Here is a 66,730-nt window from a genome sequence, read left to right on the forward strand (position 1 = left end):
TACATTATCTGGCTTAAATGAAGTTATTTTACTATTCTTAAACATAATTACTTGTTTATTGGAGACATCTTTAGCGCCTATTGGGGTAGTCTTTGTTAAACAGCTAAGTTGAAGCCTATCGCAGAAGGACATATTTTCAGCATAACGCTGAGTTGCTTGCTTAGCTACTGCAAACCCACTATGCACAGAATCCTTAATTTGTCTTATATAAGACTCGAATAGAAAGGCTGAAAAACTATCTAAAGGTCAGGGAGGTGCTGTAACGAATGCACATTGTAAACTAAGTTTTCAAACCCATAACACCATTCGTATTCCTTAATGAAGTTTTGTAAATCTATTCTGGCGATTCTACAACAGTGTTATGTAATTTAGGATGTGTAAGCAGATAAATGGATAACGCTAAACGCCGGAAATTAACATACAAAGGTCGTGGCAATGTTTTGGGAAGAATCACCAGGCGTAAATACAGAAGGAACAACCTACATTCAGAAGCTTTCCATGCCGATACAAAGCCTAATGTACGGCATTTACGCAGAAAGTCGGAACAAGTACTTGCCACGCAACCTGATATTAAATTATTTATGTCCCTAATTGCACATGAGTAAAGTCCAGCAATCTTCTGCGTGCTAAATCTATCCATAAATTAGGCAGTTTTTTGTGACACCAAGGCACACCATGTGCATAGGATCTAAAGGAAAAATTATAACCATATTAATAGAAATCGTTTGCATAATTGAATGTCCTTGATAGTGAATAGACTGAGTCTGACGACGTAAGGTGTCGTCCGTTCTTAAAGTATATACCCCATTTGGAAAGGTCGTCTTCCCCTCCAGCTGTCTTCCAAGTACAGTACACCTATCGTAACCTGTCTTACCGTTATGATTTGCGTGTACCTAACAGAAGAACGAGCAGGTGCGTCACATATAACAGCCGCAAACCTAATAGCTATGTATTTATTAAGCTTAACACTAAAAAGACCGACGTCAGTAATTTCTTTTATTTCAGAAATTGTGTCCGCAGAAAATTCGTTGAATACTGCCGGTTTACTATTCCCTCCGTAGGTACCTATCATGAACACGTCACTAAACCTAGAAGCAATGATCCGTCCTAGTATAGGCCATAACTGTTGCTTGGAGCTTCTAGACATAGAAAGTCCATCTATATTGATATATAAATTAAAAGTACACAACCAAAGCTCAACGTATCTTAGCAGATTGGTTTTTAGTCCTAGATGGTAATAAACCCCACTGCCGATGAACTTTGGTTGAACACTTGTACACGTCTTCAGGACACTTCGGATGCTTTTCGGTATTTCCGGTATAAGAAATCGTAAACCATACAGAACCCGATCAGCATCTCTTATGCTCAGATATGTATTTGACATTATACACATCATAAAGTTGTTCATCAGCTCTTTGCGATTTACGAACTTCTGAGAGCACAAGTTCACTTCAGTTCATCCTATAAGAAATATATTCATGTATGAACTTAATGTACATACCACTATTATCTGAAAGCCTTTGTTTGATGTTGCTAGTGGATGGTGTAACAGTTGAAGTACTTTCATTACAACAGATTTCTCTCTTTACTTTTATCAACTTAATGAACAACACTGTTGAACTCAGTTACTTTTTATGGTGCTTTCATTAGCAAACTCACTGAACAAAAGAAAGTCATATTTTTTCATGAAAGCGGCTCGCATTTTATTCCACCTTCTGTTATAAGTGGTTCAATGACAGCCAAAGGTACGTGAAAAGTTCACAGTGGCCTTACGTCTACGAACATTCACACTAACTTCAATGAAACTCATAATATTGGACTAACAAGGTAATTAGTTATAATGAACATGAAAATGGGAGAGCACATCACTCACCTGCATCACGTAATTTTTTTGTGATGGCTCTTAAGCATGTCGGAACACTTTAGCTAAACAAAAAACGAAGTCAGTGTATATGCGTCTAAACCGAATGCCTTGATGATGTCACAGGTATTCAGTGTTTGACAACGCTTCTACCAGTAACACCTTCTAATATATTTCGTTCCCACCAAGAGAAATCAAAAGACAGAGTCGAGGAGATCGGAAGAGTATATTTGGCGATGACCAATATACCGGAATTCTCTGATCTAATCTGGCTAGCGATTGCGGTTGATGTTGAGCACGGCGTTACCACACGTGATCTGGTGCGGATGCATGACCGAGCGCCTTCAGCTAGGTGAGTCCACTAAAACATATGGTCAGCATCCAATGTCGAAAACTTAGTGCTATTTATTTTGGGGATTTATTTACCGCTACAGATCACTCCCCCCCTAGTGGGGCAGTGACGACCCTAAGACGTGGCCAGCCAGAAGTTTAAACCCAACGAGTTTGTCGTTGTTAAACAATCTTCTGATAGCTTACTAAATTTAGCAGCGTCTGGTCGTCTTTCCTTACTATATGGGACCGAGGTACAACATAGTAAAAAAAGAAAATGTACAATGAAAATTTCGGATCCTCATAAACGTCATCGTTCTTTTCCAGCCGTCCTGGAAAAGAAAAAAGAAAATGTAAGTGCATGTCGAAATACACTCGTATGTGCGTAAAAACACAATGTCGGCGAAAAAAAATGGAAAATAAACTCATGAACACGTAATAGCATTAAAAAATTGTTTTTTTTGTTTTTTTTTAAATAGAAATAAAAATATATGAGCATATTAAAATTGTTTTTTTTTAAAATAATATAAAATGTCGAGAAGTGCCTTACGTGCAATAGTCGTTTAAATGTTCTGGAAATCGCACCCTTCTTCCAGAACGCGTCGTTTTAAGTTTATTTTCGGATACTGTCGAAGTATCATCGTGTGTGTTGGTTGTCGGATGAGGTATTGTAAGTGTCGGAGTCGTGTCGTTCGATTGTACCGAAGGAAAATCGACATGGATAGGACTTCCTTCTAAATACGCTGCTTTTAAGCGATCGATGCTGATGCTATCGTTTGTTCCGTTCTTATCGACTATGTGGTACTTAGATTCACGTTGAAGAACTTTGAAGGGTCCTTCGTATGCTGATTCGAATGGTCGTCGATGCGAGTCTCGACGAATGAAAACGTGTGTACTATATCGTAAGCCAGGTTGAACGAAAACATCAGTTGATTGAGGTCGAGTGGAAGCAGGTTTAGCTGAACGCATTGCGTTTGTAAGCCTGTTCGTGTAGGAGGTTAGATCCATGTTCATTGAAGAGGATGAAGGATCCACGAATTCTCCTGGAAGTCGAAGTGTCGTTCCATAAACGAGTTGAGCCGCAGTGTATCCAATGTCAGCTTTCACTGCATTGCGGATACCTAGTAAGACGAGTGGAAGAGCGTCGGTCCATTGTGAAACGTTTGCAGCTGATAGCGAAGCTTTCAGTTGTCGGTGAAAACGTTCTACCAACCCGTTTGCTTGTGGATGGTAGGCGGTCGTTCGGAAGCGAGTGATTCCTAAAAGTGTGGTCAGACGACGGAAAAGATCAGATTCAAACTGACGTCCGCGGTCTGTAGTGATGGTTGAAGGGCAACCGAAGTTTGCTACCCATCGTTCGACGAAGGTGCGGGCCACTGTTTCAGTAGTGATGTCCTTAATAGGTACTGCTTCTGGCCATCGAGTGAAACGGTCAACGCAGGTTAAGAGATAAGAGTATCCATTTGAATCTGGTAAAGGTCCTACCAAATCCAAATGAACATGGTCGAAACGAGCATCGGGAGTTTTAAACGAGCCTAAGGGACATTTATTGTGTCTGATAACCTTAGATTTTTGGCAGCTTACACAGGAGCGTGCCCACTCCCTCACGTCTTTATTCATTCCAGGCCAGCAAAACCGTTCTGCTATAAGCTTGATGGTTGCACGAACACCTGGATGCGAAAGTTTGTGCAATGTGTTGAAGACATTGCGTCGATAATGTTTCGGCACGATTGGGCGATCCCTACCTGTAGATGTGTCACAAAGTAAGGTTTCTTTACCTGTTCCCATCTGTTTGATGCGTAGTTTAAGTGATGTGGACGATAACTCGTGCTGAAGATCACTGTCTTCTTTTTGAAGCTCGGCGAGTTTAAGAAGGTCGATTCCTTGGAAACTGTTCAAGGAAGTTATACGAGATAAAGCGTCTGCAACTACATTGTTTGCTCCAGAGATGTGTTGAATGTCTGAAGTAAACTGCGAAATGTAGTCCAGTTGTCGAGACTCACGGGGAGAGTACTTGTCAGAAGGAGAGCTTAACGAGAAAGTGAGCGGTTTATGGTCCGTGAAAAGAGTGAATTCATGACCTTCGATGTAGTGTTGGAAATGCCGTACAACACAATACATAGCTAGGAGTTCCCTACCGAATGTGCTGTACCTCGATTCGGTGTCTAGCAACCTTCTAGAGAAAAATGCCAAGGGTTGCCAGGAGTTGTTAACCCATTGTTGTAAGACTCCTCCGATTGCTGAGTCGGATGCATCTACTGCGATACTAATGGGTGCTCGGGTGTCCTGATGTGCGAGCATTGTTGCTTTAGCAATCAGTTCCTTAACTGTGGAGAATGCTTTTCGTGCGGTGTCGTCCAAATTAATGGATTTCGCATTTCCACGAAGTTGGTCGGTCAGAGGTTTCATAAGTAATGCGCATTTGGGTATGAAACGTCTGTAGAAAACTTACGAGGCCGTTGAACGTGCGTAATTGCTTGACGGTGGTCGGTTCTGGGTAATCCAGAATGGCCGCCACTTTGGTCCTAAGAGGTCGAATGCCTTGAGCATCGATAGTGTGTCCCAGAAAGTCTAACGAGTCGGTTCCGAATTGGCATTTCTGAACGTTTACAGTAATGCCATGTTTTTGAAGTCGTTCGAAAACAAGATCCAGATGCTTGAGATGTGTTTCTCTGTCCGGACTCGCGATTAGACAGTCATCAACATACGCGTGTACGAAGTTGAGACCTCGAAAAACGTCGTCTATGAATCTTTGGAATGTTTGAGCAGCATTCCTTAAACCGAAAGGCATTCGCAAAAATCCATAGAGTCCGAAAGGAGTTATGATAGCTGTTTTCGGTATGTCGTCAGTAGTCATAGGGATTTGGTTATACGCTTTAACCAAGTCGATTTTCGAAAAGACAGTTGTACCTTTCAAGGTAGCTGTCAAATCGTGAATGTGAGGCAACGGGTAACGATCGGGAATGGTTTTCGCGTTCAATCGCCGATAGTCACCAGTTGGACGCCAATCGTTGCTGTCCTTTTTAGGGACCATGTGCAACGGAGATTCATATGGGCTACTTGACGGTCGTATGATTCCTAAGTCCATCATGTGATCGAATTCGTTTTTCGCTAACCTTAGCTTTTCAGGAGCTAGTCGTCGTGCTTTAGAGAATACAGGTGGTCCTGTAGTCGTGATGTGATGTGTAACGTTGCTGGTTACACACGGTAGTTTCGGTTGAGTTTGTTGTATCCCAGGGTACTTATCGAGTAGTGGTTGATAGAGTGGGTCTATCATATGTTTAACTGTGACTGGGGATACTCTACAACCAGTAAAAGAAGTTACGCAAACGGACAAATTAGTGTTCCCGTCTACTAGCCTCCGTTTGCGCGTATCGATGATCAGATTGTGTTGTTGTAGAAGGTCCATACCAATGATTGATATAGAAACATCTGCAACAACGAAAATCCAGTGTATGGGTTTGCGTAAACCCACGTTAAGGTAAACGTACCTTTTGCCATACGTAGCGATCGGTTTTCCGTTTGCCGCCTGTAAGTTTAGGGTCGATTCGTGAAGCCGGTCGTTAGGATTTGCTGGGAGAACGCTAACTTCTGCACCAGTGTCGACAAGGTAGCGAACTCTCGTTGTCACATCTGTGACGAATAACAGACGGCTTTGTTCGCCGGCTACGGTTGCCGTTAACGCGTGCCGGCTTGGAAGTTTCCCGAATTGTTTTTCGAATCAGTCGGTTTCGTGTTGGGAAAATTGCAGGGTTTTCTGCAATTTCTGGAAAGCTTTCCATACTGGTTATGATACCAGCACCAGTCGGGGTTATCTGTCTCTCGTGGTCTAGAGACAGATCGCTTACGAGAAATGCTTCTACGTGGTGTGCGTGATCTCTTACGGTCGGTACGAAGACTAAGATAACGCGTGAGTGTGTGACATAAGTCGGTTATATCATTTTGAGTCGTGTGAGGCTTTTCCTTGACTGAAGATACCTCGGTAGTAGAAGGTTTCGTAATTTCTAGAATGCGGTCGGCAGATGCAGCTAGCTCGTCTAAGCCGTTGTTCTGGAACGAGTCCAGAACTGCTTGCACCTGTTGGGGAAGTTTTGACAAGGAGAGTTGTTTGAATAGACCTTCGTCGAAAGTTCTTAGGCCTATAACCTCTCTCATCCGTTGCAACATGTCTGTCGCAGAACCGTGTTGCAGGTCGATGTTATTGAAGAGTTGATCTAACCTTTGTCGATCGGTTAGATCTCCTCGTTTAAGAATCGAGCGTTTTAAGATTTCGTAAGGATCGGAAACATCACTAGTAAACATACTAGGTGTTACGTACCTGTTGAATTCGCGCGGTAGTGCCTTGACTACTGCGAGGAATTGTGCACGTGTGTCGATCACGCCGTGCTCGGAGAAGTCGGCTTCTGCGTAGCAAAACCAGGCTTCGATGTTGTCGGGCCAGAAAGGCATCAGTTGAAACGAAGGTGGTGACAAAGTCTTAAGCTTGAGTACTTTAGGTGTCTGTTCAGTCATGATGAAGCATGAAGTACGATAATGAACGAGGGGAAAATATATATATATCCAAGAAAAAACACGAAAAAAAAATCACAATGTTTAAAAAAAAATAAAAAATAAGGCAATGATATATAAAAATCCCAAAAAGGAACAGACTCACAGTTGCAATTAGGTGTACCAGATCACGTCGGGTTCACCAATGATGATGTCACAGGTATTCAGTGTTTGACAACGCTTCTACCAGTAACACCTTCTAATATATTTCGTTCCCACCAAGAGAAATCAAAAGACAGAGTCGAGGAGATCGGAAGAGTATATTTGGCGATGACCAATATACCGGAATTCTCTGATCTAATCTGGCTAGCGATTGCGGTTGATGTTGAGCACGGCGTTACCACACGTGATCTGGTGCGGATGCATGACCGAGCGCCTTCAGCTAGGTGAGTCCACTAAAACATATGGTCAGCATCCAATGTCGAAAACTTAGTGCTATTTATTTTGGGGATTTATTTACCGCTACAGCCTGGTGCAGTATTTTGTATCTTGTTTTTATGACAATAGCTTTGTTTTTCTTATTAAGCGGCGCCTTAATTTGTGGACGTTTGCGAAAACGTTAGTTCGGGATGCGGTATATTCAAACACTGTACGTCACGTATAATTGTCGGCAAATTTCCTCCAAATATACGCCGTAAGGGGGAAAAATCGATATTTCCCCTAAAAAACCGACGTTAAGGCGAAAAAGCGACATTTCCCCTTTATTTACGCTTTCGTCCGCTTTATTTCTCCTTTATTCGTCTTTATTTCCCCTTTATTGGTTGCTTGGGTGTTTCTGCCGGTTTGAACTGTTGTCAAAATCACCGTTGTAGAAATTTCTTTTACATAAGGTTTATATTTACAATATTAAGTCTGTTAAATTTACACCCTTTCTACACTATACTGTGTCTTCCGCATTACTTCTGACCGAACTCTTTCATGTAATTACATGAAATATCTTAAGTTATTTAAATCCATTTCCTAATTATTTTTCAAATGTCATAGTCTGTAAGCAGCTGACAAACACCAAGCAAAATAAAGTGAATTCAATCTATTCTGCTTAAATCTTTGTTCCAGGTCTTTTCAAAAAATACTGAGGGAGGCAGCCTCAATCCTGGCAACGCCGCTTAGCGTGATGTTTTCACACTCGCTTAGCCGAGGCAAATTACCGGAAAACTGGAAGTTGGCTCACATCACACCAATTTTCAAAGGTGGTCGACGCAATGAACCTCCAAGTTATCGGCCGGTGGCTCTTCTGTCATTACCTTCAAAACTCATGGAGTCCCTGATATGCGACGGTTTAAATGACTATCTACTGTCCTTAAATTTCTTCTCACCCCAACAGCATGGTTTCAGGAAGGGTTACTCTTGTATAACCAACCTGCTGACTGCGGTGGACAGCTGGACAAGCATCCTCGATTGCAAGGGAAAGGTTGATGTCATTTACCTTGATTTCTCAAAAGCTTTTGATATGGTTAACCACTTGTGTCTTATCAACAAGCTCAAACGACTAGGTATCAAACCACCTCTAATCGATTGGCTTACTTCATACCTAAAAAATCGACACTTTAAGGTTAGGGTTAATTTCACTTTATCTCAGGCTATGGAATGTCCTAGTGGGGTCCCCCAGGGCTCAGTACTAGGGCCTCTTCTCTTCTTGATCTACATAAATGATCTTCCTCAACAGGTAACGTCAGACTTACTACTTTTTGCCGACGACGTGAAACTTTGGAGAGAGATACGCAACCAAGACGATACACAGGCACTTCAGGAGGATCTGACTCGACCTCAAAGTTGGGCAGACGACAACGGACTTACCTTTAACACTTCAAAGTGTAAAGTAGTCCATCTGTGACATGTCGCAAACTACAGTTACAACTTAGGAAACTCCTCTCTAGTAGTATCCCAAGTCGAAAAAGATTTAGGAGTCCTGGTGCCCCATGACTTAAAGTCTTACGCTAACTGTGACAAAAATGCCTTCCGAGCAAACCTTGCACTGGTAACGTTGAAGCGCATTTTTGGACAGTTTGACGGACGAACTTTCCATACAATCTTCAATAGTTTCATCCGTCCCCATTTAGAGTACGGAAACATAGTACTCCCCCTCACTCCATAAGGACAAGGTCACTTTGGAGCGTATCCAACGGCGAGCCACGAAATCAGTTCGAGGACTCAAATCTAAGCCTTACGAAGAACGCCTCCGTTCACTAGACCTTTACCCACTAGAATATAGGCGTCTTAGAGGTGATTTACTAATGGCTTATAGTATTCTTAACACTTCTGGACATCCTCTTAAACACCTACTTAAGCTTAGTTCGAATAATAATCTAAGGGGTAACACCCAGAAACTGGAAACACAACATAGCAAGACGGAATGTAGACACAACTTCTACTCCTTAAGAGTTGTCAAAAGCTGGAATTCGCTGCCGGCCGAGCTAGTCCAAGCGACTTCTCAGGAGTCCTTCAAGAGGCAACTTGACCTATTCTTAAGGACCAAGGACAGCATCACATTATGATTTACCAATTTCTTTTCCTTTTTTATTGTTAACATACCTAGGTTCCTGCCTGGAGGATTTGGTGATCCCCTGCTACTAGACACGGAAGCCTGTTAAGCGAAAGCTTCTTCTATTCCGTCCACAACCATTTGAACCATTTGAACCATTTGAGTTATTAAAATTAACTACAATACGTGATATTAGACTTGGTATTATCTCCTGAGGATGATTGTTGACTGTAATGAAATGCGAAAATTTGCGAGGGAGCATAGATCAGCTACTTCACATGAAACCGGGCAATGAAAATCAAGCCGTAGATGGATTATCGAGGTTTGTTTGAATCAACTGAAATCATATTCGTCAACCGGTACGCAGTTTCGAAAATTTACTGGCTTGTGGATGTTTCTGTGGTGGTGCTTACTACCTGTTATCCTGCTTACGGTACGTGTTTTAGAATTTGATTTGGCAAGCAGAGTTGTTTATTTATGTGTTATGTACTAGTAACCTTTTTAGTGTAGAACGTGTAAAGAAATGCAATATATCTATGTCCAAACCATTGATGGCTTTATTTTCCAACTCATTTTCCCATTTGTTCGCATTCATTTCCCCTTTATTGGTTGATTGGAGTACATAACAACTCTGTTTAAACAATTTACACCAAGTAGGAAGGTGTTCAGCGTTCCGAAAGTGATGTTTACTGTCTATAGACTTTTGTCGTGAGACTAATTTATGGACGAACTTTGAGCGACGCTGAAGTAACCCTGAGAGTAAACAACTACTAATTAGGACTAAATGAGGGTTATGAAACAGTTAGAATTCTCATTTACAATTGATGGTTAGGGTTAAAAATTTGATTTCGGGGTTTCTATCGCGAACTGACATCAGCTATATGCCAAAACTCTATTTAGCCAAATGTATGAATGAATTATGCTCTCAAATTCGTGACTTGTTATCTTACATCTGATTGGCTCGTCCATGAATTGTAGTCCTGCCAACAAGCGTTACGGATTAATCGCTTAACTTGATAGTCTGGTTTCTATGACTATGGGGACGACACCTGTCTTCATTTAAGTTTATCTACATCGGTCAAAGTCCTATGTATATCACTGCCTGGGTATGCACCACAGTTTGAAGTGATGGAAAATGACAGTAATTTAATATCAAGGTCAATAAGATCACATGGAAAAACATGGCATATATCCTTTTTGTTGCGTCCACTTATGCTTTCGGTAGTTTGTATGATTATATGACGGTAGTGCTTGTGCCAACATTGCATAAGATGATGATAGTCCATTCAAACTTATCTTTAATACATTAAGTGGGCTTATTTTTAGTACTTTTATGTTTAGACAGGCAGGTGAAATAAAAATAGAAGCAGGTGCGATTTCTTCGTACTCTGTTTACTTTGTTTTCAGAGGTCTCTGAATATTTTAGACTTATAGACTGAGTGTATGCAAATAAAAAAACACCTTATGTCCCGTTCAAGGTTTGAGTTCCTGCTGTTCAGCACCTTTAAGACAAATAATCTTGTGCACTTAATGATCACAATGTTTTACACTTAAGTTATAAGTTTTTTCAGTCACTCATAAACAACTTATAACCTGGAAAAATTATTCGTCAGTGATTTAGATGATGATGTCTCAATTAGAGAAAGTTTCCATCCTCAAAAATACAAACAGTGCTTTACACTTAGTTCAAGAACGACACTATTGTCACAACACATATATGGAGACGAATTGTCTGTCGAACGCGAATAATTAGTCCTACTGACAAAAATGTGTTAAACACTTAAGTTTACAACTAGGATCAGGATTTATGACTTGAGACTAAAGTTCTGGATCTGGGATTAAAGTACCATATAGGCCAACCGTAAGACATAATCTGAATGTCATGTTCTAACAATAAAACCTAATTTTGGATCCTATTGCCGAATTCGAGTTTAGGTTTATGTCTAATCACTCATATTTGTTGTTTTCCAATTTACTAAATGCGGTCAGGGATTTGTCAAGGTCATCTGAGGAATCACTAAAGCTCAATCTTGTTAATGTTTACCTGCTGCACAGTATTCTATCCCTTTGGTTAACAGATAATCATTCACCTACACCACATGTAAAATATGCTGGCTAAAGTTTAATGAGCTTTCTAAATTCATACCGAGACTTCATCATGCATTAATCCATCGGGACTGATGAAACGTCCAAGATAAGTGAAGTATTCAACACACTCAACCACTTCACTCCATATCATCAATTTAGGAAATGATCCATACCAATTCTAAAACAAAATTTTAGGTTAAGAATTAGAGGAATGCATCTCATATTTGTTTGTATTATTAACAAGGTGATCAGAAAACTGCATTATTTCGACATCTCCAAATAAAATTATGTAGTCTGCATATCCTACGTTGATAAGAAAACCTTCTGCTAGGAGTTCAATCACTAAAAAGTTGGTTGAAAGAAGTGTGATTCCTTGAAGGACATCGATGACAAAACTAAGTAAAGTGGGAGAGAGAGAACCTTGACAAACCACTTGAGGTTGACAGTTTTGATGGCATTCCATCATAAGCTTTAATTTGATCCATAGTGTCTGAGTAAAGAGCACTCAAAAGGTTTATGTACTTGTATTATAGACCTTTTAACGGAAAAAAATTGCCGTAGAACCTCTTATTTGACAGAGTGAAACGCTGTTCAATTTATTTTATTATTATTTATTTGAACACATAAATATTGGTACAAGAGAGCGCCAATATATATGTGCCGCACAAAACAATGAGAATTCGAAGAGAAAAGAAAAAAAGGTAAGGATCGTAAAAAAAGAGAACAATAACGAAGAGATTGGTGTAAGGTAGTGTGGTAGTAATGAGGGAACGGAAAGGTACAATCGGAAGAAATCTTTCAGGTAAGGGAGACACAACCACTTTTTATGAAGAAAGTAAAAGAAGGTTACTGCAGGATCGCCACTGGCTTCTATTCTGAGCCATATCTGATAACCTCTCTAACCACTGTGTAACACCATCTCTCGGACCCCAACCAGGGAGTCGTGAAGGACCAACAGAAGCCAGTCCTTTGCAGCTTTCTTTCATACCACGACACCATGTCATGCACTGACCACCTCTCCGCCTCTTCCAAACAGTCCCGAAACGCTGTTCAAAGGTCAAGAAATATAACTATAATGGATTCCCTTAGTTTGGTGTTCCCAAGCTCCAGATAGTTCAGCAATTAACAATTTCATGCAGTATTACCATACTTTATCCTGATGACCCCTAGGATTTTTCAAAATACTACAACACCGGTAAACGTTTCAAGTCCAATTAGGCAGTAGCCTTGTACGTATTGCTGATATAAAACTTGCAGCCCAAGTTATGCGTCTAAACTGTTTGAATATTACTCTAATTATGAAAGCATGTAACTAAGTTTCCTCATTTAGAAATTAACCTGTGTTAAAATTTTAATTCACTTACCGTACTTTATCGTACTTTGACCAGTTGGTTGCATACTCAAAGTTCCCTCTACTAACACTGGTTTGGCCATCGGGGTAGTATCACCTATTCATACAAGCGGTTCAAAATTGAGTACATTAACCTGTACTTGATTGATAAGTTACATAAGAGAGATAAGGGAAATATACTTAATCACATTCATTTTTTATTAATGACAACCTCTCATCTTTTGATTTATTTTCTGTTTACAATTTTGTCCAGAATGCACCTAATTACTGTGCATCAGTTGTTTTGGTTGCAAATGATACTAACTTCAACTCATTAATATGTAAGTCCTTGTCGTCTTCAATTAACTCACTCTCGTTTTATCTCATATCAGCTGAATATGATGTAGCATTACTGAAATTCTCAGCAGAATGGTGTTATTATAGCCGAATGTTAGCGCCAATCTATGAACAAGCCTCGGAGAAGTTTACTGAATTGACAAAAGTAGTTTTTTCATAAAGAGTTTGATAGACTTCTCTTCTATTATTTAGAGTCGTAAAGTTGCTTTTATCTCAATAGACTGTGAAAGTAGTCGTAAGTTGCACAATTTACCTTTCTTAATCACTTTATTTTCACTGAGTATCTTTACCTTTGCACATTTAGATGTCACAGAGGTAAATGACTGCCTGCTTAAGTGTGCCTATACGAAACATTTAATTACTTTGTTGTGAAAACTTTTAGACGTAAAAAAGACATCCGTAGGCTATGCTGATCAAATCATAGACTTGTTAGAAAAACCACTGAGTGTATAAACCTAATGTTAGGTGTAGGTTACCTGGTAAACAAGGTAGATTCATAGATGTTTATCGACTAAAGTGGTTGGGATGTTACAAAAATCACTACCCACTTCAGTGTGGTATTCTGAGAAAGGAATCCTACTGATCAATAACATTCACATCAATCCTTGACAACGGTCAACGACATCATTAACACTGACAGTATTAACCAACCCTCAAACAGTAGATGGAATAGATCTTGAACCTGGAACCCGCTGGTTTAACCTCAAGTACTTTTTAACATTAAGCTTCATAGCTCATTAGCCATAAACTTTGTAACTGACACTTACCTAGTTTAATTGGCTTTTTAATTCTGAATTCCATTTATTCTGTCACTTTTAAATATGTCCGAATGCCCTGGTACGGCCGAGAGTGAGGAGAGTCCGCTCTCCCTCTCGAAATACTCTCACACGGCCGCGCGTATACAGCCTCTGCCAGGGAAGTCCTACTCATTGCCTTCTCGTGGTGGGGGTGTTGTTTACGAAAATCAGAGGACGAAAAGCGAATGTCCGGGGCTTTAACCGGATCCCAAACCAAATCAATGGTGCACATGGGCTCCAGTATCCTGCGGGAACAAATAGCGTATGAACCAATCGTTGGTCACCGGCTACCATGGGATTGCATCTCCTTACGATGCTCCACTGCCTTGTGGGTTAGACCTTTAGGTCGAAGGCTCGGGGAGTGGCCCCCTAAGATAACCACCTGCTTCGGTTTGGACACCCGGGCAGTATCACAGCCCACACACAAATGTGTGGCGCATATATACTGGCGCTCTCTTGTACCAATATTCATGTGTTCAAATAAATAAAAATAAAATTTAAGTATGTAATTAGCAGCAATAGTTGTTTACTGCTTTACCTAACCAAGTAAAATATATCGTGTAAACTAGATTCGTTGGTTTATTCTATTCACTCGACTAGTTACTTTCCATTTTAGCAATTGGGTAACCATTAGTTCTCATCTTAAAATGGACAATTTTTATTATGTATAGCATGTTCTGTGACAACGTTTACAATGACAAAAATGTTTGAGCTACACGTTGCTCATCGTTTTTCGAGAGTAATACTGTACTTGCTGATTGTTTCGTGCTTTGCCGTTGTTCTTTTCTAATTCGTGTTTACATATGAATATCCTACTTTACGCTGATAGTTTCTTCTTAACTTCCCCTCTCCTCGAAACGCTTAGAAAATATATGCACCAAACAATATATCCGTAAATATCCTACAATTAAAATTACAAAATATGGTAAAATGCTAAAAAGTGAATATCGTAATGAAAGAAGTGTGGAGGCATTTGTTAAATTTGTTGAAGATAGCCTGAAGTTTCCAGTTGAAATTATCAATGGTCATCAGGATAAACCGGTAAAAATTTTGGATGTAAGTAATAATACAATAAATGTTGTTCTTTTCGAGTTACATAATAATTTCTACTGTAATATTCAGCGTCCTACTGAACTCTTAATAATAGTCTTGAGTTGTGGTGTAAATTGAAGTAAGCCAGTCGCTTAGTGGTTAAATTAAACTGTGATGTTTAAAAACTCAATTTTCGATCCTTAGATCACAGACTCGAATTCTACTGTTTGTACTTAGGTTTCAGCAGCCTGTTTGTATATATACTCCTTACACAAATTGTAGCCAATAGCTGAGTCTATATACACGTGATTGATAAATATTTTATATTACTATCATTATCACTATTATTTACTATTATCATTATTATTTTGTCATTACATAGTGATTAAACTACTTCCAACCACTGAGTTACATGTGTAAACCTTAATTTAGATAATTTGACTTGAGCACCCGAGTAAAATTATTAATTCATATCTGATTATATGAGTTATATTTCGATTGAAATTTGTTACTATAATTCAGTGATCAGCCATGACTTTGTGATTTATGCATTGGATTAAAATAGATATTAAGTGATTAAACGTAGTTTTGAGCTATCTGGATTTATATGTACTGAATTAAGATTTCTTGTCTATGCATTAATTGAGAATCTTGTATTTAAACCTATTGAATTATCAAAATAATATCAATCGTTGTTAATTTTGATAAATTTTTAGAGATTTTCATAAGCTCTAATCCATCTGTAATCAAGCAACTCAACACCAGCGATAATCTCAAAATATATCATCTTATCCTACATTTTCTTAGTAAAAATAATAACGATTAACCATAAAAGTGCTAGTCATATGCGACGTTCGATTCTCTAAACAATTTTGATTTGAACTTCACTCCAACCAACCAGTGATGTTTTCGACTTTGGTGGTCCAGCATTAACAGTGAAATTGACTGAGGTCTTAGCTAGAATCTGGGAACTGGATGTAATCCCATGTGACTGGTCTCAATCACTGTGCCCAGCCTATAACAAAGGAAAAAAGTTCTCTCGTGACAATCACAGAGGAATCAGTTTGACTAATATAGTGTCTAAAATATTAGCTTTGATAATACTTCGACGCCTAACTAAAGCTCGTAAAGAGCAGACTAGAGATAACCAGGCTAGTTTCCGACCAGGACGTGGCTGTATAGACCAGATATTCACACTACGTCAGGTCGTAAAACATAGACACACATTCAGACGTCCCACAAAAGTAGTATTTCTCGACCTTAAGGCGGCATTTGACTCTGTTGATCGTGAGGCTCTATGGCAGTGTTTGTCACTAAAAAGAGGACCAAAGAAGTACATTAACCTTATACAGGCTCTCTACTCGAACACAACTGGCCGAGTAAGAGCTTATGGCGAACTGTCATCAGAGTTGATTACTTTAAGTGGTATTCGTCAGGGCTGTCCGCTCTCTCCGTTCTTGTTTAAATTTGTCGTTGACGTGCATAACACATTCCTCATCTAGATCTCCAGGAGTTGAGCTTCTACCGGGAGATCCACTTGTTGACTTAGAATATGCCAATGACATAGTTCTATTTGGTGAAGACGCTGACAAAATGCAGGGTCTTCTGACCACTCTAAGCAACAATTCAAGCATGTTCAGGATGCGATTCTTCCCATTCTCGAAATGCAAGATGTTGCTTCAGGGTTAGGTTGCATCGATACCCGAACTAATGGTAGGAAGTGAAGTAGTTGAGCGGGTCGACAGCTCCACTCATCTATGGAGTCTCATCAGCCCTTGTGGTCTGGTGTGTGACGAAATCTCAGCATGGATACAGAAGGCTCGACTAGCTTTTACCAACTCGCATCATTTATGGCGTAGGCAAGATATCCGTCTATCGACCAAAGAACGGGTTTACTGCGCATCAGTTCGTTCCGTCCTACTTTATGACAGTGAAACATGGCCGGTAAGAGTTGAGGATATTCGTAGGTTACTAGTATTCGATCATAGGTGTGTTCGAAACATTGGTCGTATATCCTGGGAGCACCGAGTAAGTAATGCAGTTGTTAGGAAACGTGTACTGCGTAAGGATGATAAATCAATAGATGAAGTAGTGAAACTTGGACAGTTGAGATGAGTGGGACACATGTTACGTATGCCCAACCACCGACTGCCCCGACGTGCGATGTTTTATGATGTATAAGTAGATTGTGAGAAAGCTAGGGGCGACCAAACCAATACATGGCACAAATCCATGAAGTCACTGACAAGTGGGCTGAGTCATGTTAGTAGATGTAGACTACCTGGTTGGAGACCGCAAGATGATAGCAACCGATGGTCAAAGACCTTGAATGATATGGCTCAAAATCGTTTGAAATGGTGCAGGTGCATCCACTCTTTGTGTTCTCCCAAATTCGAATCTTCTGAATTCTCCATGTCTCTATTTTTTCTCTTTCTAAATTTATTTCACTGGATTATACTCCTTGAATAACATCATCAAACCGTAATGTTTCCGATTACTGCTTATACTCTCACTACTTCTACCACTATGTGATTTGAATCGACAATTGTATGTCTGTGCTAATGTGGTATGGGAACTCGAACTGGTGTATGTACGTACGTACGAAGTTCTGCGTTGTTACTGACTGACTTGATGTAGACAAGAAATGTACGTAGTCAATATCAAGTCTTTATTGTTCACCGTTATATTCATGTCTGTTTGTTCTGTAATATAATCCACACCATTTGATGAGACGATCACGTTATTATACCCTGTCTCTTGTATCACATAAAAGATAAAGTCAGCTACTTTGTAATATCACAATCGGCACGTTGAGGTGTGCTGGAGAAGGCTCATCTGTCCTAACTATTATTTGTTCTTTGAACCAAAAACTATCTGGTCTTCCGCTAAAAATCTAGGTGTCTTTAAACAATATCCAATATTCATGAAGATAAATATGTTGAAAGCTATTGTCACAGCGAACTGTTGGCTGTACTTTGAGAATATAATATTTGTTATATAATTTTTATACATAGCTCATGGGTTTATATAGTAAGCGAGAATCCAACCTGGTTATCAAATTTTAAATGGATTGATGAAATGATTAATACAATAGAGACAAACTATTCCTTCTAAGAATATCGTCATTTTAAATAATTGTTTGATGCAGACTTGCATAGTTATTCAGTCCTTAAAAATACATCCATCCATCAGGCTTACATTCAAAATGTGAACTTAAGCTTTAAAGTTTGGCTTTATGATAATCTTTTCAAACGATATCACATAATCATAAATTTTGGTCATCGACTGGCATAAGACTTCATCTCCTGAAACCTTTCTACTGCCTTGTGGATTAGACCTTTAAGTTAAAGACTCAGTGTATGTCCGCCTAAAAAACCCATCTACTTCAGTTTGGACACTCAGACAATATCCCAGCTTATGTACAATTTTCTTTTCTGTACCACACACTACTTTGGGTGCTTAATTGTGTTAGATTTTATGTGAATTAAAGAAGAAAAAAATTCCACGTAAAGAAATATAATGAGAATTAGGTGTATATATATATATATATTTACTTGTTTACTGATTTATATTTGATTGAATAGCTGAATTCATGAGTCAATTGGAGCTAGACCACCATTGAAAACCTGGAAGCACTGGGCGGCCTTTTCGTCCTAGTATGGAACTTCTCAGCAGTGGGCATCCACGATCCCGCCTCGTGATATTCGAACCCATGACCTATCAGTTGGATGCCGGCTCAGTGGGTTAGCGGTTAAGCACTCGCACGCGAGACTAATGGATCCTGGGTTCGAATCTCGCGGGGCGGGGTCGTGGATGCCCACTGCTGAGAAGTCCCATACTAGGACGAAATGGTCGTCCAGTGCTTTCAGGTTTTACATGGGGATCTAGCTTCACTTGACTCATGAATTCAACTATTAAGTTACTATAATATCCACAAAAACCCTTCTCTGATTTTATTGATTTGTTATTTAGTTCTTAAAGTTGTAAATATTATTCTATTTTTTTCAACATCTCTTCATAATAAATACCCTCATATTTTTTTTTTTGAAATACAGAGTTGGGTAAATAAAAGTGTTGAGACGAAATGTATATTGGCATTGGTTGATAAGTTGGATACTTCTCATATGGATTTATTTAAAAAAGTCGCTGCTATTGAACAAAACTCATGTAAATTTTACATATATTATAAGTAAGTTTTTATTGATAACATCTATTTCTTTCTATTTTTATTCTAAATTTATACAATTCTAATGAGTATAAATTCATTAATTAATTTCACAGGTCATGTTTAATGTTCAAAATTGTTTTTATTGCTGTTATTCTTAACACTGCATTTGTATATATTTTCCAGTTGATGATAGTGTTATGAACTTTAACCACTAGCTAATAGCTATCTGAACTCACTTTTATTTATTTTAACACATAGATATTGGTACAAGGAGGCACAAAATACATATGCGCCACACAAATCTCATTTGATATGTATGAGGGCTGTGATACTGACCGGGTGCCCAAACCGAAGCAGGTGGTTTTACGGAGCCACACCCGGAGCCTTCGACCTGAAGGTCTGATCCACAAGGCAGTGGAGCAACGTCAGGAGATGCATTCCCATGGTAGCCGGTGACCAACAGTTGGTTAGTACTCCATTTTCTCCTTCAGGATTCTGTAGCCCATGTGTGCCATTGGTTTGGGATCTAGTTAAAGCGCCGTACATTCGCTTTTCGTCCTCTCATTTTCGTAAACACCACCTCCACCACGAGAAGGCAATGAGTAGGACTTCCTTGGCAGAGGCCCCCAAATGCCCTGGTACGGCCGAGAGTGAGGAGAGTCCGCTCTCCCTCTCGAAATACTCTCACATGGCCACGCGTATACAGCCTCTGCCAGGGAAGTCCTACTCATTGCCTTCTCGTGGTGGGGGTGTTGTTTACGAAAATCAGAGGACGAAAAGCGAATGTCCGGGGCTTTAACCGGATCCCAAACCAAATCAATGGTGCACATGGGCTCCAGTATCCTGCGGGAACAAATAGCGTATGAACCAATCGTTGGTCACCGGCTACCATGGGATTGCATCTCCTTACGATGCTCCACTGCCTTGTGGGTTAGACCTTTAGGTCGAAGGCTCGGGGAGTGGCCCCCTAAGATAACCGCCTGCTTCGGTTTGGACACCCGGGCAGTATCACAGCCCTCACAAATATCGAATGAGATTTGTGTGGCGCATATGTATTTTGTGCCTCCTTGTACCAATGTCTATGTGTTAAAATAAATAGTTAAATACCTTGGCAGAGGCTATATACGCGTGTCCATGCGAGAGGATTTGGAGAGGGAGAGCTGACTCTCCCTACTCTCGGCCATACCAGGGGGTTTGGTGGCATCTGAACTCACTAGGTCAGCGGATAATGTTATAGAGTTTAGAGGCATTGGGTTCGAGTTTCAGTGTTATTATCAACATTGGAATGAGATAGATACATCCAGCTGATGTACCCTAAATAGAACGAAACGTACATGCTGAACTCCAGTCCTATCCATTATCCCACTTTAATAAGATCCTTATTTAATCTTCGTTAAATATTTGTAATCTTTAGTTGAAAACTTTAAGTTATATGAATTAAAATTGACTGCTCTGGCACTTATTGTTTTTCTCGAATTATTAATTGTTATTATTATCCCATATTTTCATCATAACTAATTTATGTATTATATTGTTCACTATCTCTTTTTTTAATTTGTCACTATCAATAATATAATTACTTTGATGCCTTGGGTTCTTGTTCTCAGTATATCTCTCTTTGTCTTATTGTGCTTATATGATATACGTCAATTTAGACTGATCCAAAGTCTACAATTGATTGATTGCCATAGTAGATAACTGTTAACACTCGATGTACACGTTTTATTCTGCATAATTCTTTACGGCTCCCACCTAATCCCTATCATTTTTCTGATAATGTATTATAGCAATCCAAAAGCATTTGAATCTCTACGAGAATTTCCATTATTCAATAATACTCTAGTGTTTATTTGTTTCTTAGTGTCCGACTTGATTTTTAAATTATCTTCTGATAGTTTTTCTATGGATAAATCTTGATTGCACATCTTTAGAATTCAGCTGAGTTATTATGGCATAGGAGTTAGGGATTAATAAAGATTTTCATATGTCGAAACACCATGGGCACTAAAGACTATAAAAACATAACGTTATCTCAAGATTAGAGCATACCTTGCTGGTGAGTGCCAACAAGCACGATACCTAGGTCAACTAGGGTATACTCCCATTTGACTCCGGCCACATAACACCAAACTGTAGTCATACACAGAATAAAAAATGAATTAAATGGTCGTCCACATTTTCCAGCTTCAAACAAGTTGTGATATATTAGCAGGATTCTCACTCACTACTGCTATCGATGAGTTAGTTCACCTCTCATTTTCTCATTATTATTTGTTCCACTGATTACGACCACTGTCAATTTTCGTCCCAAGAAATCTAGCCTTAAGCTTTTCTCGCTAGTTAACACATTATTACTATTGAGTTGCTTGTTTTTTTTTGTATCCGCTGGAACGGTGACTCAGTAGTTAGGTTATTCGACTTCCAAACACTAGGTTATGAGTACGAGTCTCCCTCCGCCTACTTCGGGTTGACCAGTTGGATAGTATCAAACATAAAGTGTGGCTCAAATTCGAGTATACAAGTCTTCATTTAGTGAGTTTCATTTCGTATTTTTGACCACAATTTCAACTACATATGAGCTTATAGTACCTGATTACTGATATATTGTTCAAACTGGTACAACACGGTTGCTCACCTCCCACTGATTTTCATTAATCTCTAGTTCTTCATGATGAAAGTAAGTATCTGATAGTTTATTAAGGTTTACAAGATAGTGTATAACGTCCTTTCTGAGAGTAACACTGAGAGTCATGTTTTTTCAACCTTAGAATTTGACCGCACTAAAATTCCACCATGCCCGAAGAATCCGTAATGAACATTTTGTTCTTAATTTATTAACCACCTTATTTTTATTGTTTCTTTCCCTTACACTTCACAATGCTTATTCTTAAATTATATCTATAGACAAGTTTTTCAATAATTCTCATTGAAAAAGTATCATCATTCCTACCTTTATGTGTGCTTATTTTATAAACGTTTACAGTGTTATTTTGCCGTCTATCTTTAGTTTGCATTAGATTTGTAGTACAAATATTAGTGTTAGTGTTTGACATCGCGTTTAATAACTGTGTAACATATCACGACTCTTGGTGAATAAAAAGTACAACGTTGTTCGAGAAAAGGTTTCTAAAATTATATATCAACACAGTGAATGTGAACGTACGTCTAATACTAGTGATACTGTTGTTACTTCTAACATTGACATTTGTCTTGATAATTCCATCCCATTGTGGTAATGTAGTGTGACAACTTGAAACAGCATATGTATTTGCCAGGTTCTAAGTTACTTATTTTGACCTGTCACCCCTTGTGGAACACCGGCTCTGTCCTGGGCTGCCGCCGACCATAAATCTCCAACCTATTCTGTCCTGGTGTCTCCCCTCTGATCGCCTCGACGCACTATTCATTCTGTTGATGTCTGCTTCCAATTCACGGAGCAATGTGGTTTTAGGTCTGCCTCTTTTCCTTTCGTTTTAAAGAATCCAAGTTAGCACTTGCCTCGTGATGCAGTTTGATGATTTCCTCAATGTAATTCCTGTCCGCCCCAATGTCTTTTCTTAATTCCCTCTTTAGCTGGGAACTGGTTTATTCTCTCCCACAGTAGGCTGTTAATGATAGTATCCGGTAAACGGACATTGAGTATCTTGCCTAGACGATTGTTTATAAGTATTTGTACATTTTTGATGATGGTTGTAGTAATTATTGAAGTTTCAGCTCCGTACAATCAAACTGTTTTGGTGTTTGTATTGAAGATTCTGAATTTGATGTTGGCTGGTAGTTGGTTTGAGTTCCAGTTGTCCCTAGATTGTAGGAATGCTGTCCTTGTTTTGCCAGTCCCCCTGTCTTTACGTCTGCATGAGGTCCTCCTTGTTCATCGATTATGTTGCCTAGGTACGTGGAAGTTTTCACCTCTTCCAGAGTTAATCCATTAAGTGTGATTGGAGTGGTATTCTTCGTGTTGTATTTGAGGTTCTTGGTTTTTCCCTTGTGTATGTTGGGATCTACTGATGCAGAGGCTGTTGCTACACTGGTTGTCTTGATCTTCATTTGTTCATGTGTGTGGGATAGGTTTAGGTCATCTGTAAAGTCCGAATTGTCAAGCTTCATGCAAGCTGTCCATTGTATTATGTGCTTCCCCTCAGATGTGGAGGTCTTCATCAGAAGAGAGAAAAGGCATAATCGAAGCTCATTGATTTCTACACATACAAACCTCATATTACTCTTAACAGGCTAGCGTAGATAGCTTCCATGTAAAAAAAATTGGGTTTGAGGATTAGACTCAAAGTGTGCACTGAAGACACTGATATGAAGTTTCTTGGCTGGTTGGTACTTGTAGCTAGAACAGAGCAAACTTTCATTATTTATCTGTTTCTCTTATTTCCGCCAACCAGATTTTCAAACGGCCACCAATAATCAATGTATTTCTAAACTAAATAACTTTCTCAGTAGAATAATCCTACAAATAAGATTGTGTCAATTAGGGTTGAACAATGTCTATATATGGGGTTGTATTCTACCATAATTGACATCGAAAATTAAAAACAATAGAAATATGCTAATAGACAGATAACATTCAAATCAATAATGAATATACTAAATCCATGTCTTGGATTCTAAGGTCAATAAGCGACAATGCAAGCATATTCACGATGAGATTTTCCCCCCTCGAAATGCAAGATGTTGCTTCAGGGTTAGGTTGCATCGATACCCGAACTAATGGTAGGAAGTGAAGTAGTTGAGCGGGTCGACAGCTCCACTCATCTATGGAGTCTCATCAGCCCTTGTGGTCTGGTGTGTGACGAAATCTCAGCATGGATACAGAAGGCTCGACTAGCTTTTACCAACTCGCATCATTTATGGCGTAGGCAAGATATCCGTCTATCGACCAAAGAACGGGTTTACTGCGCATCAGTTCGTTCCGTCCTACTTTATGACAGTGAAACATGGCCGGTAAGAGTTGAGGATATTCGTAGGTTACTAGTATTCGATCATAGGTGTGTTCGAAACATTGGTCGTATATCCTGGGAGCACCGAGTAAGTAATGCAGTTGTTAGGAAACGTGTACTGCGTAAGGATGATAAATCAATAGATGAAGTAGTGAAACTTGGACAGTTGAGATGAGTGGGACACATGTTACGTATGCCCAACCACCGACTGCCCCGACGTGCGATGTTTTATGATGTATAAGTAGATTGTGAGAAAGCTAGGGGCGACCAAACCAATACATGGCACAAATCCATGAAGTCACTGACAAGTGGGCTGAGTCATGTTAGTAGATGTAGACTACCTGGTTGGAGACCGCAAGATGATAGCAACCGATGGTCAAAGACCTTGAATGATATGGCTCAAAATCGTTTGAAATGGTGCAGGTGCATCCACTCTTTGTGTTCTCCCAAATTCGAATCTTCTGAATTCTTCATGTCTCTATTTTTTCTCTTTCTAAATTTATTTCACTGGATTATACTCCTTGAATAACATCATCAAACCGTAATGTTTCCGATTACTGCTTATACTCTCACTACTTCTACCACTATGTGATTTGAATCGACAATTGTATGTCTGTGCTAATGTGGTATGGGAACTCGAACTGGTGTATGTACGTACGTGCGAAGTTCTGCGTTGTTACTGACTAACTGAAGGTCAATAATCATCGGTTCATTGTATTAATTAATAACGTATAAAAACCGCAGACTATCAACGCATACATTTTTCTTTTTTTTTAAAAAAAAAGTACTCAACATTTTCTTTTATAAAATAGTATAAACTGAATTTATATTTACGTGCACACACACACACACACACGGACGTACCTTCATAAATCATATAAAACTATTTTTGACCTCAAAGTTAATTCATTAACGAAGCAATAAAATTCTCTTATTGCTACTGCTACTATTACTACTTCTAATACTATTAATGAATCTAGTCAGTTAGTCAAAAGGTAAAAGAAAATATGAAATAATTTAATAATTTCTTTCTTTACTTTTTGTTTATTTAATTTGAGAATTTTTTTGTGATTACTTGGATTGTATAGCGATATAAATATGTATAAATGCTACTATTTTTGGTATTCTATTATACTGGATTTTATATGAATTAAATAAGTAACTAGTTAAATAGTACACTGAAAGTAAATAACCAGATGTATGCTTCGGTCTGGGCACCCGGGTGCCCGGGCAGCATCACAGCCCACACACAAATATAATGAAAATGACGATATTTACTGAAAATTCTATTCAGGCTTCGATTAACAGTCAAACAATTCACATTATTATTATTATTATTATTATTATTATTATTACTATTTACTACGTCACTTATTCATTCTCTTTTATTCTCACTTTGTGTATCCTTAGTGCGGTGCATATATATTTGGTGCCCCCTTTTATCAATATTTATGTGTCCAAATAAATAAATAATAATTTGAATATAAAATTACAGAATCTCTTGGTAAAATCTGAGAACTATACGGTAAATACTTCATTTACAAAATTTCAGTCAATTATCTCAGACTTGATTGTTCATTGGTTTGCACACCAATCATTCTCTTTTCTTAGATCTTCTTAACCCTGTACTGCCAAGCATTCCACTTTCGATTGGTGATACATACTACTTATATCTGTCGATATTAGTAACATACACCACAATAGTCCAAAGTATATTGATTGATGGATAAGTGTTTCAATTGAATCCCTGCTTACATTGTTCATTCAGTAATAATTGTTTTGTTAAAACATTTCAGTGACAATTAGATGGTTAAATTCTTCAAAAACTCTTTTATTATAGCGTTATTTTATTTTTCAGTGGTAGTTGTATTACACAAGTATCTGCAAGTAATTACAGATAATAGGTAACTGTTAGAAATGATTCTAAAATCAATATCTTAGTTCATATCTGTGAATCGAAGGTGTTAGTAGAATAATATCTTGGTTGTTTGCATAATATGGCCAAACTCAAACCGTTATAGATTGATTAATCCATTTCTAACCAATCAATAATAGACAGAACTTGAGAAAAGTTTAGAAAGAAACTAACTAATAAATATATTACAACTGGTAGTTGTCTAATTGATCTGTTACATTTACACTATTTTAGTCATCTGTTAATTTCGAGTCGATTAGATAGTGTTTCAAATGGATCTAATCAATTATCATTGTATTCAGTTAAATCAAAACAAAACCGCTAAGAATCCATCTTGTTGTCAATATTTTTGAGTGTTTATCCGGCCCAATTTATTTAATTAATTCACGTGAACTAAATTGCAATAGGTTCCGGTAATCGGCTACAGTATCATAACACTAAATTGGTTGCTCAATAGTTAGGGCTTTTGGCTCTCAGCTACTGAGTTGTAGGTTTGAATCCCGCTTCCCTTATTACAGTTTGGTCACTTAAATAGCATCACTAGCCTTCACACACACTTCATGACTTGAAGCCGGTTATAGTAATCTGTACCCAGCAAATGAGTTTCTGAAAGTGGTAAGAAAGCGTAGACAGTAACGTATCCTTGTGCACTACAATATGGGCAATAATCAGTTCGCCCATACAACCGATATCAAAATCCCTAATTTCCCATAAAAATCTTGTAGTGAATCGTAACGTGACCGTTTACTTGACTTTCTCCAGTATCCAGTGGCACTCATTTTACAATGCTCTTTTCTTATCCTAAAGGGTCTAAAGACTTCTTTTTCTACTATTTTGTTAACCGCGAACTACTTATTATCAAGACATTACTATTTCATTGTTTCCAGCAACAATTTGTTCTCTCATATTCATTCCATATGTTATGACTTTAAGTTTCGGTCGATTTTTACCCTGTGCTAATTGTTGTGTCCTTGACTGGAAAATTAGAGAGCAGCGTACTTATCGATCGATTACAGTGACACGTAAACACGTACGAAGGGCCTAGAGTCTCTATTGATCTCGCTTCTCTGTCTAGCCCAGTCAGTTGAGTCCAGAACACAAGTCACAACCTCTGAGATATGAATCATTATATTTCAAACATACTTGGTTTATATACCAATCAAGCATACCACATCGTACCATAAAATAGAAAACAACATTTTGTACAATATTCAACAAGTGAACAGATATTGACCAATAGGAAATGTCCATTTAAAGTCCAAGGACACCATTGGACTTAACATGATAATTATTGGTCTATTCCTCCGCATCCACAACACCATGTTCTTATTTTTCTTGCATTCAAAGTATCAATTTCTTTTGTGCACTTTCTTTCTTTTTTTCATATGGTTCATATGTTCTTATCAATATACATACATTTCACACCTTTTACTTAGTTGTTTCACAATTCCTTTCACAATTGAATTGAACTAGCTTTAATGAAATATTACTCAATTAATTGAATATAGTTAATACTTTTCTATTTTTATTTCAATTAAGCTGAATAGATTGAAATTCTTTTAAATCGTTATATTTAACCTTATTTATATGATCTAATTTAAGTGTTCGTGTGAATAAATCACCAATAACTAATTGTTTCAATAAATGGTATAGTTTATGAGAACATACACTAGAATATTCTTTACAATTTAAGTCTTTAAAAAGTGACCTTTAAATGTAGAAGATATTCATAGGTTACTATCACTTGATCATAGATACATTCGAAGTAAGTTCTCACATATTATGGAACGACCAAGTAATCAATTCAGTGATTAGACATAAGGTAAGGTACTAAGCGAAAAACGGTAAGTCAGTTGATGTAGTTGTGAACTTTTGTCGATTAATATGGTTGGGACATGTATTACGTATACTCAGTCATCATTTACCTCAACACGCGTTGTTTGCAGAAGTAGGCTGGAAGATAGCAAGAGGTGGTCAAACCAGGACGTTGCATCACTGTATGATATCATTAACTGTTGAAATCACCCACATTTATAGTTATAGACCATCGTAACCAGTGGTTGACAGACCTTATATTCTGTCTCAACACCTCAAATGTATTCGCTGATTCTGTTCCCTTAGATATTGAACTTTAAAGTTAATTTATACCTTTTATTCTGAGAATTTACTTATTCTTCTTAAATCATGTTGTTTATACCTAATGTTTTTTACTAACAGTGTTAATATTCCTAACACTCAAACATTTGTCTTGATAATTTCATCTCAGTGTACTGGTACAGTGTGTGTGATCACTTCGGTTGATGCATATATGCGCCCACGTCTTACATTGATTATAACTAGTTTACTAGGTAAATAACATTATAGGTTGACATCATTGAAAATATTGTGTGGTGAAATATGTTGGAGATGTTTGAATTTCACCATAAATCCTTTACTATGCTAAGATTTTTGTCTTTCATCACTTTTTTAATATCCATATACCCGTAAACTATGTAAATGTCATAGTAACTTCTTCAATTCCGTAAGTTAACAATTCAATGCATTTTCTGTTTTACTCTTGAATGTATATAGATGATGCTTGTGTTGTACTATTGTTTGATATAATTATTAATTCGTATACGAGGTCATGTTATTGATTGTGTTTCCTTTTTTAGTTAGTTAGATTTTAAACTGAAGAGTCATTGTACTCCTACCTTTGAGTTAATATTTGTTTCTTGTGTATACCACTGTCAATAGAACTTAAACAAAGATGTAGTTTGAAATGTACATAGTCTTCGAAGGCTAGTACATATTCACATGAGCAATATCACTAGTTGTTACACTAAGTCGTACAAAAAACCATATGATTTGATCAGTATTATATTTAGAAAATATCCTAGCTAACTTGAAGCAAAGTGGGAGAGGTCTTGGTTTTAATAAGTTACTTCCTGAGGTCTTTAAAGGTGGTAGTCTAGTTTTAACTGTTACATTGGTTGAGATATTAGCTAGTTTATGACAACTTTATATCATTACATCACCCATCATGATCACTGATTGTCCTTGTTCATAAAAAAAGATTGAATTATTTTTGTGATAACAACTGAGTTATAAGTCTAGCTAATATTGTAAGTTATAGGCTTTTATAATTATCTGATACTCAACTGTGTCTAGTCAATCACGAAATCAGGAGTGCCGTTTTGCTTTCAAAACGGAATTTCGACGTATAGATCAATACTCATTCTTCGTCAGTCTTAGAAATATAGGCATATTTATAGTTGTCTGATTTATCGTGGAAGTCTCATTAATCTTGGCAGATGGCAGGTAGGTAATTGACGAAATTTAATCATAGATAAAGAAAAGTCTCGTTTTGTTTTTATCATGTTTCAAAAGTATTTTAAAGTATTACCTACAAAAGCAGAAATCATATATAGTCTAATTTTTAGGTTAAATATAGAATTAACCAGTGTCTGAATATTAGGTATATAATAAATGATAAAGAGTTTTGGTTCGGTAACGTTGATTACTTATAAATTAATCTAAATCCTTACAATGCTCACATCTTCTGGGATCACCAGGCAAGCGATAGTGAGGTTAGACGCAGGGTATTAGGGAATGATGGTAAATCAACTGATGAGGTTGTAAATCTCCATCGACTGAGATGGTTGGGACACGTGTTACGTATGCCTGAGCACCATTTACCACGACGCACAATGCTGACTAGTGTTAGGGATGGTCAGAAGGAAGTTTGGGGCGGCCAAACTAAAACGTGGCATCAGTGTTTGAAGTCACTAACTTCTAGTCTTAGTCATTTTGGTAGATGCAGACTACTTGGTTGGGGTCCACGTATTGTCGTAACTAATGGTTGAAGACTCTGTGTGATATGACTCAGAATCGATCACCATGACGTCGGTGTATACACTCTCTGTCTTCCCTTGAACCATGAGATTAAAATTACTTTATACCTTTCTTTGTATGAACTGCATTATATTCTCCTACGCAATCTTCGTTTTTATATATTACTATCATTGAAGTAACTACTTCTATAATTCTGATGTTCATCTTGTGCTAATGAGGTATGGCAACTTGAACCGATGCATATATGTGCCTGGTCCTACGTTGTAGCTGACTGAATGAAATCCTTACAATAAACTAGACACTACAGGTCAAGTTGTAAAGATTTATTTACTGTCCAATCTAACTCACTATTTTCTCCATTATATTCAGCTTATTAGTTCAAAGTCAAATCAATAAAGTCGGCAAATTATGATAATGAAAAAGAAATTTTATTTTATTTTATTTGAACACATAAATATTGGTACAAGAGAGTGCCAATATATATGCGCCAGAAAAGTCCAAATGAACTGGAGTTATATGAACGTGTTAATCACGTTCGAGCTCTATAACATGTCAATTAGCATAATTCATGTTTAACTTAAAATTTTAATGGTCATTAATTTAGTAATTATTATCTCGAATCATCTAAAGAATGTCTTATCATTCAATTTCGCTTATATACTTCACTGTTGATAATATTCTCACTACTTTAACTTAGTTCATATTATGTGATATTCTTTTAAAATTCGCGATGTTCACTGATGTAGGAGAAGTAGGTTGTAGAAAAAGCTAGAACAGGTTCCGTGCGATTATTATGACGAATGGTCGGAGAAATCGGTTGATAGGGCTATGAGTCGGTTACAATTTCACTTACCCGGTGATCCCAGCAGACGCCAGCAATATTTCTAAGGCATCTGTGGTCAGAAACTAGTAGCTGACGAGTGTCTTCTACTCTTAATGGCCATGTTTCGCTGCCGTAAATTAAAACAGAACGGACTGAGCAGTATACTCGTCCTTTTATTGATAGACGGATATCTCGCCTTCGCCATAGGTGACGTAAGTTGGCAAAAGCCAAACGAACCTTTCGAATCCGTGCTGAGATTTCGTCAGACACCAACCCATTAGGGCTGATCAGACTTCCAACATAAGTGAAGTTGTCAACGCGTTCGACTACTTCACTCCTTATCCTTAGTTCAAGTGTTGACGCAGACCAGTCCTGAAGCAACAACTTGCATTTAGAGGGAGAAAAACGCATTCCAAACATCCTGGCATTGTTGCTCAGTGCTACCAGAAGACTCTGCATTTTGTCAGCGTCTTCACCAAACAGGACTATGTCATCTGCGTATTCTAAGTCGATAAGTGGACCTCCTGAAAGGAGGTCAATACCCGAGAATGCAGTCGACGAGAACGTTATTTCCATCAGTAGGTCTATGATGAAGTTAAACAGAAATGGAGAAAGTGGACAGCCTTGACGGACACCACTTGATGTTGCAAAAGCAGATGACAGTTCGCCATAAGCTCTGACTCGACTAGTAGTGTTCGAGTAAAGAGCCTTCACAAGGTTTATGTACTTCTGAGGTAAGCCTTTCAATGACAGACACTGCCACAGAACTTCTCGGTTCACAGAGTCAAATGCTGCTTTCAAGTCAAGAAACACCACCACTGTCGGACGCCGATAAGTATGCCTTTGTTCTAAAACCTGATGAATGGTGGATATGTGGTCGATGCAGCCACGACCATGTCTGAGGCCAGCTTGACTCTCTCGTGTTTGCAGTTCACGAGTCTTAGTTAGGCGTCTGATAATTATCGAGGATAGTATTTTGGATACTATATAGTTAAACTAATCCCTCTATGGTTATCACAGGATGATTTTAACCCTCTCTTATATATTGGGACGATAAGTGATTGTGACCAGTCAGATGGGATAACGTCCAACTCCTAGATCTTAGCTAAAATTGTCTTCATATATTCATCGGAAAAAAAACTCATCAAATGAAGTGTACGTCTAAACATATCTGTTTCATATTTTGCCTAAATAATAAAATTGACCTACCTGTTAAGTAAGAAAATGAATTTCTAACACTGTATATTAGTCGATTCAAATATACAGAGAGATAGAGAGAGAGCTTCATCAGAGAATAGAGAATTTGCCTTTTACAAATTAATACAATTTAACAATTATAAAATAGTATCAATCTGATGATTAGTTTATTATCAAATGATAATACTAACAAGTCTAAGCATGTTACTATCTGATGTTTATCAAAGATTATAATCATATCTATTGTATTTATGTAGTTTTGTCATTATACATGATACTTTGTTAATAGATCTCTATGTGTGTTCTTGTTTGTTTGTTTACTTGTTTTTTTATAAATACAGTTAAATGACTAATTCTATTTTCATGTGTACTTGTATCACAATTATGATGATCAGTTTGAATGTGATCATCTACATAGATTGATTATATAATATTTTCTCTATTCAATAATGTCTTAATTGATGAATGATTTACATGGACATAAATCTTACTTAAAAGATGCCGGTTCGGTGGTCTAGTTGGTTAAGCGCCTGGCGCGAGACTGATAGGTCCTGAGTTCGAGTCCCGAGGGGTGCGGGATCGTGAATGCGCACTGCTGAGGGGTCCCATACTAGGACGAGACGGCCGTCCAGTGCTTCCAGGTTCTCCATAATGGTCTAGCTTCAATGGACTCATGATTTCAACAAGTTAAAAGAACTATTTCAACTAAATATGAATGACAAGAAATGCATCAAATTAACTTAAAACTATAACAAATTCCAACAATTTCATTCTATAACTAATCCAAAGAGAATAATAAGCCTACTATTACTACCAATATGCAAAATAAAATGTAACATGGTTTGATAAGTCGAATATAACAGAGAATTATCTTTAATTTTAATAGTTGAGTTCATGAACCGATTCATGTTAGACTACCATTGAAAACCTGGAAGCACTGAATGACTGTTTCATCCTACTGTGGGACTCCTCAACAGTGCGCATCCATGATCCCGTCTCGCGGGATTCGAACCCAGGCCCTATCGGTCTCGCGCACAAGCGCCTAACCAATAGTTCACTGAACCGACATCCAATGGTATTAATTTTTAACTTCAACTAGTCCACGACATTGAGCGACACACCCACCATTGGCGGGATCGTGGATGCGCACTGCTGAGGAGCCCCACAGTGGGACGAAACGACCGTCCAGTGCTTCCAGATTTCCCATGGTGGTCTAACTTCAATTGACTCATGATCTCAACTATTAAAATAACTATAATATCGCCCCTCCTGAAATTATCTTTAATCATAACAATTCAAAATGAAAACGATATTTAGTAAAGTTCATTTACACACTAAATGAATATGAAGTATTGAATACTTTCCAAACTTACCATCGGTTAACTTTATTGGTTTTTATTGTTTCAATACTCATTTTACCTTTATGAACTTATCTTTAATTAATTATTCATCTATTGCCTCATTTTATATCAATCATGACCTAATTGTACATAAATTTTCATTTCTTATTTACAATTAAAGCATGTGAACCTGTTAGTTTTTTTAGTTATAATGAATAGAAACAAATAAGTGAAATAAAAACAGTGAGAGATACAGAGTGATTTAGTTGTCTGCTATGATCATTATGATAGGAGAATCTAGGTGAACTAATAAATGTATGTAGGATTTAACGATCATTTGCTTCTTGATAAAAAAATATCATCGGTTAGATATTGACGTAATTTTAGTTGGATCTAAGATTAAACAATCCAACCGATCACACAAGAAAATGCGGAATGAAAATGTTTAATTCATAATAGAGTATATGTAAGTTCTTTTGGTAGTAAATAATGTTTACATAATTACATTTTGTAAATGTACATAGTTTATTGTGTTTTATTTCTCTTTCCTTTTTACTGCCCACCGCCCATTTCACCATGAATACCAATCACACCGTCTTACTTTTTTCAGTTTGACAACGAATGATGAACGACTTGCAACGTACGATACTATGGTAAGTATAATTGTTTTCGCCTTTTTTTTCTCTGTCTACATTCGTTTAATTTATAAATAAAAAAGAAATAGAGAAAATTTGTCTAAAAACACACTTATTAAAATACTCAGAAATTATATTATAGTCATTTCAACGGTTTCGTTCATATAGAATTATCGTAACTAATAGTGATCAAAGATTTTAGGTGAAGTGGTTCAAAATCTTTCTCTATGACGCAGATGTATTCACTCCTTGTCTTTCAACGGATCCGAAGTTTCCAAATTACCATGCAATCTTTTTTATTTTGTTGACCCATATTTTTTTCTTGAATCTTGTCTTTGATGCTCAACTTGTCCTATTGTTACCAATACTGTTACTACTACTGCTCTTGGACAATTTTATCTCACTTAGTTTGAGTGTGACAACTTGAACCGGTGTACATATGTGCCAGATTATACGTTATGTACATTCGACTGACTCTTGATGTGACCCAACCAATACTTAAATTCAATTGTTTCATAATTGAAGTCACTTTGCTTTCAGTCAGTGGGTGGTTACTGGTTCGAACCTCAGTTAGTAACAACGTGGAACTTCGTACGTACGTACATCAGTTCGAGTTGCCATACCACATTAGCACAGAGATTCAGTTATCGATTCAAATCCCATAGTGGCTGAGGTAGTAAGAGTATAAGCAGTAATCGGAAAGATTAGGGTTTGAAGATGTTATTCAAGGAGTATAATCCAATCAAATAAATTTGGAAAGAGAAAAAAAGGGACATGAAGAATCCAGAAGATTCGAATTTGGGAGAACACAAAGAGTGGATGCACCTGCGAGGTTCGAACCTCACTCCACGTGCTTCATCTGAGAAGCTTGAGATAGAGTACTACTAGCTCTCTCTCTCACACACACACACACAAAAACATGGTTCAAAACCGAGTACAGAATACATGTAGTTGGGAGATGAGTTGAATCATCCAAAAATTGGGTAATACATATTCATACGAGTTCACTTAAATTTTCTTACTAACCGTTTATGATGTATAGTTTCGGTTATGAAATATACGTATGTATGTATATTGAATGTCGAGTGTTATAAACTGTAAACAAACTACGTTGTGGTTGAACAACTAATAATCCCATGGAATGATGACACCACTCAGTTGGGTGCCTAGCCTAGCCTTCTTCCAACCTACTACGATATACCCATGCTAATATACACCTTGATTGACCAAGTGTAAAACGTACCCCTAACTACCTTGGTCGATAAAGTCTCATGCTCTCACCAAGCAACCTCATCGTCATTACCCAGTTCCCTGCATGACAAGTCTTACCAATAAAAAAATTCTAGTTATTTTGAATTATAATCTATCTGTAACAATCAAAAATTGTCATAAATCCAAACAATGTATCAGATCATGAAAACATAAAGCATAAGCAATATCCACTTAGTTCAGGGCGATATCATTGCAGTTTCCAGTTGACAACCGTATACAGAGAGATCAAGTTGAAAGCATAACTTTTCAAATGATTGTTCGAACGTAAAGAATTCGACAGGTTCTTTTTCACTTATAAGTAAAAAATAAAATCTGTATCTGTATATATTGTATCTGTCTTTTCTTCTAATATACTTTCTTTGACAAATTCATATGTATTTATAGTGATAACTGGTAGTAATTTAATATTTGTGTACTTAGTCATTTTTCACTAAGAAATGACATGAGTTGTTTTATTCAAACGGACATGTTTAGCTGGTCAATTAAGGTTGTACTCAGTCAACTTGTTTTCTCTTTCAAAATATATTTTAAAGGTAACTGAATTTATACTGTATGTTTTGCCGTTCAAATCGAAACAATTATTCATCATGATCTGTGTTGTTTTACATAAGCTGTTAAGAAATATTTCGAATATAGTCTTGTATACAATTTGAATGGAAGTTTAATTTTTTATATTCTACTTTATTTCTGTAAAATGTAGTTTACTAGTATTTGGTCATAGATGCTTTCTAAGTGTTTGTCATGTGTGTTGAGATCATCGAGTGAGTTATTCTGTGCTACTCAGTCCAAGTAGCCACTCACTTGTGCAACGGTTAAGATATTTGTATCATTATTAGAAAAGAGTTGAATTATACCGTTGTTACATGTGCCCAACCTACACCTATCTCAGTGTTAGTTGTTGGTCGATGTGGTAGTAGGCTATGAAAAATTTAGGGACGGCTAAACTCGAGCGTGCTATCACTTCATGAAGTCACTGACTGTTGAACTGAACTTTGTTGGTAGATGCAGACAACCCTGTTGATATATGTGCGATTCTAGTAACTGTTGGTCAAAAACGTTGGTGAACATACTTTAGAACCGGTCTCCTCAGCTCAGATGCATTCACTCTTTATCCTTATTTGAATATTAAGTATGAAAATTATCCTACACATTCTACTTTGTAAATTCATTCGCTTTTCTCGAGTTTTATTGTCTATACCTGGTGTCTTATATACTACCATTAATACTTCATCATGGTAATTCAATATCGATGCAGTAATGTAGTGTAGCAACCTGAGCCGATGCACATATGTACCTGATTCTACGTTGCTTATATCTAACTGACTAAAACATAAAAGGCGATATCATTAAATAAAAATAGATATTGTATTCAAACGTCCAACTGATCATACGACAATGTACTAAGTATGTGGTGAATATTAATTAGATTTTAATAACGTCGACCAATGACCAAGTTAATTAGGGTGAGTATATGTATCTTTGCATGAAAGCTATATACGAAACTCAGCGAATCTACTAACCACAATAGCACAACCTGCCTTATCCTAGTGTGGTAGCTAGAGTTTTTTGTTTCCTCATTATAAATATAGTCTTAAAATAATAACAAATTGGGTTGTGTAGTTTATGCGAGACAGAAAAGAGATAATATTGTGTGTATAGATAGAAAAACTCCGCCTGTAGCTCTTCTAGAGTTACTGCCGGTCCCAAGCCCGGGTAAAGGAGGAGGGTTGGGCATGGGGTTAGCGTCCCCATCCCGTAGAAAACTAACTCGCTAAAAAAACGCTTACCAGAAAAAATAATTCAAACCATTTTAACTCTGCCCTGAGAGTTAGAAGGTCTTCATTTAGAAGAATTATGACGCTTCATGGTGAAAGCCGAGTTCGTTCGGAAGCCACGAGGCCGATGCCCCTTCTAACAACCAGAGCAAAAATTTTTATAGGTACATGGAACGTTAGAACAATGTGGGAAACCGGGAAGACCAGTCAACCTGCAACGGAAATGAGGAGATACAACTTAGCAGTACTGGGAATCAGCGAAACCCACTGGACCCAAGCTGGACAGAAAAGGCTAGCTACGGGAGAGATGCTGCTATACTCCGGTCACGAAGAGGAAAATGCTCCACACACACAGGGAGTTGCTCTAATGCTGTCCAAAGTAGCACGAAATGCACTTGTAGGATGGGAATCCCACGGATCCAGAATCATCAAAGCATCATTCAAAACAAAGAAGGAGGGGATCTTAATGAATATTATCCAATGTTATGCACCCACCAATGATAGCAACGACGACATTAAAGATCAATTCTACGAGCGGCTGCAGTCAATCATAGAGAAATGCTCAAGAAAGGACCTCACCATTCTGATGGGAGATCTAAATGCCAAGGTCGGAATAGACAACACTGGATATGAAGATATTATGGGACGACATGGACTGGGAGAGAGGAACGAAAATGGAGAAAGATTTGCAAATTTGTGTGCATTCAACAAATTAGTCATAGGAGGCACAATATTTCCACACAAACGTATACACAAGGCTACATGGATCTCACCGGACCACACTACAGAGAACCAGATAGACCATATTTGCATCAAAAAAAAAATTCCGAAGGACAATGGAAGATGTGAGAACCAGGAGAGGAGCTGACGTAGCTTCAGATCACCACCTAGTTGTAGCCAATTTAAAACTGAAGCTAAAAAAGAACTGGACAAGTGGACAAACAGCACTACAAAGGTTCAATACAGCCTTCCTTCGAGATACTGACAAACTCAATGAATTCAAGATAGCTCTCAACAACAGATTCCAAGCCTTTCAAGATCTACTGAAGGAAGAAGAAACTACCATGGAGGACAACTGGAAAGGCATCAAAGAAACATTGACTTCAACAAGTCAAGAGGTTCTGGGCCTAAAGAAACACCATCATAAGGAATGGATCTCTATAGAAACACTGGACAAGATCAAAGAAAGGAAGAACAAGAAGACAGTAATTAACAACAGCCAAACACGAGCAGAGAAAGTCCAAGCACAAGCTGAATACATAGAAGCAAACAAGCAAGTGAAGAGGAGCATTAGAGCCGACAGGAAGAAATACGTGGAAGAATTAGCAACGACGGCAGAAAAAGCTGCTAGAGAAGGAAATATGAAACAGCTCTACGATACAACGAAGAAACTATCAGGGAAATACAGTAAACCAGAGAGGCCGGTCAAAGACAAAGAAGGCAAGCCAATCACTGAAATTCAACAACAGCGAAACAGATGGGTAGGATACTTCGAGGAACTCCTGAATAGGCCGGCTCCAATGAATCCACCGAACATCGAAGTAGCACACACAGATCTTCCTATAGATGTCAACCCACCAACGACGGAAGAAATTAGAATGGCCGTCAGACAAATCAAGAACGGGAAAGCAGCAGGACCCGACAACATACCAGCTGAAGCACTGAAATCAGACGTCGAAGTAACCACAAGCATGCTTTACCCTCTATTCAAAAAGATTTGGGAGGAGGAACAAGTGCCAATGGACTGGAAAGAAGGACACCTCATCAAGATTCCAAAGAAAGGAGATCTGAGCAAATGTGAAAACTACAGAGGCACTACACTACTGTCAATACCAGGGAAAGTCTTCAACAGGGTGTTGCTGAACCGGATGAAGGATGCAGTAGATGCCCAACTTCGAGATCAACAAGCTGGATTCCGAAAGGATCGGTCGTGCACAGACCAAATTGCAACACTACGGATCATCGTCGAACAATCAGTTGAGTGGAACTCGTCACTATACATCAACTTCATTGATTATGAAAAGGCATTCGACAGTGTAGATAGGAGGACATTATGGAAACTTCTTCGACACTACGGAGTTCCTGAGAAGATTGTCAATATTATCCGGAACTCATACGACGGACTACAGTGCAAAGTAGTGCATGGAGGACAGCTGACAGATGCATTCCAAGTAAGGACCGGAGTCAGACAAGGCTGTCTACTCTCTCCCTTCCTCTTTCTTCTGGTGGTCGACTGGATTATGAAGACCTCGACATCTGAAGGAAAACACGGAATACAATGGACAGCTCAGAACCAATTAGACGATCTGGACTTCGCAGATGACCTAGCCCTCCTATCACGTACACGTGAACAGATTCAGATAAAGACAGCCAATGTAGCAGCAGTCTCTGCATCAGTAGGCCTCAGTATACACAAAGGGAAAACCAAGGTCCTCAAATTCAAAGCGGAGAACAGCAATCCAATCACCCTTGATGGCGAAACTCTGGAAGATGTAGAATCCTTCACATATCTGGGAAGCATCGTCGATAGACATGGAGGTTCAGATGCAGACGTAAAGGCGAGGATTGGCAAAGCAAGGGCCGCATTCCTACAATTGAAGAACATATGGAACTCAAAACAACTTTCAACCAATATCAAAGTGAGAATCTTCAATACGAACGTCAAGGCAGTTCTACTGTATGGAGCTGAAACTTGGAGAACTACAACAACCACAATCAAGAAAGTACAAGTATTTATAAATAGCTGTCTACGCAAGATACTCAACATCCATTGGCCGGATACCATCAGCAATAGCCTTCTGTGGGAGAGAACAAACCAACTTCCAGCTGAAGAGGAAATTAGGAAAAGACGATGGAAATGGATAGGACATACATTACGCAAATCGTCAAACTGCATCACGAGGCAAGCTCTAACTTGGAATCCTGAAGGGAAGCGGAAAAGAGGAAGGCCAAAGAACACATTACGTCGGATAATAGAAGCAGATATGAAAAGGATGAATTACAACTGGAAGGAGCTGGAAAGGATTGCCCAGGACAGGGTTGGATGGAGAATGCTGGTGAGCGACCTATGCTCCTTCACGAGGAGTAACAGGTGTAAGTAAGTAAGTAAGTATAGATAGAAAGCGTAGTGTTATTACTGCAAACACCTCAGGTTCTTGAAATCTAAGTTATTGATTCGGTTATTATATATGTATTGATCATTCACTGTTGAATTTGAGGCGATGTGATTTCTATTTCTAGTCAGTTTAAACTAAATTACAATTTGACTTATGTACATTGTATATTGTATAACTAATCATATAGTGTTTTTCGCCTATTTAACTCTCAGACAATAATACCTACATTGTACTGTTCATCAATGCCAATCTGTTTGATTATTTCTAAGTGATTAGCCAGCTAAACACAATTTATATATATTGGTTCAGTCAATTAAACACTTCGTATTATTATTATTAGTATTATTGTTGTCGAAAAAAGCACACACCTAGTACTTAGTTTGTACCTTTTTATATTGTCTAAATGAAACGTTTTAATTTTAAAGTTTTGTAAAATCTTCACTAATGGATCATTCATCAATTTATTTACGACTCTATATATGTTGAAATGTAAAGTGTGTGTGTTGTACCCCGGAAAAACTGATATTTCACGTTATTCTTGTTGCTTTCGTCGTCATCGCTGTCGAGGTGATGGTGATGATGTATTAATTCATGGAAAATGCTCAAGATTGCGAACGTGTCCGTTGATACATATATATCTTTCGGATTCTTCGCTGATCTAAATTGACCCCTGTTTGTCGATAATATTCGTAGTAGTCATGTGTGATCAAACTTAACACATTGGCGTTTATGGAGATTATTGGATATTATAGTCAACATCAAGGACTGATTCTGGTTAAACAACTGTATAAAATCAGGAAGTAATAGACAGTTATTTCGTCTCGACATGGGACTCCTCATAAGCGCATGCACCCATGATCCGACCGCGAGACTGAAGGTCTTGCGTCTGATCCCCATTTTGATTGGGGGTACATATTGTTGAGAAGTCTCATACAATAACAGAAAAACTGTGTAAGGCTTTTTGGTTTTCAGTGCTTGCTTAACTTAGGTCAGTCCTTGATGTCAACCACAGGAAAGCTACTTATTCATTTCCGGCTGCGTTAACATATTGACGAAGATACTCGACTCAACTACTATTATTATTTTCAAGTTCAAATCTTGTCCCTATTACTTTAACCTGATAAGATAATAGATTTTCACAACATGCCTCACACATGCATATTGTGATCCCAAGCTGATTGGATCCATCTCTTGACAAATAAATGGCTATGAATAATTAGTGAACAAACTGTTCAAAAATTTCGACGCCTTTTTCTCATTCAAAAAATATTTAAATAAATTTAATCAGCAGTTACGTGGGTATGATTCATAATAAGCATGAGGACTAATAACACTGTAAGATTTAATTTGTACTATAGATATTCTCTCTGAACTGTAAATGCGATTGTGACGATCCAGAGTCTAAGTAAAAGCTATGGTCAGAATAAGAACTCTGAGTCCCCAAATGCCCTGGTACGGCCGAGAGTAGGGAGAGTCAGCTCTCCATCTCCAAATGCTCTCACATTGCCACGCGTATATAGCCTCTGCCAGAGAAGTCCTACTCACTGCCTTCTCGTGGCTGGGGTGTTGTTTACGGAATTGAGAGGGCGTAAAGCGAATATCCGGCTCTTTAACCGGATTGGTGGATACGGAGAGTCCACATAGGGGAGTTCGAAAACCCTGATTCCAAACTAATGGTGCACATGGGCTCCAATATCCTGAGGAAACAAATGGCGTATGAACCAATCGTTAGTCACCGGTTACCATGGGACTGCATCTCCTTACGATGCTTCACTGTCTTGTGGATCAGACCTTAAAGTCAAATGTTCGGGAAGTGGCCCCCTAAGAAAACCACTTCGGTTTGGGTGCCCGGAAAGTATCTCAACCCTCACGCAAATCGAATGGTTTGTGTGGCGCATATGTATCTGATGCTCTCCTGTACCAATATATTTGTGCTCAAATAAATAAGTAAAATAAATGTCATTAGTATCGCGTTTACAGTTCCGGTAGAATATCTGTAGGACGAATTAAATCCTACAAAGTTTTGACCAGTATTGCATGTCTAATCGAAATAAATTATAAATTATGAGTTTCTGTCACACTAATATGATATGATAATAATGTCTTTCAATTGGCAGGTCAAGCGCAATAGGGATAGTCTAGAGACACATCAGACCAGGTTGACGTGGTGAATGTTTAAGCAGAGATTTGATTCGTTAGTTATGGGTGTAGTATACATACACTAATACCTGGATCAAAGTACGTGGCCCGCCTGTGTTCGAACGTGGGACTTAATGATCGGAAGTTGAACGTCTCAACCATTAAGCCTTAATGGTTTTCTAGAGATGATTTTTCATTCATCAACTTAAATGACATTCAGTATTAACTAAGCTAAATCATCTTATGCTTGTATCGATACTAAAACTATTGAATGAAATCCAACTTCACATTAGGACACTATGAAGTTGGTGGACATTTTACTATTCACAAGAGATTTTGTTTATTCTTTGTTGGTGGTAGGTTGGATGGCTGTCATAAGTTGACAAAAGCTATTGAATCATTAAATCGTAGATTACATTTGATAGATATATTCTATTTTATAATGTTTCAGCAAACAAGATTGATTCCAACGTTTCACAAAGTGTTACGGCCGTCATTGTCATATTTAGATCGTTGATTCGAATTCCAGTTAGTCCAGACTACAATCACTTGTGTTGGTTACGAAACATTACTTACTTACTTACGCCTGTTACTCCCAATGGAGCATAGGCCGCTGACCAGCATTCTCCAACCCACTCTGTCCTGGGCCTTCTTTTCTAGTTCCATCCAATTCTTGTTCATTTTTCTCATGTCTACCTCCATTTCTCGGCGTAATGTGTTCTTTGGCCTTCAGGATTCCATGTGAGGGCTTGTCTTGTGACGCAGTTAGGTGCTTTCCTCAATGTGTGTCCTATCCACTTCCAGCACTTCTTCCTCATTTATTCCTCCGCTGGGATCTGGTTTGTCCTCTCCCACAGTACGTTGTTGCTAATAGTGTCCGGCCAATGGATCTCAAGTATTTTGCGTAGACAATTTTTAATAAACACCTGTATTTTCTGGATGACGACTTTCGTAGTTCTCCAGGTTTCTGCCCCATACAGTAGAACTGTCTTGACATTTGTATTGAAAATCCTGACTTTGGTGTTGGTTGACAGTTGCTTTGAGTTCCAGATGTTCCTCAGTTGTAAATATGCTGCTCTTGCTTTGCCGATCCGCGCCTTCACATCTGCATCAGATCCACCGTGTTCATCAATGATGCTGAAGAAAGGCCGTATTGAACTTCTGTGATGTTGTCCGCCACGTTGTACAGTGCTTCTTGAGTTTCAATTTCATCTTGGCGATCAGCAATTGATGGTCTGATGCTATATCAGCTCCTCTCTTGGTTCTCACGTCTTCCATCGCCCTCCTGAACTTTTTGTTGATGCAGATGTGGTCGATTTGGTTTTGTGTAGTGTGATCCGGTGAAGTCCATGTGGTTTTGTGTATGCGTTTATGTGGTAATATGGTGCCGCCTATGACCAGTTTATTGAAGGCACATAGGTTTGCAAATCTCTCACCATTTCTGTTTCTTTCTCCCAGTCCGTGTCGTCCCATGATGTCTTCATATCCAGTGTTGTCCGTTCCAACCTTGGTGTTGAAATCTCCCATCAGAATGGTCAGGTCCTTTGTTGGGCACTTCTCGACGATTGACTGCAGCCTATTGTAGAATTGATCTTTAGCGTCTTCATTGTAGTCGTTGGTAGGCGCATAGCATTGGATGATGTTCATTGAAATACCCTCTTTCTTTGTTTTGAACGAGGCTTTGATGATCCTTGGTCCATGAGATTCCCATCCTATAAGTGCATTTTACGCTTGTTTGGACAGCATCAATGCAACTCCTTGTGTATGTGGTGCATTTTCTTCTTCATGGCCGGAGTATAACAGAAGCTCTCCTGTAGTTAGTCGTTGTTGTCCAACTTGTGTCCAATGTGTTTCACTGATCCCAAGTACCCCTAGGTTGTATCTTCTCATTTCCGCAGCAATTTGGAAGGCTCTCTCGGTGTCCCACATTGTACGAACATTCTACGTACCTAAATAAATGGTCCCTCTGGTTGTCAGAAGGGGCATCGGCCTCGTAACTGTCGAAGGAATTCGGCTTTCATCATGAGGCGTCATAATTCTTCTAAATGAAGACCTTCTAACTCCCAGGGCAGAGTTTAAAAGGTTTGAATAATTATTTCTGGTTAGCGTTTTTTTAGCGAGTTAGTTTTCTACGGGATGGGGACGCTAACCCCATGCCCAACCCTCCTCCTTTATCCGGGCTTGGGACCGGCAGTAGCCCTCGGAGGGACTCCAGGCGGAGTTGTTACGAAACATAACTTCCATTAATGTTGTTCTCGACTAGTGTAGAATGGTGTGACATTATAGTATCTAGAAAGTGTCATTAGTTAATTATAACATAATGACACGGATTGATTATCACATTTTTGGTGGTACAAATGAAATAGTCCTCTACTAATATAATCAAATAAAGCATTGTTTACAAGTCAGTTAAATTCATGATAAGTTTTTACATTTTGTCCATAATTCTACCGTTGGTATTTCTTTTCTCTTATTATTTGTGTATATGTAACTCTTACTACTTAATCATTTATTTGTAGAGCTTTCATTGTCTGGTTTGGTTTACAAAAGCTTTACAATTAAACTTTCTAGATCAGAGCAGAGAATGTAACATCTCTAATATTCTCTTCTTTATAATCTAAGAATGTTTATTATTCTAAGGTGACAATATGGTTTTATTTTCATACTAATTTCAAATAACTCACAATAAAACTAATTGTGATAAAATAGTGGCCGGTCGATATTTTCTGTTCCACACACAAATGATTGTTTAAATTTCACTGGGTAAAATAAAAATAAGCAAATGCTTGTTACCATACAGCGTGTATACATATCTAAATGTGCAACTACTTAAAAACAAAATAAGTAGGCTAATAATATTAGCAAAAAAGTGTAGAAGGTTGAAAGCATATCAACTGATTTTGCGAAACACCTCATCGAATTGATGTTTGTCGACAATCCACGGTGAATTTCCGATAGGAAATGATAATCAGAAACGCTATAACATAAACCTATCCAAACGAATATATCGAGTATTTTACCAAGTAATTTATTCTCACGTTCCACCACCTATTTCCTACAGGATTCGAAAATTTGGATCACTAACTCTACAGTTTCAGTACTCATATGTAGAAAATAGTTTTATCCACACACACGCACCTATCTAATACTACGTACTCATGAGAGATGAATGATTTTCCTCAAGTTTCGAAATAATTTGTTCGAATATGAAATTACTTATTCACATTATTTACAAGCAATTCATCTGTCTTCGTATCATTTGGTTAATAATTATTTGTCAGAATTTATCGCTAACTGATTGAAGGTGAAATAATACTGCTAGATGCTGAATCAATGATTTTGATAGCTAAGTGTTCGCCTGTATTTTATTCCTGGTAAAGTGATTGGTGCACACTGATTACGAGTCTCATGGTGGGGCGAAGCAGCTGTCTAGTACTCCCTCGTTTTCAGTGGTACCCAAAGTTATATCAATCTGTGAAGAATGCAACCTACACATAAATAATTGACCATTTCGGTCTGCAGTAATTTCTGGAAGTTGTTAACCATTCTGTGAGTGTTCGACATCGGTTATTAGTTGATTTTCCCCATTATTATTATTAAAACGCTACATTATTAGTTCTTTTTTGAAGAGAAGATTAATTATGTAATTGTATATGAAGGGGGAATAGAACTATATCATTCAGTACCGGTTACACATTGAATCCAAATTTTATTCTTTTTGGAAAGAATGGTTCTTGATTGATTCTAAAAGTATCCATTTTATTTGTTGCTTGTATGAACATTGTTTGTCGTTATTTTTCTTTGATATACATTTCTCTCTAATCAATTTTTGTTTTTCCCTTTATATTCCATAAATCATTCCTTTGAATTAAATTATAGGCTTCTAAAATTAAATCATTAACCATTTTGAAAAATGCCGATCTTACTGCAATACATAATTGGGTAAAGAATCAATGCAATAGTTTAGTACGTGAAATCACATTTAGCAATGCAGAAGAAATCACTGAAGAACGTTTACCATTAATGTTATTATTTTATAATCCAGATAATAAAACAATTGTTAGTCGTTTCATGGAATTTGTCAATTCACATTTAAGTCATCATCAATGTAAGTTTTGCGAATTTGTTTGTTTGTTTGTTTGTTTTAGTAGAGTTAGTCCATGATTATCATATCACACATCATCATCATCATCATCATCATCATCATCATCATCATCATCATCATCATCATCATCATCATCATCATCATCATCATCATCATCATCATCATCATCATCATCATCATCATCATCATCATCATCATCATCATCATCATCATCATCATCATCATCATCATCATCATCATCATCATCATCATCATCATCATCATCATCATCATCATCATCATCATCATCATCATCATCATCATCATCATCATCATCATCATCATCATCATCATCATCATCATCATCATCATCATCATCATCATCATCATCATCATCATCATCATCATCATCATCATCATCATCATCATCATCATCATCATCATCATCATCATCATCATCATCATCATCATCATCATCATCATCATCATCATCATCATCATCATCATCATCATCATCATCATCATCATCATCATCATCATCATCATCATCATCATCATCATCATCATCATCATCATCATCATCATCATCATCATCATCATCATCATCATCATCATCATCATCATCATCATCATCATCATCATCATCATCATCATCATCATCATCATCATCATCATCATCATCATCATCATCATCATCATCATCATCATCATCATCATCATCATCATCATCATCATCATCATCATCATCATCATCATCATCATCATCATCATCATCATCATCATCATCATCATCATCATCATCATCATCATCATCATCATCATCATCATCATCATCATCATCATCATCATCATCATCATCATCATCATCATCATCATCATCATCATCATCATCATCATCATCATCATCATCATCATCATCATCATCATCATCATCATCATCATCATCATCATCATCATCATCATCATCATCATCATCATCATCATCATCATCATCATCATCATCATCATCATCATCATCATCATCATCATCATCATCATCATCATCATCATCATCATCATCATCATCATCATCATCATCATCATCATCATCATCATCATCATCATCATCATCATCATCATCATCATCATCATCATCATCATCATCATCATCATCATCATCATCATCATCATCATCATCATCATCATCATCATCATCATCATCATCATCATCATCATCATCATCATCATCATCATCATCATCATCATCATCATCATCATCATCATCATCATCATCATCATCATCATCATCATCATCATCATCATCATCATCATCATCATCATCATCATCATCATCATCATCATCATCATCATCATCATCATCATCATCATCATCATCATCATCATCATCATCATCATCATCATCATCATCATCATCATCATCATCATCATCATCATCATCATCATCATCATCATCATCATCATCATCATCATCATCATCATCATCATCATCATCATCATCATCATCATCATCATCATCATCATCATCATCATCATCATCATCATCATCATCATCATCATCATCATCATCATCATCATCATCATCATCATCATCATCATCATCATCATCATCATCATCATCATCATCATCATCATCATCATCATCATCATCATCATCATCATCATCATCATCATCATCATCATCATCATCATCATCATCATCATCATCATCATCATCATCATCATCATCATCATCATCATCATCATCATCATCATCATCATCATCATCATCATCATCATCATCATCATCATCATCATCATCATCATCATCATCATCATCATCATCATCATCATCATCATCATCATCATCATCATCATCATCATCATCATCATCATCATCATCATCATCATCATCATCATCATCATCATCATCATCATCATCATCATCATCATCATCATCATCATCATCATCATCATCATCATCATCATCATCATCATCATCATCATCATCATCATCATCATCATCATCATCATCATCATCATCATCATCATCATCATCATCATCATCATCATCATCATCATCATCATCATCATCATCATCATCATCATCATCATCATCATCATCATCATCATCATCATCATCATCATCATCATCATCATCATCATCATCATCATCATCATCATCATCATCATCATCATCATCATCATCATCATCATCATCATCATCATCATCATCATCATCATCATCATCATCATCATCTTTGTTATTGTTGTCAATTGTCTTGATTGATTTATTGATAATGTGCGTCATTCATTGTTTTCAATACATCCTGTATGTTTCTGGTTTGTACCATAGAGTACTGCTACTGTAGTGAACAGAACACGGGTGGGGACAATCGAATACATTTAGCACAAAATTACAGAGTTACTTGGTAAAATAGAAAAACCATATAGTAAATCGTTAATTTGCAAAATATCATTCCATCATATCAAACCGGACTGTTGCTGTTGCAATCATCAATCCATTGTCTCACATTTCATGGTTCATGCATTTTCTTACAAATTGCATTGTGTTCCCGCTCTTCCTTTGTTGATCTTTCCCCATCTTCTGCTACCAGATATTACGTTCTTTAAGTCGTGTCATATACTACTTATATCAACATAAGTAGCACATACCACACTACTACTACTACTAAACTGTAAAAGTAAAGTAATTTATGAAACCCAACAAAAAATACACATTAATTCTTATACTTTTCAAAAGATCTCTCTTATGTATGTATGTATGTGTTTATGTTCATTGTTGTTAGGCTTTTAATTATATATTATTTTTGTTATATTGACAAATAATAAGTGTGAATTATGTATGATTAATTTTATGTCTAGTTGTATATTGAACATGTAACAACTATAGTTACACATTGATTTCAAGCTTGCACAATCCATAAATCTTAGATTCTTGAATAAAATTAATTTCATACAAAAAACAAAAGAAAAAAAAAGAAATGGAAACATGAATTATGTTAAGAAGTATGATTGTGGATGTGTGTTTCATTCTATTTTAGGGCTGATCAGATAGATGTACTAACATTTTGGTGTTGATATTCACATGTTCCCGGCTTTGAACCTGAAAACATAGAAAAAACACGCGTCCTTAAATTATTTATTTATTTATTTAAACACACAAATATTGGTACAACGAGGCACCGAATACATATGTGCCGCATAAGTCACTTGATTTATATATGGGCTGTGATACTGCCCGGATGCCCAGACAGAAGCACATGGTTTTCTGAAGGGGCCACACCGGGAGCCTTTGACCTAAAGGTCTGATCCACAAGACAGTGAAGCAATGTCAGGAGATGCAGTCCCATGGTAACCAGTTGCCAACGTTTGGTTCATACGCCCTTTTTTCCATTAGGATATTGGAACCCATGTGCACCATTGGGTTGAAATCAGTGTTTTCCTTCTCCTCTAGGCAAATCATCCGTGTCCACTAACCCGGTTAAAGCACAGGACATTCGTTTTTGGTCTTCTTAATTGCGTAAACAACACCGGTGATGTGAGAAGGTAGTGAGTAGGACTTCCCTGTCAGTGGTTGTATGCACGTGGCCATGTGAGAGCGTTTGGGGCTTGATATAATCCGTCTATTTTATAGCAAATTGCAATAAAATGACTATATCGAGGCAGTTTGCACTGGATACACTTATACCACAGTTAGCTTCCTGTTTCGATCACCTTATTTTTATCATTAGCTCTTGTAGAAAGGTTAGCAAAGTATATCTCAGAGCCGGATATATAATCATTCCAGTCTGTTATAAGCAACATAGAGCATGAGTCATATGTATATCGGTTTAAGTTGTCACCTCATATCATCACAGTGAAGAGGAATTATTAAGACTAATCGTGGGGTAGTGGAAATGTTAAAAGTATCAGTTGCAGTAGGAAAGAATAAACGGAGAACATAACTGGAGAAAAATATTGATTTTCCGGAGTTAACAAGGAAAGAATGTATACGACGATTTTTACACTCAGGATCTTTCGAAAGAACGATTATTTTGATTCATGTTGCCCAACGCCTCTATCCACTGGAGATGATGGTCGCACAGACCTCAACCTGGAAGTCTGCATCTACAAACATACATCAATTTAACAGTCAATAACTTCACGAACTGATCTCACGTTTCGGTTTAACCACCCCTATTTTTCTTCTATCATTCTCTTACATCAGCCAAAGCCTCTCGTCAAAGCAGGTAGTAGTTAAACATTCGTAATACATCTCCCAACCAAGTCGATGAAAATCCACTACCATCTCATAAACCGACTTCTCACCTTCATCTTTAAACTACGCGTCTAATCTCTATAGTGCCACCACGTGTTGGTATAGCTTCAATGGGGAGCTTGACTAGATGCTAGGAACCTATAATTACCAACTACTTCCTAATTGCACGCTTCATAAATATATACATTTAATGTTCACGTTAACGCCATTCAAAATTTTAAATAGTTTCAAGACATTTAAATGAACATATCTTGCTTGATTGAACAATAATAATAATATTAATTCACCTTATATTGTTTATCTTTTGTTGTAATTACATCCTATTTTTTTCCATTCATTAACGTTCAATCCTTTTGACCTCCGTACCCCCTTCACCGTCATCATAATCCAGCCACAATCAATTTTGTAACAGCGAACGGAATCACCTTTTCACATCCATTAGCTCATCTAGGCAAATCTAAAGAAGATCTACCGTTTATCTGTTTAGATTCATTTGCACATATGTATGTATATCCTGGATCAGTAGAGATGGCATTAAGGTTAGTTGAATACTCTGTTATTCTGTGTTGTTTAATTGTGTTTATATTGTCATTATTATATGATTTATTTAAATAACCTGTTTAGTTACGTAATGATCAATACATTCTGACCTCTCTCCAGTCCTATCAAACCTTAGCTTTAATAATTAACTAGAATTGTAAACACTATGCTGAAGAATGGAATTTTGTCAGTTGATTATTGTGACTATATGTTCGTTGTTGTTTAGTTGTATGTTTTTGATCTTGATCGAACACAAAATAATGGTAAAGCAACATAACATTTTATCGCTCATATCAATCCACACTGACAAACACAAGCATGAATTCAATTTCAAAAATATCAGCTCTAGATCGGTAATTTCTGGAAGAATAATATTCAGGCAAACCTGCAATTAATGGTATATCTGTATGGACGCTTTTTACCAATCTATGCAGAAAAGGTAAACCAATCTGTGTTACTCAGTCAGACTGACGTCGTCAGATGTTAACAGAACAAGACTTACTTACTTAAAAATGGAAAGACAAAGAAATTTGATGAAATTTCAGAAAACAATCATTCACAGATGGAGTCATGGACATGAGCTAATTTAACGCGCTTATAGATTAATTAAACAGCCCACTTCTAAATGAATTAAATATTAATGATTTTATTCAGAATAACAGTAGAAGTTTCTCAATTAAACTATGCAACTAAAAGATCACAACATAATCAAGAACATTCACATGAGCTAGAAATCTTTGTCATCTAAATGCTTGTAAATAATTCTGGTCCACTTCAAATATTTTCAAAAATAATCTCATTTAAATTAGATGTAGACTATTTGGTTGGGGTCCGCCCGATTATCATAACCAATGGTTGGAGACTATAGGTGAATCAGCTAGGAAACGTTCGCAACAGCTCAGGTGTATACAGTCTCTTCCGAATGATCCAGAGTTTCTGAATTACCTTATGAAATTTTTTCGTTCCACTAATCTATATTTCCTTCCCGAATCGATGCTTAATCTTTTCTATTTTGTTTAATATTGTTACTATTTCTACTGTTCTGAATTATGAATATGAGATACTGTGACAATTTCATCTCATTGTACGAACAAGTTTTGGCACCTTGAACTGATACATATGTTTGACAGGTTCTGTGTTGCTTTTTACTAACTGATGTTGCTACAATATACAATGACCATGCATATGTGTGTATGTCCTTCTTCCCTAATTTTTCCCTTTATATTTCTTTCGTTTGCTCCTTATCTGTTCTTTGGGTTTTTTCTAGTGATCCAAAACACTTGGATCAGTTTGTTGAAGATCTAAAATCTGGCAAACTACACATGGAATATCATTATGGTTCAGGCAGTGAAACAACAACTACATCTCCAAAAACCGAGGTTGACGAATCAGTCAAAGTAGGTGATCCAACAATTAATTTATCTATGCCCTGTAATACTACTTAAATGATTTTATCAGTAGGTAACTTATACATAATCTAGGATTGGAGCATTATATTGTTTCTTAATGATAAATAATTACATCATGTAAATGCAACGGTGCTACATCGTCCACTAGTCTCTACTGGTTTATTCATTCTATATTTCTATAATTAACTCAAATATTTTATTACAGCTCACTATGTTCTACATAGTAGCTGGTTGACTTGAATTTACTGCAATGTTTAATACAACTCAGTTACTACATGGAGTGACTCATCAGTCTTATACTTATCTGTCCAATCCTACTTCACTGTAGTACATGTGGTGTAAGACTGATTTTATTTTAACTGCAGGGCGCTCACCTGTTGTTGACGATCGGTTTGTACACTAGTTATTCACATACTCGTCGTAATTCTATTTCGAATGTTGAACATTAACTCGAGTTGTTATACAAAGCATAAAATACTATAGACCTCTTGAATGAATTTATAATTAACTTGATCAGTACTCTTTTACAGGGTTGGTAAACGAGATCTGTGTCAACTGATGAGTTTCATTTGTCAATAATTTTACTTTCAAACTATCGGTGAGCAATGCGTAGTATTTAAGAAATAAAACAACGTGGCTTGTTCCCAAATACTCACTAATTTATCATCATGACGTCATGTATTTACATGAATTTACTTCTTAAAAGATGAAAACTCTGTTAGATACAATTTACAAACGAGAGGCAAATGAAAAATCCTTACTGTTCTATTAGACTAGTCAAATATTTTATTTGTCATTACTTCAATGATTAATCAGTCAGTATATTCGAATCTCGTATGACTTGAATTCCGACTACTTTAAACTGTTGACCAGAAGTTACCATTCTATTAACAGTTCTTCTATGCATTTTCACATATTCAGAAGTAACTGTAAACTCAATTTAATCACATAAAACCCATTCAAACACCTGTATAGTGAGCTCCATTGGTCAAACAAGCTACTTTTTTATCCTAATGTTCTTAACTACTTTTTTCATTTAAGTAGTATTAGATCATTGTAAAAAGAAATCTCATGAACCAAAACATTTCGTTGTTTTGTTTTTTTAAATTGTAGACTACACCACATGTTTCTGTATTCCAACATTTAAGTCCATCAAGAATGCGATATACAATTATACATGATGAATTCTAACAAAATACAAACATATAGGTATATATATATATATATATAGTCTGGCATCCTGTAATTTTGTTCATATAACACCTCCTTTTTTTGAATACATTAAACCTATAGAATTGGGAAAAGGAACATGATTGATGTTTTGTGCTCTGTTCTCACTATTTCCCTCTTTCTATCCCTCTGTCTACACATACGTTATTTTCTGTAGGATCAATTCTATATTTTCTTTTTTTACAAAGGTTTGTATGTGTGTAATGTCATTGCATGTGTACATGGTGTGTACACATGAATGTTGTCCTCTTCTTGCTGTTCTTCTCACCATCCTTCTTCTCTTAGTAAGTGCCATTACTTTGAATTAAACAATCACTATTCTGCTTGTTTGATTTTCTTCTCTTAAGAGTCATTTTGTTGTTGTACATTTCTTTCTAATCAAAAAAATAATAATAATTGAATAAATAAATCATGATTCGAATAGACGACAATATGACTGTGAATCTGTTGAAAGAGAGAGAACGTTCTTCTAAGAGTTGTTTGTCAATGCTCAGTTTAAATCTACTTTTCTTTCTCCTTCTCTTCTTTTCTAAATCTCTTGTTATACTTTCAAACTGTGTTACTTTGAATAGTGAAGTATTTTGTTCATTGATTTGACTAGTTCACTCACTATGTGCTGTACTCTTTTATTGAAAAAAAAAAATTTTTTTTGTAATTAGATCACTTCTTTTCTAATTATTATTGTTATTGTCTTTCATAGTTTCTTATTTCTTATCACTGCTAATATTATAATTGTTATGGGTGACTATATATATATGTGTGTGTGTTGTACATTGAAATAGTTCACCTCTTTAGGTGTATAATGGTATGGTGTAATAACTCTGTCATAAACTGTAGTAAATTCGCGTGATTGTGCGTGTGCACTCCCCCTCCCTCCCACACACACACACATACAAACGCTGTAGAGTGAGTAAATTATAGTGAAAGTGATCAAGAAAGAAACAGAGTATAGAAATCATATAATTTACTGGATGTGGTTAACGACTAAATTGAGAGTTTGTTTGTTCTTTCAGTAGTTGTTTGCCTTTCGTTTTTTTCTCTCACAAAAATTCTACTTTTATAATCAATTTCATGGTGAATTAGAGATCTGTATTTCCTTTCTTTTTGTTAACCGGATGATGGTGTTTTTTTTGTAATTGTAATGTTTGGACTTCTATTATGCTTACCGTACATAGTATCAATAATAAAGAAATTCTAACGTGTGGAAATGATTTTTGTGTTTTTATTTTCCTGTCTTGCTCTATTCCTTGCACTTCATGCTTTGTGTAAAACAAGTGGAGATTCTAATGACCTCGAAATTGAGTATAAGTGGATATTGAACATTGAACTGAATTTTGATCAAGGGTAAACACCTACACACTTTCTCTATAATAAATATAATCTATTTGAACTACATATAGTTAAATACCGGTAAATAGTTATCGAATAATGATATCTACGGCGATTAAACCATATTATCACTCTTGAGTCAATATCAAAATAGCTAATTCTAATTCTTTTTGGAAAGTTAGATCGGAATGCATTCTGATACTTTTGTAAACCAACCTATTAGTCTACAGGAAACGGGAAGTATGTCGAAAACTTTACAAAAACATAAAAGTGTTTATAGGGGCTACGGTTATGTGCACGAATTTCATGACAATCTAATCAGGATAATGTGAGTGTAAAGCATCGCTTTCTAGAATCTTTTTGTAAGTTTCCAAAGGATGTCGAATGGTTGAATTATTTTTAGACTTCTAAATGTTTTCAAGGAATTACCAAGGTCTCCTAACACACCTCTGAATAGATTTGGAGAGGATATATTTATCAAAGGCTTGGATTACTTACAACTGATAAGAAGTAAATTTTTCGTATCACATTATTCACAGTGATTACATTTCAAAGTGAAACTAAACAAGATACTTTCGTTGGAATAACTTCCATCTAAAATAGTCCATTATTAATATTTCTCCTTTAAAACAAACTCAGCCAAATTATTCCATCACTGACTCATTAAATGATAAACATTCTTATGTTGTACAAACTGTCTTAAAGTGGGAATAATTTTGTGTAAACTATTTGTAATTTAATAAGGAGGATAACCAGTTCGCACGATTTCAAACAACAGACCACACTAATATAGTTTCAGGGAAAATCTAAGATAAACTAGTAATAATTATGTCATAACAAACAATAGAATATAGGAATTACTGATGGAGGAGAGCTGGTAATCTAACCCAAATGAAGATAATGACATTTTACAGTTAAGAGGGTTAACTATATTAAAGCTGAAAACAATGAGCATTTATCTTTAAGCAAAGTTGAATAACAGGTAGCCGTGAGATCTATGTACCGCATTTCGTCCTACTTAGGAGTCGTCAGTGGGATTTAGCTGGATGTTCAATAACCCAGTGAGTAATGTATTCAGTATCTGAAGTGAATTCATTTATATCCACCTATTGGTGTGAATGTGATCCAGCCGAATGGAACGAAACTCACACACTCAGAAGATTATCATGTTGATAGTTGTCAAATTTCTCACTACAGTAACCAGAGATCAAACACGTATCTGGGAATTACGTAAATATCACTAATCATGTGATTAGTATAACCCACAATTCTTTTTATATTTACCGGATCTGAAAAGTGTTATTGAGATTAAACACAATTATTAAACTGAGAATAAGTTTTCCAGGTACATACGGGATTTTTGAATGAAGACTATGTTATTTGAACTCTGTTACCAAGGTAAAGAACATAATTTTAGGTTTTCCTCAAAGGTAGTTTTAGTGTAAAACGTTTGCTACTCATCTATGTTCGTTAATAGAAGGTTAAACTTGATATACGTCCATCTTACCGTATTCTTCGCTTTTATCCTTTTATAGATTACGTTAGATTACTTATCAAAAGCTAATAGCTTGAATATATTTGAACATTTTAATGATGCGTATACTATAGCTCTAGACTGGTGTCAGATCCATTTATTTAAAGAAGATTTAAAGAGTTTTTTTACAATGTATAATAATAAAACGTTTATTTGTGTTAGCTCACCAATAAAGAAGTTATTTCATAGATGTTTAAGTTACGATTCCTTTACAGAACAATGTTTTAATGATTAAGGTACTCATCTTTCTTCGACTAGTAGATCACAGTCTTGAATCCCGCTACATTTACTTCGGCTTAAGTAACTGAATATTATCAATAATTTGCATAAAAATGTATAGTTCATAGCCGAAGACATGACCATATACTTAGCAAATGAACTGAAGGTGAAGATTCATTTGCTGTACAGGTGAGCAGAAGTTCTTTCATATTTCTTTATGATTGGTTGAATCATGTTTTCTTCGATAGCAAAAGTATAACTAACAATTATAGCTTAGGTTATTCACAAAGTTTTCAATGTTCAAGAATTTTACCGTATCTACCACATTCAGTTATTTTCCCCTTCAGTTGTTGACTGTGTTGAATATCAGAAAGTAATTTCCACCAAAAATTTCATTTTAAATATGTGAATTTATCAACAAATGTCTTCTGTGAATAAGTCGGTGTACCATAACCCAATATGCTGAATGATATACATGAATACGGAGAAGTTTGTAGTTCAAATGAAATCGCCAATCAAAATTACACTATAACATTAAACACACTCATTAAGAGAACAGGAAAATGAACGAAATCACGAATAACCCCATTTACATAACCCAAAGTAATTATCATTTAATATTTAAGATCATGAGTCAACTGAAGCTGGACCAATATGGAAAACCTGGAAGCACTGGATGATCGTTTCATCCTACTGTGGGGCTCCTCAGCAGTGCTCATCCACAATCCCGCTTCGGGAGATTCGGGCCCACGACCTACCAGTCTCGCGGGTGAGCGCTTACTCATTAGTCCACTGAACCGGTATCCAACGGTGTTAATTCTGACTTCATCCAATCCATGAAATTACGCCACCGCCCACCGTTTTCTTCAGTTATTTACTATCTTACAACAGACGCGGTTGAACTCCACTGATAACTGCTTCTTACTAGAACTACAAGATATACCTCTTGAAGCCAGTCACTAGTAAACATCTGTTGATTAATATCAGGAGGGGTTTTGTAGATATTATGGTAATTTCAATAGTTGAGATCATTATTATTTAACCATAAGTACAAATAACACATTGTTTAGCTAACAAGCGAATTCTTACTACAATCACTGTAAAATAAATAAACAACATAATTGAAAATATTTAAACAGAGTACTACTGAAGAGTTCCATACTAGGACGAAACGACCGTCCAATGCTTCCAAGTTTATCATGGTGGTCTAACTTTAATTAACTCATGTATTCAACTATTAAAAAAACTGGAAACGTTGAACACATTTATATACTCACTTAAATAATTCAGAAATATTAAATATATCAAAAAAAAGTTCTAAATTGATTTTATGAATGAAAGCCAATAATCAATAATACAATGTTCCTTTAATCAATATTATTGATTGATCATCTGAACTAAATTTTTTTCGCTCTCTCTCTCTCTCTCTCTCTCTCCCTTAAAATTGATTTCTTTTTTCGCATAACAACTAAGATGACATGAATAAATTTACATACACTTAAAAGTACATTCAATGAATAGTTTTGATGCGCATTCTTTTTTGAATTAGTCAATATGATACCATGTGAGCCCTTTATTATTTTTTTTTTAGATGATTACAGCTTTAATTACAAACTTTTTGTTCCCATTCAATATCTAGGTTACTTTCATCTAATCAATTTATGTCATAGTTAGTATGGTGAGTTGGCATAATCAACGCCTAAATACACACTAAAACTATACTCAAATGCCCTAATTAGGCTGAAAGTGGGATGTGAGATATGAAAAGTAGTCTTTTGGCACCTATACTTAGTTTGTGGATATAATGAGTTCAAGTAAAGGGATTGAAAAGATCAAATCCTGAAGAAATGATTTGCATGAAACTATATTCTATTAACCAGTAGACAAGTGAATACATATCCCGACGTTCTTTCCAGTACATTATGGATTGAACGTTTAAGTTAAGAGCTCTAGAAGTGACTCCTTAAGCTAACTACCTGCTTCGGTTCGAGCATCCAGGGTGTATCGCAGCCCACATACAAATATGACAATGAATAATTAATAGGAAACTGTTCTACACTTTATTTTCCAAGGCCCTTTCAAACGAAATTAGCAATCACTTTATTACAAATTAATTTGTTACTTTTTTCATCCTTCTGCTTCATTTTGTTTTTATTCTGTGTTTACTTTCATTTTTTAACTTATTCAGCAACTCGTCTTTGTTGAAAGTTCTTTCCTATTCAAGCCATCGAAGTTTCACTATGATACAGATAGGATAACAGGTGGTTTAGCTGTCATCCCAGAGATTCCCACACTAAACATTTTTACCGACGATGAAATAAGATAAATAAAGTTTATAATATGGTCCCATGGTATAAAACATAGCTGGAATCTATCGCTTTATCATAACTCTTCAACAGTGGTCGTAGAGATTGTAGAATCCTGTGAATAGAGACGTCCATCCGACCCCAAATGCTCTGGTAGGCCCGAGAGTGGGGAGAGTCAGCTCTCTCCAAATGTTGACTGGTAAGCCAACTCCCATTTAACCAAGCGTTAAACAATAGTTACAGTTACACAAAAGTAAGTTACAGACATGTGATGAGTAATGGGATAAGAAATATACACACATACGCTCATATAAAAACAGTCAGATTGACAAGCGAATAAATAACAAGGTCAGAATGTGACGCAAGTAGAATGAATAGAATGGGTGTCCGGAAGCTAGGATAAAGTATATGGGCTTAACACAATAACCGACACTACAGTCCCATATATTATAGGACGAAACGGCCGTCCAATGCTTCTAGATCTTCAATGGTGGTGTAGCTTAGATCGATTCATTATCTCAATAAAAAAATATATTTAATTCTTGTTTAGGGAAATAAATACTTAAATGAACGATTTTATAAGTTTTCACGAGAGTTGTGCACAGAATTTCCGAAATGTTGACGAAACAATATTATGAGTAAATGATTTTTAAGCTAAGACTGTCGGTCTATCTAAGAAATTTGCATAACACCAGACTGCTTATTGTTTATTCAATCATTAATGACATGATTTATTTGGAATGCCATGGTATGGCCGAAAGTGTGGAGAGTCAGCTCTCCCTCTCCGAACGCTCTCACATGGACACGTGCATACAACCACTGACAGGGAAGTCCTACTCACTCCCTTCTCGTGGCATTACTGTTGTTTACGTAATTGAGAAGATGAAAAGCGAATATCCGGTGCTTTAATCGGGTTGGTGGATACGGAGAGTCTACATAGGAAGTTGGAAAACCCTCATTCCAAACCAATGGTGCACATGAGTTTCAGGATCCGAAGGGAACAAATGGAGTATGAACCAACTATTGGTCACCGAATACCATGGAACTGCATCTCCTTACGTTGCTCCACTGTCTTGTGGATTAGACCTTTAGGTCAAAGGCTCGGGGTGTGATCCCCTAAGAAAACCACCTGTTTCGGTTTAGGCATCCGAGCAATCTCCCAGCCCTTAGATAAATCCAATAATTTATGTGGTGCATATGTATTGGGTGCCTCCTTGTACCAATGTTTATGTTCTTAAATAATGATAATAATCAATCTTAATCAACACACAAATGGGTGTAAGTCCAAGTTGCTTAAACTTATTAACATTAATATAAATAGTAAAGAAGTAGAAATAATGATACTATCAATGATAATGAAAACAATTAAACACTCGAAGATATTGTTCAAGAAGGTAGAATGGAAAAAGTTTTTTTGATGAATTAACGTAAACTTAATATTTGGAGGAAGATGGACAATGGATGAATCTGCACCAGTCTAACTGATTCTGAGAGTGGATCCTAACCACGTAGTCTGCATCTATTTATATGACTCAGGAAACAGACAATTGCTTTATGGATCCATGCCACATTTTAATTTAATTTTCTTGAGGTTTCTTCCAACTTACACTTACACCTATTAGTAATGTGAGATGAGGTAGGCATTCGTTGGGTTTACATAAAGCATGTCTCAGATACATTAGTCAATAAACATTTAGACAGGTAAATAACAGAATAAATTTGAATTGAATACATAAGACACAAGACTTAGGCAAGGTGAGTAGATAGTTCTTAATCAGTCCTTGAATGTGTAAATAAAACTCAATAATGGACTACTATCAATGAGGCTACTATTCTTATTTGTCATATTCTAATGACTGCATTTCATTTCATCACGTCAGACTTTTTAAATCTTAACTGTGAACCACATGATTATTTACTTGCCCTTTGGCATAATGATTTCGAACCTATTTAGTTCACTAACACTTGATTATGACGGCCTTGACCTCAAGTGAGAGAAACTCTCACACACACTCTCTCTCTCCCTCACACACACACACACACCCAGTGTTATCATTTAATTTACCGAATAACTGAATATGAACTATTAAAAGTCAGTTATAGTTGAAATCTCTTGATTAAATTGTTTGTTTGAATAAATTCACTTCGTCTATTTATGATTTGATGTTTTGTAGTGAGGGTCAACACAAGTGAGGACAACCGATTATACTTAACACAAACTTACAGAGTTACTTAGTAAAATAAGAAAATCATGCTCCAATACTTCATTTGTAAAATGTTCGTTAATTTTCTCAGACTTCATTATTCATTCAATTATTTTCTGTTCCTGTTCTTTTCTCTTCGATTTTCTCAACATTCTGTTGTTAGGTAATCTATTCCTGATTGGTGTTATACACTACTTATGTTGATATAAGTAGTACTCATCACAGTTTTGTATAATTTAGCCACGTACTTCACATAAAATAATTATACAGAGTTATAATCTCCCTATATGTTGTTTATAACTATAAGATGGATAGATCGTCTAGAATAAATTTATTACTGTTTCTCACTAATCTACTATCAACTAGTGAAGTGATCTTCGCTGCATGATTTGCCCAATAAATACTCTAACTGAACTACTACAAAGATTTCCAATGTAATTTAAAGATTCTCACTAAATTCATGAAATTGTAGCGGTAAATAAATCCCCAAAATAAATAGCTATGCAAGTCTTCGATATTGGATGCTGATCACATTAGTTTTAATGGACTCACCAAGCTGAAGGAGCTCGGTCACGAGTAGGAACTTTGTGCTCAACATCTCCTGTAATTGCTAGCCAGTCCAGATCAGTTGATCCTCGATATATTGATAGTCTATCAAATACATGTTCGAACCTCCTCATTTCTGTCTTTTGATTTCACTTAGTGGGTACAATTCATAGTAGAAGGTGTTACTAGTTAAGGTGTTGTCAAACTCCAAATACCTATGGCGTCTTCAAAATATTCTAGGATGTTGATGAAAATACTGAATATTTGAAATCACTTGTGCTTTACAATTGCTGGTAAACTGAAATGGACAAAATTGTGAACGAGATGTTGGAAAAATTATGTGAAACAACGAAGTAGCTAATGGGCTTGACTTTAAGTGTTGCTTCAAACTATGAGAACACAGTTTGAACAAAGTGTATCACCATAAGTCAGAACCATTTTGAATGGAATAAAACTAATATTTCCTAAATTTTTTCACGACTTTAATTCATCTATTCACTGAATAGACTACGTAAAACACATAACCCTATTTTGAGAGCCAGTAATGAAGTGCTTCTTCTTAGTAAATATTTCACTGAGACTATAATTTATGAACAACCTTTGAGCGACACCAAAGTTATCTTGAGAGTGTCTACCTACTTACTAGGGCTAAAGGAGGGTTATAAAACAGATTAAAGAATAAGGATTATAATTTATAGTTGATGGTTAGGGTTAAGAACTAGATTTGAGGTTTTCATCACGAACTGATATCAACTAAAATGCCAAGACGCTATTAAACCAAATGGTTAAATGAATTTCGCGCCAACAAAACAATAATATTACAAAATAAATAGATTTTACATATTTAATGGGTTTGTTGTAAATTTTCTACTGTATTGTCTGTAAATAGAAGACATCTACACACAGAAATGCATCCTCTATAGATAGAGATCATCCGCTTTCTTGAAATCTTATAAGGATGAAAAAATTGATTTTGAAGAGTCTCCATGATATTCTTGATTAAGATTAAAGTTTTCATTACGAATTGACACTAGCTACAATACAAAAGTGTATGAATGAATTGCATGCAAAAATGCAAGAGGCGCTAGCCGATTCTTACATGAAATATAATCAAAGCAGATGAATGTTTGTTTCAGAGTGACAGGTTTACGGTTAGGATTTAAAGATGTTGTCAACATGCCAGAAACAAAATTGAACATTTGTTACCATAGTATTATCCTTTTAGTTCTATGGTGATAAGAAGTGATATTCTTCTATCACTTTAAATGTTTTGAACATCAAACAAAAGTATTTCTTCTATTACTCGTAGTAAGTAATATTTGAATTTCGCTTAGAATTCTAGAAGTCGTATACTTGATTCTTGATTCTGACTGATTCGTTCCTAAAGCTTAATTTGACTACCATAGGGATGAGGTTAAAAACAGCATGATAAATGTTTAGCTAGTTCTTAGTCGATCAGAAAGGAACCTTTGCCAGTGAATGGCATATGGGAAAGAAAACAATAATATTAAAAAGTGTTAACAGATCTTATCTACTTAATAGATCTATTGAAGTTTCCTACAATTGATCCCGTTTGTAAATCGAGAAAACAACAACAAATAGATTCGGCCGAATGGATATAAATTATCTGTCTTCTCAGAACTTTATGAGAATGAACGTAGTTTCGCCAATATTTCAAGCTGAAATATAAATGAACTCATTGTCTGATGTAACAGAACGCTGGATAGATGTTTTAGTGTTTTAACTTAAAGCCTTAAACTGATATAGTTCGATATGATCTATACCAATGACTGCCAATTACATCGAAATTATTTAAACTAAATTCTTAGATGTACTAGAGAATGTATATCAGACAACAGTGTAGTATAGGGATGACCTTAAAACAATTGAGACAATTTTTTTAATCAGTTCTTAACCAAGTTTTAAAAAAACAGTCTCATCAATGGATTACTTACTTACGTACGCCTGTTATTCCTCGTAGAGGAGCGTAGGCCACTCAGACTATAATATTGAAAAGTATCAACAGATTTTATATGTGTGATGAATATATTAACGTTTTCTTTAGGGGATTCTGCATGTACATCAAAAAATTATCCTTATGGATTGAAAGTTTGTATTACGAATTGACATCAAATATCATATATATATATATATATATATATATATATATATATATATATATATATATATATATAGACTCTGCCAGGGAAGTCCTACTCACTGCCTTTTCGTGGAATCAATGTTGTTACGAAATTAAGAGGACGAAAAGCGAAAATTCGACGCTTTAACCGGGTTGGTGGACATAAAGAGTCCACCTAGGGGAGTTGGAAAACCCTCATTCCAAATCAATGGTGCACATGGACTCTAGTATCCTGAAGGAACAAATGGCGAATGAACCAATTGTTGGTCACCGACTACCATGGGACTGCATCTCCTTACGTTGCTCCACTGTCTTGTGGATCAGACCTTCAGGTCAAAGGCTCCGGGTGTGGTCCTCCTAAGAAAACCACGTGTTTCGGTCTGGGCACCCGGTCAGTATCACAGCCCTCACACATATCAAATGAGATTTGTGTGGTGCATATCTATTTGGTGCCTCGTTGTACCAATATCTATGTGTTCAAATAAATAAATAAATAATATAAATATGCTCTGTAGCCATATAGGCGAAAAATCCTCTATCTTATTAGTTTGTCTTTAAAATAAAATATCAACACATCTAGGTTTGTTTCAAGATTATACATGGGGTTAAGAGTTTGAATTTAGAGATAGTATTGATTTACCTGATATATTACAATCAACAGAGACAGAATTGAAGTTTTGATGTGTTTAATACTATAATATTTACTTTCTGTTAGCAACTAGTATTATTTCGCTATCATTTTAAACGATCTGAACTATACATGAAGGTATTTTTAATGGTCGTTATATGTGATTAATTGAAATTCGTACGCGAGCCTAAACGTTGTGTTGTTGATCTGCAGTGGTTCATTCCTATAGTATACCTTTACTGTATGTTGCTCATATCGTGACACCTAAAAAAATTCCTTTGTGGTCATGAGTGTACAGACAGTCAGTAAACTTCAAACTCAATGATTTACTGATTCTCAATGATTACCCAGTGTTACTGAGGTGTGGTAACTTGAACCGATGAATATATGTGCCTGGTTTTACGTTGTAGTTGACTGACTGAGTGATTACTCAGTTGGTATGAAACAAACTACACATATATCATAAAAATCTACACCTTAGTAATATGAAATTCTATACTAGAATGAAAAAAATTGTCCAGTACTCTCTAATTATAAATGGTACACCAACTGAGATCAATCTGTGACGAATACTGACAACAAATTAAACTAATCTCCACAATGCACACCCCACCAACTATGCCGTGGTCATAAATCACAGTTTGAAATGATACATTTTTAGTGTTAATGATATGCATTATTTACATGAAACGAATGAATCAAATCAATCCCTATGTAAACACACACACACACACAGTACTCCATTAAAATAAGGTTCACCTCTACAATTTATGTGGGGGCGTATTTAAGGAAATTTTTCACATAAAATGTATGAAAAAGAAGGAAGGTAACAACAGAATGTAGTTGACGTAGATTCCCAGCTAGTGATTAATCACTCTGGATACATATACACACATGCAAAAATAATTGAATGTGTAGTCGTAGGGAAAGTACACTGATCACCATCATCATGATCAAAACAAAGTTTAATCAAGGTCAAGCCCATAAAAATGAACTCAACAAAAATGTAATAAACATGTCCAAAAAGCTTAACATAAAATCAAGTTGACAATTAGAAAACTAATCATCATGTACCATATATACATCTCGAAAAACAATTGAGTACTTTTAGCTGGAATTATTATTATTACTATTAAGAACATGAACCAACTTAAATTATTTTAATAGTTGAGATCATGAGTCAAGTCAGTTGAAGCTAAATCACCATGGAAAGCCTGGAAGCACTCGATAGCCGTTTCATCCTATTGTTGGACTCCTAAGAAGTGTGCATCCACGATCCTGCCTCGCGAAACGACCGTCCATTGTTATCAGGTTTTCCACGGTGGTCTAACTTCGATTGACTTATGAATCCAACTATTAAATTATGGAAAAGACAGAAATATTGACCAACTATTTCATTTCATTGTGTGTTTACGGATCACTGAAGAAAATAAATATCGTAAACTGTAGAATTTAACCAAATGTTGAAAGGATAACAGATAGTACACCGTTTAAAAAGATGAATAATCATTGAACACTATTGTGAATTTACTGAAATTTACAAGATATAATGATTCTGGTTTGTTCTTCTTGTTATGTCTTGAATGAACAGCTACCATGGTAATCTTTTTATTATTATTATTAGCTTTATTCAATATCATACTTTGGTACAATATAGAATTCTTAGCACAAAGTATTTCAACAAGTTTCCTTTTCTTATTTCTTGGTCTATTCTGACGATAAATATTTAGTGGTCGCCAGTTAGATGACGGCAGTTTAAGAATTGACATTTGAATAATGCACACTCTTTTCGATGCACATTGCCAGCAACCACGATATCTCTGATTTGGCCCTTCTGTAGCTTGTACAGGGAAATGTAATAAACTTGTCACAAACGCACCTGAATAGGTTATGCGACTAATAGGCATAATGATGTGTTAAAACAAACAAGAAAACAGATAACTTGTTGAAATATCTAGATGACAAGGAACATGTAGCCTAGATATTCAGACAGACTGCCTCAGGTTTTTTAGGTTTTCAATGATACTCTAATTGTAATGTTAGTTTTGAAAAGAAATGGAATTCAAACTGAAAAATCTCTGTGTAAAATTAAAGATTTCCTATTGTTCCTTTAATTAATATTATAATAAATCAATAGTGGCTTATTTCAAGTGGTTCCTGAATTTGTGGTAAGAAGCGATTGATGGATCTTATTAATATCAGTAATGAAACATGTATCATTAGTTATATTTGATGATTACCATTTTATGTCACAAACTTACTGAGAGAATCCATAGAGTTCACTGAATTCTAAATCAGTAATCTAAACATAGCGTGTT

General features: G+C 36.5%; 1 protein-coding gene across 1 annotated transcript; it reads left to right on the plus strand.

Moving 5' to 3' along the window:
- Window positions 1-9,600: 9,600 nt before the first annotated feature.
- On the plus strand, window positions 9,601-54,714 carry ERP44 (Endoplasmic reticulum resident protein 44). The gene is made up of 11 exons (XM_051219587.1): window positions 9,601-9,654; window positions 12,914-12,980; window positions 13,032-13,141; window positions 13,189-13,231; window positions 14,659-14,849; window positions 18,881-19,014; window positions 33,659-33,701; window positions 45,865-46,093; window positions 50,719-50,866; window positions 52,135-52,264; window positions 53,390-54,714. Exons 1-11 carry the CDS (start codon window positions 9,613-9,615, stop codon window positions 53,465-53,467), a joined length of 1,215 nt encoding a protein of 404 aa, XP_051064434.1. The 5' UTR covers window positions 9,601-9,612; the 3' UTR covers window positions 53,468-54,714.
- Window positions 54,715-66,730: the final 12,016 nt, after the last annotated feature.

This window comes from Schistosoma haematobium, chromosome 7 (genome assembly GCF_000699445.3).
Source record: "Schistosoma haematobium chromosome 7, whole genome shotgun sequence".
NCBI classification, from domain to species: Eukaryota; Metazoa; Platyhelminthes; class Trematoda; order Strigeidida; family Schistosomatidae; genus Schistosoma; species Schistosoma haematobium.

Bases quoted from the DNA above. Each gene is read 5' to 3' on its own strand.
- ERP44 (XM_051219587.1), top strand. From the start codon at position 9,613: ATGTTTCTGTGGTGGTGCTTACTACCTGTTATCCTGCTTACG. The intron at 12,981-13,031 runs GTAAGTCCTTGT...ATCTCATATCAG, and splicing joins TAACTTCAACTCATTAATAT to CTGAATATGATGTAGCATTA. The intron at 52,265-53,389 runs GTAGGTGATCCA...TTTAAATTGTAG, and splicing joins AGGTTGACGAATCAGTCAAA to ACTACACCACATGTTTCTGT.